The sequence below is a fragment of the Suricata suricatta genome, chromosome 13, assembly GCF_006229205.1.
Source record: "Suricata suricatta isolate VVHF042 chromosome 13, meerkat_22Aug2017_6uvM2_HiC, whole genome shotgun sequence".
In the NCBI taxonomy this organism is placed as follows: domain Eukaryota; kingdom Metazoa; phylum Chordata; class Mammalia; order Carnivora; family Herpestidae; genus Suricata; species Suricata suricatta.
In genome coordinates this window covers 77,282,555-77,354,643 of record NC_043712.1, presented here as the reverse complement: position 1 = coordinate 77,354,643, position 72,089 = coordinate 77,282,555, and the positions used below count along the sequence as shown (strand labels likewise).

Genomic DNA, 72,089 nt, shown 5'->3' with positions numbered 1-72,089 from the left:
TTTGCTGTACGAGGATTACATCACATATGTAAATGGAAAAAATATATATGAGAGATGTACCATCGTTTTGTTATACACACAAATGGATGTATACTGAAAGATTATAAATAGCCAATTAGTATAACCATTGAGAAGCTGATCATGTATAAAGTAAGTAATTTAAAATAATACCAACATCCTGGGACACCTGACTGGCTCAGTCAGTAGAAGATGTGACTCTTGATCTAGGGATTGTGAGTTCAAGCCCCATGTTTGGCATAGAGCCTACTAAGAAATAAAAAATAAAAATTGTCTTCAACTTAAAAAATAAATAATACCAAAATCCTGAAATCATGCACTATCCCTTCCTTCCTGTTCCTCCCTTCCAGGCAATCAGAAATATAAGCCCACTGTACCCTGAAAGATTAAGAATCCTGTGTATTCTTCAAAGAATCATAATTAGAAAGGAGAAGCAAGATTGGGAACACTTTACCTGCGTTAACTCATAGCGGCCAAGCTCCCCAAAATATATTGTATAAAAGCTCCCTGGGGCACCCGGGTGGCTCAGTCAGTTAGGCAGCCGACCCCAGCTCAGGTCATGATCTCACTGTTTGTGGGTTCGAGCCCTGCGTTAGGCTTTGTGCTGACAGCTCAGAGCCTGGAGCCTGCTTCGGATTCTGTGTCTCCCTCGCTCTCTCTGACCCTCCCCTGCTCGTGCTGTCTCTCTGTCTCTCAAAAATAAATAAATGTTTAAAAAAACTTCAATAAATAAATAAATAAAAGCTCCCTGCATTTTCCGTAGTTACAATTAAAAACTAATATACAAGAAAAAAACTAACATCTCTGAAGTCAGGGCCATCTGGATGACACAATAGCTCTTCAGGAAACTTGAAGTCACCAATGATTTGAAAATCCACAGTTAACAACTCATCAGAAGTTACTATCCGTCTACCTCAATTCTACAAATCTCTTTTGTGAAATTCCACATTCCTTTCTAAAGAAATGAACATGAAACTACTTTGAAAGATAATCAAGATTACTCCAGACAGGAGTGCCTGGGTGGCTCATTTGGTTAAACATCCAACTGTTGACTTAGGCTCAGATCATAATCTCACAGTTCCCGAGTTCAAGCCCCACATTGGGCTCCATGTTGCTGACAGTGCAGAGCCTGCTTGAGATTCTGTCTCACTCCCCGCCCCCTCTCTCTCAGAAATAAATAAACTTTAAAAAATTTAAAAATTAAAAAAAAAATTTTTTTAATGTTTATTTAATTTTGAGAGAGAGACAGAGCACCAGCAGGGGAGGGGCAGACAGAGGTCTGAAACAGGCTCCAAGCTCTGAGCTGTCAGCACTGAGCCCGACGCAGGGCTCAAACTCATGAACTGTAAGATCATGACCTGAGCTGAAGTCGGACACTTAACCGACTGAGCCACCTATGTGCCCCTAAAAAATTAAAAATTAAGAAAACCTCTAGATGCACATTGCCAACAGGAGCTTAAGAAAATAAAAAGATTACTGAGACAAAGGACAAATACTGTATGATTCCACTTAGACGAGGAGCCCAGAGTGATCAAATCCATAGAGACAGAAAGTAGACTGGCGGTTGCCCCTTAACGGACACAGAGTTTCAGTTTGGGAAGATGAAAAAGTGGTAAAGATGAACAGTGGTCATGGTGGTGCAGCAATGTGAATGTGAATGTACTTAATTAAAGCCACTGGACCTTACACTTTCTTTTTTTTCTTTTCTTTTTTTTATGTTTTGTTTCTTATTGATACAGAGAGAGACAGAGCATGAGAGGGGGAGGGGCAGAGAGAGAAGGAGACACAGAACTGGAAGCAGGCTCCAGGCTCTGAGCTAGCGGTCAGCACAGAGCCCGATGCGGGGCTCGAACCCACCAACGTGAGATCTGACCTGAGCCGAAGTCAGAGGCTTAACCAACTGAGCCACCCAGGTGCCCCTGAACCTTACACTTTAAAATAACTAAAATAGTAAATTTTATGTTGCCACAGAGAAAAAAATACTCAAAATATTATAGACTAACAGAAATCATCAATATTTCCGAGGTTGGCAAGAGTACAATGGAAAAATGACAAAAGTAGAAAAACTGGATCTTATGTTCCATTTGGATATAAGAATTTACCGCACCTTTAAGTGGAGCATTGCTTTCAGAAAACGACTGTTAAAATGCACTAGAAAGTGGGGGTGCCTGGCTGGCTGGATGGGCAGTACCCGCGGCTCTTGACCTCAGGGTCATGAGTTTGAGCCCCACATTGGGTATAGAGATTATTTCAAACATGAATGAATAAACGAATGAATGAATAATATACTACAAGGTGCTTAAAAATGGAGGGCAGAATTTCAACCCTTTCCATGAGCTCATCAACCCAAGCTTTCTTTTCTAAATGAACTGAACACAGCTTAGGAAAATTGAAGCTCAGTTATTTATTTAACAAATATTTATTGTTGGCCAGCACACCAAACACTGACGGATACTGGAAGTAAGAGCACAGCCAATGCACTTCGTAGGAGATCCTCTCTCTCACAGAAGGAAACTGACAAATTAACCAGGATGCAAATAATAATACAAATCGTGGGGCGCCTGGGTGGCTCAGGTGGTGAAGCATCTGACTTTGTCTCAGGTTATGATTTCGCAGTCTGGTAGTTTGAGTCCCATGTCGGGCTCTGTGCTGACAGCTCAGAGCCTAGAACCTGCTGTCTCCCTCTTCTCTGCCCCTCCCCTGCTCACACTTTGTCTCTCTCTCTCTCTCTCTCTCTGTCTCTCTCTCTCTCTCAAAAATAAAATAAAAATAGAGTGTGATAAACTCTCTAAAAGACATAAACAAAATTATGAGTAGTGAGTGAGAGAGAAGGCATTGATGGCCCTCCATGAGCCACATTCCAAGGACTCATGTTCTTAGGAGGTCCCCTCCCACACTGACTCAGGATGTGGCCAGGACACTTGCTCTGGCCAATGCAACAATGGGGAAGTGATGGAAGCAGAGGCTTCGGAAGTGCTCGCACGAGTTGTTGGGGTTGAGGTGGAAGACGGGGAATTTAAGACGGTCAGGGAATGCAACGATAAGTGGAAGTTAGGATCTAAAGGATGTTAACCCTGAGAACAAAAATTTGAAAAGGAAAATAAATTATGATGGCAAAGCAAGAAAGGACCAAGGTAGGTAAAGCTCTGAGGACTGGGGAACCCAGGCTAGGAATATTGTGGCCCCAGGAGAGGCCAATGGTGAACTCTGGGCATAGTTTTGGCTTGGATTGGCCTTATCCCGATGCTAAATAAATCATAAGAAGAAGCCATAAAGGTTCAAGAATTTCCTAGAGAGAGTCCTTGCTTTATACAGAAATATTAAAAAGTTGCAGAGCTGAAAATAACCAAAAGTTGTAAGAAGGCCAGGCAGCTTTCACTTCTATGTCTTTGGAAGCCTTCAGTCACCATGGTAAGATCTGACCACCCTGCTGGAGAAACCACATGTAGAGAGAGTTGTGCCTTCACTTTCTCGAACCTGAGAGACCGTGTGGGGGGAAAGAGGACCCAAGACACAGTGAGAAAGAAGACCCTTCATCTCAGGGTCCCAGCTGAGTTCAGCCCCTCCCTCCCCACCCGGTCAGTGAAGGCATAGGAGTGACCCCTGGCAAGGAGAGCGGAGCAACTCCCCAGCTGAGCCCAAACCAGGTGTCAGAGTCAGAAGCCAATGACGTAGTTGTTATTTTAAGCCACTAAGATTGGGGTGGATGCATGCCCCTCAGAAACTCTGATCTACACAAAGGGTACATGTTTTTATGATTTTGATAAGTGATTGTCCAACGGTCTTTCATAAAGCCTATGCCCGTGTATTCTCCCAAAAGCAATTATGAGAATATGTCTTGGGGCGCCCAGGTGGCTCAGTTGGTTAAGCCTCCGACTTTGGCTCAGGTCAGATCTCACATTCGTGGGTTTGAGCCCCGTGTCAGGCTCTGTGCTGACAGCTGGCTCAGAGCCTGGAGCCTGCTTCCGGTTCTGTGTCTCCTTCTCTCTCTGACCCTCCCCCTCTCATGCTCTGTCTCGCTCTGTATCAAAAATAAATATAACACTAAAAAAATTTTTAAAAAATTAAGAGAATATGTCTCACCAGTAGCATATGTCACCATATACATAGATATGTAGGTAAAAATATAGGCATAGATATGTCTTTGCCACGGGGAAAAACCCTATCACTGTAGCATGTGTTGTCTAATCATAATCCAGGATGAGTGTCTTTTCACATACACAGGGGCTGTTTGTAGTTCTTCTTCTGTGATTTGTCTATTTATATCCTTTGCTCATTTGTCTTCCAGGCTCTTGTCCTTATTTCTTATCGATTCGTAAAAGCTCTATATGTGTTAAGGAAATTAGCCCCTTTGTTTATGATTTGAGTTGAAAGTATGATTTCCCAGTTTAGCAGACTGACTTCGGGTGGTCCATAGCTAGAAACCAAACTATACTAAGAGAACCACACTTAAATGAAAAAAAAATGTTTGTAAGCTACAACTTGAACCCATGTAAGAAGCTAACGAATGATGTGCTGAGGAAAGAAAACTAATATCTGTTGCTAAGAACCACCCAGCGAGAGAGAAGCAGCAGGTGTGAGCAGGGGGCAGACTGGACCAGGCGCTGCCGTGGGAGAAGAGGAAGGCCCCTCTGAGGCCAGACTGTGAACCTGAGAGACTGAATTTCAAACTGTAGGAAATTATTTAAAGCAGCAGACACCACTTTGCCTTCTGAAACTTTCAAGTCTTGTCCCGTTTCTCAGGTTCTCTGATTAAAAATGGTGGGTTCTTGAGCCGCACGGTTTCGGACCACATCTCAGCAATACTGCCTACTAGCCGTGTGACTTTGAGGGAGGTACTTCCGTTCTCTGTACCTCCATTTCCTTATCTTTAAAGTGGGACTGATCATAACACCCACCCCACAGAGATGTCATGACAGTAAATGAGTTCATAAATGTGAAGCATTTAGAAGAGTACTTGGTACATAAATGCACACAGTTAATGTGAGTTAATGTTCTTAATACACACATATACCTCATCTATTCCAGACAAGCAATACAATATCTCAAATTTTCAACCACTTGTGTCTAATTATCCCCATTTCACAGTAAAGAAACTGAGGCTCAGAGAAAGTGTATAGGACCACTATTTTTTATCACCTTTGCGTCCTCTCCCAATGTTAAAAAAAAATCTTCACAAGGAAAACTTAAAGAAATAAAATCTTAGTTACACAGGCAACTGGAAACCATCTTCAAGTACAGGAGGGGTTACGGTGAGGACCAGAAATTAATGCCGTTCTGTTGCTGCAGGGGGCAGAAGTGCTATCATAGGTAGAAAATCAAGGGATGTAGAATGTGGTTCAGCCTTATGAAGAAGTCGCTGTTTTTTCTGTCCAGTGAATCTCCAGTTCCTAGCTCAGTGCTTGGCAACAGCTCTCAGCTCTCAATAAATATTTGTTGAATGAATGAATAATAAGAGCTTTCCAAAATGGTGCTGGCTGCCTCGGGAGTTCTCCATCTGGCATGTGTGAGAGGCGACAGCGAAGCCCCCGATAAAGGGTTAGAATAAATGCTATTGACAGACAATTCTTCTATCTGAGTCTTTAGGAAGAGAAATGATCCTAGAGGATATGCAGTAAGACAAGTTCTTCTCAGAACTTTAAAAGTTTCTGGAGTAGGGGCCCCTAGGTGCCTCAGTCAGTTAAGCGTCCGACTTTGGCTCAGTTCATGATCTCATAGCTCCTGAGTTCGAGCCCCGCACTGGGCTCTGTGCTGACAGCTCAGAGCCTGGAGCCTGCTTTCGATTCTGTGTCTCAGCCTCTCTCTGCCCTCCTCACGCTCTGTCTCTCTGTGTCAAAAAATGAATAAACATTTTTAAAAAATGCTTCTGTACTATAAGTGCAAATAATTTCAAAAAGAACCTGTGTCAAATGCTTCTCATTTGTTTTTCTAGGACACAGGTGTCCAGAGGCAAGCCCAATATACTGGTATTTTATACAGGTAAAATTAAGTAAAGGAAGAAGGTTGTAAGCAGCCTGCCACGGCGAGAAGAAAAAAGGGAGGGGGGGAGAAGGAAGGGATGGTTCGAAAGAGCACTGGCAACATACAGAGTATTAATAGAAATTAATAATAATTCTGGGGCACCTGACTGGCTCAGCGGGTAGAGCATGTGACTCTTGATCTCAGGGTTGGGAGTCCAAACCCCACTGTGGATGTAGAGATTACTCAAAAATAAATTTTTTTACATTTTTAAAATATTTATTTATTATTGAGACTGAGAGAAATAGAGCATGAGCAGCGGAGAGGCAGAGGGAGGGAGACACAGAATCCGAAGCAGGCTCCAGGCTCTGAGCTGTCAGCCCCGAGCCCAACACAGGGCTCAAACCCATGAACCGTGAGATCATGATCTGAGCCAAAGTTAGACACTTAATGGACTGAGCCACCCAGATGCCCCAAAAATAAACTCTTTAAAAGAAAAAAGAAAGCAACAATAATTCCTATTATTTGAGGACTCACAATGTGCCAACAACTGTGGGAACCCAAAGTCTCAATAGAAAAAATGAGTTATCTGCCCATTTTTGAAGCTACAGAAGCCTGAGAGGACCAGATTCAAATTCTGACTGGGATATTTTATCATTGTTTGACCCTGGAGAAGCTTCTCAAATCCTCTGGTCTTCAGTCTTGTCATATGTAAATCAACAAAATTGGAGATACAGAAGTCCATGAGGTTACAACACACTGTATGCAAAAAAAAAAAAAAAAAAAAGAAATCTCACAGAGGACCCCATATATTTTGACACTGCCTTTACTCTCCCCCAAATCTGCACAATATAAGGAACCGCCTGTAATAGCTGACCAGAGATTAAATGGCCTGTTTTATGAGCTACAGAGATCTCCATCTCTAGAGGTGTTTCTGCAGAGGCTACACAGCGCCCTGCAAATAGCGACACTTAAATAATGCGTCGTCTGTGACAGGAACTACCCGTGCGAGCTTTACAGGTATAGATGTGTGCTAATTCTGCTCATCCTCCCAACCTAGGAGGGAAACACTACCGTTAGCCACATTTTACAGATGAGGGAGCCAAGTAGCTTGTGTGAAATTACACCGCTCGCAGGTGCCAGAAATCGGAACCCCAAAGTGTTGCTCTTAACCACCTCCCTAACTGCCCGTAAGCCACGGTGTGAAGGACCTTTCGCTATTACCGGCAGAGTGCTGGAGTCCATGACCTTGACGTTCCTCCCAGCACAGAGATCCCCTGGGCCCATAATGGCCCCCACGTGGACAGCTGAAGAGTTTGGACCAGGACAGACAGAAGAAGTCAGTTTAATCTTTTTTTTTAATTTATTTTTGAGAGAGAGAGAGAGAGAGAGAGACAGAGAGAGAGAGAGAGAGCGCGCGAGCGAGCGAGCATGAGCAGGGGAGAATCAGACAGGGGAGAATCAGAGACCCAGAATCTGAAGATAGGCTCCAGGCTCTGAGCTGTCAGCGCAGAGCCCGACCCGGGGCTCGAACCCACGAATGTGAGATCATGACCTGAGCCAAAGGACGCTTAACCAACTAAGCCACCCAGGCGCCCCAGAAGTAGTCAGTTTAAAAGGAGAAGCAAGGGCACCTGGGTGGCTCAGTCCTTAAGCATCTGACTTGATTTCCGCTCAGGTCGTGTGGTTCATGGATTCAAGCCTGGCATCAGCTCCGTGCTGACAGCGCTGAGCCTGGAACCTGCTTCGGATTCTGTGACCCCCTCTCTTCTGCCCCTCCCCCGCTCACTGTCTGTATCTCTTAAAATAAATAAACCTTAAAAACATTTTTAAAGGAGGAGCAGCGGAGGTGCACAGGTAGGGCGCCCGGGGGCGCAGCCACCCCCACGCTGGGGAGAGCGCCACCCGCAGATCATTGCTGGGAACCCCGGGCGCGACCGGCGGGCGACGACGCGAGGTGCTTCCCCCAGCCAGACCCTAGGTGTCGCCAGCGTTGCCGGCGCGGCCGGCCCCCAGTCCACTCTCCGCGCTCGGGCAGCACAGGAAGCAACGGCAGGGGCGGCGCGCAGCGAGGCGCTGACGCACGGAGGGCGGAAAGGGCGTGGGTGCAAGCGCCCCCAGCCCCGCGCCCCTGCTTCCGTGCCCGGCAGCGGCCGCAACGAGGGTCGCGCTGTTCCGGGGGCGGGGGCGCGCGGGAAACCCACAGCACACGGTTCCAGCTCCGGTTTCAAACGTTCTTACCGTGGATTGAGGTGTGGGGTTTGGACTCGGAGGGCAAAGGGGGAACAGAGGATTAACGGGTCATCACGAACTGTCCTGCCTTCGTTCCCCTCTGCCTTGAACTGCGTTGAGATTGGACGGCTCAGGCGCACTCGACCTGCTGGAGAGAATCCTCAAACAGAAGGGCATACTGGTGAACAGCATGCTTTCACAAGCTGTCTTGGTGGGTCCTCCTAACAAACCTATGGGATTTGACCGGACCAGGACGATCATCCCCATTATACAGATGAGAGCAGTGAGGTGCGAGGAGACGGTAAACAGTACTCAAAGGGATTCCCGTTGCTTGGAAGACAAAAACATCCCTGTTTTTTAAAAATACTTTTGTATGATTAGTCCCCGGTACATATTAAGACGGCGTTATTTAAACTCCTTATTCATCATTACACTCTCCTTCCTCCCATTATTATATGCTGGTCACAAGGGGAAAGAGTTACAGCCCAGAGCAAGGAAGAAGACAGTTCCAGATGAAAAGAGACCTAAAATACATACTAAGCACAAGGTGTGGTCCTTGATCAGACCCTGATTTGGATAAGTTGGTGAAAGCTACGTTTGGGATCAAATGGGAAATATTTTTTAAAAATTTTAATTATTTATTTGAGAGAGAGAGAGAGAGAGAGAGAGAGTGTGTGTGTGTGTGTGTGTGTGTGTGAGAGAGAGAGAGAGAGAGAGAGAGAGAGAGAGAGAGAGAGAGAGAGAGAGAGAGAGAGAGAGAGAAAGCCGGGAAGGGGCAGAGAGGGGGTGGGAGAGAGAGAATCCCAAGCAGGCTCTGCACAATCAGTGCACAGAGATTGACGCGGGCTGGAACTCCGGAAACTGTGAGATCATGACCTGAGCTGAAGTCAGACACTTAATTGACTGAGCCACTCAGGTGCCCCTCAAATGGGAAAATTTTTTTTTAATGTTTTATTTATTTTTGATACAGAGAGAGAGCATGAGAGGGGGAGGGGCAGAGAGAGAAGGAGACACAGACCCGAAAGCAGGTTCCAGGCTCTAAGCTAGATGTCAGCACAGAGCCTGATGCGGGGCTTGAACCCACGAACGTGAGATCTGACCTGAGCCGAAGCCGGAGGTTTAACCGACTGAGCCACTCAGGTGCCCCTCAAATGGGAAAGTTTGACTACAGACTAGGAATGAGGCAGGATTAAGAATCATTTCTGATCTTGGCATCAGATACCTTTGTCCTTATAAAGAAAAATGTTCTTGTTTTAGAGCTTCCCACTGAAGGGTTTTGCCACATCTTTAAAATATGTTAGCAAAAAAATATGTATATATAAAAAGAATAAATTAAATTAAAATGTTAGCAAAAAATAATAATGAATCATATGTGACAATACATTGACAACTGTTAACTCAAAGTTATGGTTATACATATAGGTATTTATTTTACTATCCTGTTTTTCTTGAGGTTTAAATTTTTCATAAGCTAAAAAAACTGTTGAGAAAAACAATGACTCATTCTTCCTTTTACAGTTAAATGTGTCTGTCTTTTTAATTGTTTTGTATTTTGACATTTCCCTGGACTCCCTTTCAGTATGTAGAAAATTGTGTGTGGGGGGCGCCTGGCTGGCTCGGTGGGGGGGGGGGGGTGACCCTGATCTCAGGGTTGGGAGTTCTAGCCCCACTTTGGGAGTAGAGAGTACTTGAATAAATAAACTTTTTTTGTTTTTAAAGAAAATTTGGTCTAAAACATAAATGCAGGAAAAGGCCTCATGTGACTGCAATTTCACAACTACAACTGTGTTTGATCACACGCTCCAGATTACAAATGGGAGCCCAATACATAGAATGTGAAAAAATTCCCCGGAGAAGACAATGGTGCTCTGAAGGATGCTTTTTCTTTTCCTTTTTGGTTTTCATTTGGAAATCATGTCAGACTTCCTGGAGGTGCAAGAATAGTATGAGAACTCCTATGTATCCTTCCCCATATTCATCAATCCTTAATGCTCTGCCACATTCCCTTAACCCTTTCGTTGTTTTTTTAAATGTTTATTTTGGGGAGGGGCAGAGAGAGAGGGAGACACAGAATCAGAAGCAGGCTCCAGGCTCTGAGCTAGCAGTCAGCACAGAGCCCGACGTGGGGCTTGAACCCACAAACTGTGAGATCATGACCTGAGCCGAAGTTGGATGCTTAACCGACTGAGCCACCCAGGGGCCCCGCCTCTCTTCCTATCTCTACAGTTATATGTATTTTTTCTGGGCCACTTGAAAATAAGTGGCAGCTGTCCTTCCTTTCACCCCTACATACTTCAGGGTAGATCTCATGGGAATGGGGACTTTTTTCTTTAACAATATAATTACTATCAGATTCAGAAATTTTACCATATATGGTCCCGATTCAAACTTTGCCAACTGGCCCAACAAAGTCCTTTATAGTATTTCAGCCGAATCCGGAACTCGGAACCAAACCCACCATCATGCGTTGCATTGGGTAAGTGCCTCTCTTCAGCTCTCAATCTGAAACAACCTGTTAGCCTTTCTCTCTCTCACAAATGAGCGATCAAGAGCACAGTCCAGTTGTTGTGTATAATTTCCCTTAATTTAGGCAGAAAAGCTAGTAATATTCTTTAACTACAATTCCAAGGATTTTACCAGTTCAATCTCTCTTGTCTTCAGGAACTAGAATTACATTTATAGGAAAAAAGAAAAATTGAAATGTTTAGCCTTGAAAGAACATGTAAAGAACATTATTCTCTCAGAGAAGATGCAGAGGGGGTTCACTGGTGAATGAAATTAGTTACATGAATTCACATGACAGGATCAGGTTTAAGCTAGGCAAAAAGAGAACTCGTGACTATATTAATTTAGCATCAAAACATAGTACTAAGGGAATCTCTAGTGATCTCTAAGTTTGGGTTTCTTTTCTTTTAATTAATTTTTTTCTACTTTAAAAAATAGCACCTAGCTGGCTCAAGCATGTGACTCTTGATCTCAGTGTTGTGAGTTCAAGCCCCACGTTGGCATGGAGCCTACTTAAAAAATTTTTTTGTATTAATAAATAAAAAGACTTTTATTATGAGAAGTTTTAAAAATTGTTGTCAATAGATTCTCTATAGCCATTAAATAATAATGCAAATGTATATTTAATGAAATATGTCCATTATATATGAAATGGCAAAACAAACTCTAAAATATCTTGTATAGTATAATCCCCCCCTTTTAAAATGTTTATTTATTTTTGAGAGAGAGAGAGAGCAGGGGAGGGTCAGGGAGACAAGGAGACAGAGGATCTGAAGCAGGCTTTGCACTGACAGCAGAGAGCCTGATATGGGGCTCGAACTCATGAGCCATAGATCATGACCTGAGCTGAAGTCAGATGCTTAACCAACTGAGTCACCCAGGTGCCCTTACAATCCCCTCTCTTTTAAATAAATGCATATAGGTGTGTGTGGCAGTTGAAAAAAAAATCTGAAAATAAATATACTAATATCACTAGTGATGGATGGCCTCCAGGCAAGGCTAGAATTGTGAATTTTTATATCAATTATCACTTCATTAAACAGGAAAAATAAAGCTATTTTCATTGCAACAGGAAGTAAATATCTTCTTTTCACTTTCACCTTTACCGGTGAATATTAACCACTGGCAAAAATGTGTGGAACAATGATATGATATTGTTATTGGAGACATTATTCATAATATCCAAGATCAGAATTTCACTAAAGATAATAGGGAAGAAAGCCATACCAACAGTGTGTTTGAAAATGGAATTATGTCACTGGGGTTAGAATCTGAAAAGAGGGTACCCAGGGGCCTCAATCGGTTAGGTGTCCCACTCTTGATTTCAGCCCAAGTCATGATCTTGCAGTTAGTGAAACTGAGCCTGCATCAGGCTCTGTGCCCATATGGCTCTGCACCTTTCTCTCTCTCTCCCTCAAAATAAATATTAAATATTAAAAAAAGAATCTGAAAAATAAAACAGGATATGGCTCATTCATTTGAGAATGGCATGCTGTGGGAAATTTTTTGGATGGATGGGTAGAAGGATGGATGGAGGGACAGATGGACGGATGGATGGATGGATGGATGGGTAGAAGATGGATGGATAGATGCATAGATGAATGCATGCATATGTAGATGGGTGGGCGGATGGATGGATGGATGGAAGATGGATGGATAAATGGATGAATGGATGGGTGGGTGGATGGATGGATGGTGGATGGATAGATGGACAGAAGGACAGACAGATGGATGTACAGATAGACTTAAATATGTGTGAATATGCATGACATACCATTCTGTAAAGAACCTGAGGTGGCTGGAAAGAGAGAGGGTCTGCTAGATTGATCCTAGGTTTTCAACCTTTAGTATTTACACTCAACTTTCACAGTAACTGTACATATTTCAAGTTATTATAGTCTCTTAAGAAAGAGCAATAGCTCTATGTTGGCAACAAGGAACCGATGAAGGGCTGGCAGAGTGAAACCACCACCATTTGAGGAATTCTTAACGTCTGGAGGAGATGTTGGGGCCCCTGCAAAATCCAGAAAAATGCATATCCACTTCTGGCTCAATTCCAGGAGACTGCTGAGCCCCCAGAATCTTACCCATTAATTTCACTGAGGTTCAAGTCCATGTTAAAAACTCCCAAGCTAACAAGAGATGACTGGACCTGGCAGTGACAGGCAGAACTGACCATAAATACTTTAGAGTCCAAGCTCTTGTATTTCTATTCAACGCAGGGGGTCTTGCTGCCCTGAATGTAGCTGAAGCAAACAGACACTTAGAATTAGGAAGAAAGGGCATAAAAGTTAGTATATTTTTCTGGTTAATACTTCAAGTTAAAACAATGCCTTTCAAAATAAATAATTTACCACAGTCCCAAGTGGTGAATTAAGGACAAGAGTCCATGATTCCTTACAAAGAAAAACAAAAAGACAACTGAGCATGCATGTATTTATTCAACAAATTTATACTGTTTCACTATATACCAGGCCTTGTTCCAGGAGCTAGACATGTAACAAGGAACAAAACAGCTAAAGTGCCTGCCATAGGGAACTCGCTTTCTTGTTGCGATGGGGGAAGAAGACAATAAACAAGTAAACAAAGCAATTATATGATATAATGTCACAATGTAATAAGTGCCAGAAAGAGAAATCGAGCAGGGGAAAGAGAAAAAGAGCAAGGGGAAGGTTTTATGACCCAGGAGAGTGAGGGAAGACTTGGCTGAGAAAAAGGCGCTTGAACAGATGCTGGAACGGAATGAAGGAGCCGGCCATGCGAGCATCTGGGGAAAGAGTTTTCCAGGAAAACAGAACAGGAAATGCAAAAGCCCTGGAGAGGGAATGTGCTCCATGTGTGAGGAACAGCTAGGGGCCACTGGAGGGAGGTGAACAGGGGAGACAGTGAACGAAGTCTAGGAGGTGCCCTGGAGGCAAACCAAGTAAAGGCTTGGAGGCCACAGGAGGGGCTTTGGATTGTCTTCTAAGAGTCATGGAAGCCAGTGGAAGGAGGCTTTTCAGAAGGGCAGTATCACGATCTGACTTGTATTTTATGACAGGTCACTCTAGCTGCTGTGTTGAAAAGAGACAGCACCAGGCGCCTGGGTGGCTCAGTCGGTGAAATGTCCGGTTTTGGCTCAGGTCGTGACCACACAGTTTGTGAGTTTGAGCCCCACATCAGGCTCTGTGCCGACAGTTTCGGATTCTGTGTCTCCCTCTTTCTCTGCCCCTCCCCCTCTCACACTCTCTCTCTCAAAAATGAACATTAAGAAAAAAAACAGAGAAGAGACAGTAGGACTGTGAGAGGGAAACCAGAGAAGAGAAAAGCAAATGCTTATTTGTCCCATTCCACATGACACCAGTGATTTTTGGTGGCCCTGGGTAAGAGAACATAGATACAAAGATTATTGGATCAAACTAAGTCCTTTAGACCAGTCCTACTGTATGTCACCAACATCCTGGAAATGAAAGGGCAATCACCCACCAAATGTTAGCTGGGATATTGTGATTTGTAATAATATATATTTGGTCTTTGTCCCCATTTCTGGCACAGAGCTTCTAAATCTCTTGGAATTTCCTGGTTAATAAAGGTGACAGCAGTACCTTTGGTTTTTAACAAAGTGTCTTCAGGACTGAACCTAAGGATGTGGGCTGGTTACCTGGGGAGCCAACCATGTGACCAGAGCCTTGGAACTTTCGGTGCCCACCCAGCCTGACCTCTGGAGAAAGGAGATGGCTTGCAGACTGAATCCATCTCCAGTGGTCAGTAATTTAAGAATAAAAATTTTTAAGTTTATTTATTTATTTTGAGAGAGAGAGACTGTATGTGTTAGGAGCAAACAGAGAGGGAGAGAGAGAATCCCAAGCTGGGGAGAGGCAGAGAGAGGGAGTCAAAACACAAAGCAAGCTCCATGCTGTCAGCACAGACTTTGACATGGGGCTTGATCTCACAAATTGTGAGATCAGGACCTGAGCGGAAATCAAGAGTTGAAGCCTTGACTGACTGAGCCACCTGGGTGCCCCTCCAAAGGCTGGTAATTTAGTCAACCATTCCTTTGTAATCAAGTCTCCAAGAAAACCCAGAAGGACAGTGTTCAAAGAACTTCCGGTCTGGTGAACACATAGGACTCAGGGAGAGTGGTCTGCTCTAGAGAGATCATGGGAATGCCACATCCTCCCGTACCCTGTATCTTGCCCTGTGTATTTCTTGCATCTGACTACTCCTAGTTTTATTCTTTTATAGTAAACCAGTAATCTAGTAAGCAAAGTATTTCTTTGGGTTCTGTGAGCCCCTCTCATAGCCCCGGGAGACTAATTTGTAAATTAGTCAAATCCAAGTTGAGGGGCTTGGGAATCTCCGGTCTACAGTTGCCCAGTCTGAGGCCCAGGTGACAAACTGACTTGTGATTGGAATCTGATGTGGGGAGGTAGGGGATAGTCTTGTAGGACTGAGCCCCTAACCTGTGGAATATGACACTATCTCCACGTAGTCCGTGTCAGAATTGAATTGAATTGAAGTGTAGGACACACAGCTGGTATCTGGGAATTGCCTGGTGGTAGGTGAGGCGGCAGATGCGGCCCATACCTCCTTGTTAAAAAACAAACAATATTGCATTCTAACATTTAAAGGATTTAGGAATCATGGCTTCCATCATATTTCCATTAATTCACCCACCTGGCCCCTGTAGAACGAATCTGGAAGGATGGTGGAGACCATTGTGAACTGACCCAAGTGGTAGCCTGATCATGGCCGCCAGGCCGGAGGCAATGTCTTAGACAGAGGATATTAACATGGCGTCAGGCACAGAGACTGGAGAGGACCCGTCAGTAGGCATTTGTAGACACAGTGCTTCTGTTAGACACGTGTATCCAGCAGTGCCAGTTGCACAGATGATAATCTAGCTTGACTTCTGAGACATATTTTGATAGAGGCCTAAACCAATAATATGCCATTTTGAAAAGGTAACTGAGACAACAGCAGAAGTGTCTTTTTTCTTCCAGTCTGTAAGTATCAAGACGTCTTTTCATCAGGGAACTACAAATCAAAACCACAACGAGACACCACCTCACGCCAGTCAGAATGGCTAACATTAAGAACTCAGGCAAAAGCAGATGTTGGTGAGGATGCAGAGAAAGAGGATCTCTCTTGCATTGATGGTGGGAATGCACACTGGTGCAGCCACTATGGAGAACAGTATGGAGGCTTCTCAAAATATTAAAAAAAGAACTACCCTATGACCCAGCAATTGCACTACTAGGTATTTATCCAAGGGATACAGGTGTGCTGTTTTGAAGGGGCACATGCATCTCAATGTTTACAGCAGTTTTATTGACAACAGCCAAAGTATGGAAAGAGCCCAAATGTCCATCAACAGATGAATGGATAAGGAAGATGTGTATATATATACAATGGAGTATTACTGAGCAATCAAAAAGAATGAAATCTTGCCATTTGCAACTACATGGATGGAACTAGAGTGTATTATGCTAAGTGAAATTAGTCAGTCAGAGAAAGACAAATATCATAGGACTTCACTCATATGTAGAATTTAAGATTCCAAACAGATGAACATAAGGGAAGGGAAGCAAAAATAATATAAAAACTGGAAGGAAGATAAAACATAAGCGACTTTTAAATATAGAGAACAAACTGAGGGATGTGGGGGAGGTGGGCTAAACCAGGCAAGAAGCATTAAGGAAGACACTTGTTGGGATGCACACTGGGTGTTATACGTAGGGGATGAATCAGTGGAATCTACTCCTGAAGTTATTATTGCATTGTATGCTAATTAACTTGGATAAAAAGTTATCTTTCCATAGATCAAGCTTGTACACTTGATCATTTTTATACTACTTTTGTAAATATTCCTGTCCATATTCTACTTCAGCTTTAAATGTGGTTACCAGGTGTCTAACCCCTGAATTTCTAGACAGCATTGCCCTCTCTCTGAACATCCACTTACCCTGGAAAGCCCTTATAGTCCAACCACGAAACTTGTGCTAATGGTGTATACCACTTGTACATATGTTGTATAGACCATAGACCATTTGTAAATATCCCAGACAATAATCACTGCTCTTAAAGCACTCTGAAAACATTTCTATGTAAGTTATTTTAAGTAATTTCATTGACTGAGACAACGGAAATTGATTTTGCAAATGTGTTCTTTTCTATCCCAATCAGAAAAGAAGGACCAGAAACCATTTGAATTCACATGTAATAGACAACAATATATATTTATAGTTTTCCCTCAGTGTTACATAAATTCTTTAAACTTTATTTATTGATTTTGAGGGGGTGCCAGAGAGAGTGGGGGAGAGAGAATCCGAACCAGGCTTGTCACTGTCAGCATGCCGCCTGACACAGGACTCGAACTCATGAACCAGATCATGACCTGAGCTGAACTCGAGTAAGATGCTTAACCAACTGAGTCACCCAGGCATCCTCCCTGCAATGTTACATTAATTCTCCTTCCTTCTGTCATAATATAGTCCAAAGAAATCTGGATCATCTTGACAGACCACAGAACATCCCATTGGTCTATTACACTGGTGACATTCTGCAGACTGGCCTGGAAGGCATCAGAGCCAGTGGTAAGACACCAAGTGCTCCAGAGGGCAGGGGAGAAGCCCTGTGAAGATTCATGGCTTGCCATATTTATAGTTGAAGGGGTATTTCAGGTTGTATCTCCTACCATGAAGAAGGAAACCCAGTGCCTTCTGGGCCTCTTTGGGTTCCAAAGGCAGCACGTTGCACACCTAGAGGTAAGGCTTTGACCCATATACTGAGTGACACAAAGGCTTCCAGCCTTGAATGAAGCCCAGGTTTGCCTCAAGTCCAAGTGGCGGTGCTAGCAGCGCTGCAACAAGGTCGCATGATCCATCAGACCCCATGGTGTCAGAGATACGGAGTGGGGCAAGTCCCAGTGGAGAATCCCAGCACGGGCTACCTTCTCCAAGCATGGCCTCTGAGCTGTCCTCAAGTTGTGTGTTCCACGGGCTGTTCCAACTCTCCCTCCTCAGGGCAGCTTCTGGTGGCATGGTACGTGAGGGGACGACCACATACCCAGTCCAGCCTCTCCGATGCTGTAAACTAAGTCCCCGATCTGAGGCAAAGTTAGGTGGGATCCCATACGAGTGACTTAAACTCTTAGTAAGCCCACGGAGAGTGGTTCTGGCTGAGGCTCAGAATGCAGAGAAAGGAAAGCTCAGGCTCAGAATATATACTTATCCCTGAGAATAAACTGCTGGCACCTCCAGGAGCAAAGGGACCAGTCAACCTCTTCCCTAGGGACTGGTGCTGGCAGTTGGACATTCATCAGTGGGCAGTCTTGCTAAGTGGAAATCAATAATGCTTGTCCCCTGCCTCATCTCCATTCCCACTACCCTGGCCACTTGATTTCACGTGTCTATCCTGCCCGCACTGAAATGGCCAATGATAGGGCTGTCAGCCAACTGACGAGGTCATTCTGTCTACTTGGTTGTCTAGTTTCTCTTCTGTAGTTGCTCCCTGAGAGATGTTAACATTTGATGCATTTCATGCCCACTCCTGTATGTCTGTTCCTATGGCCCCAGGCCAGGCCTCCTTGTCTGCAGCCTTCCAGTCTCCTTTTCCCTTCCAGCCTCTGGTCAAGTGGCCAAACCATGCCCACGAGTTCATATACAGTCTAACCTCAGGCTACCTCTCTTCTGCACAAAGTTCACCCCTCAGCTCTACCCACTAGGAGGATTTTCCCTTGCTATTATCTTTTCAGGTTGCTGAGGGGTCTGTAGAAAAGATACCATGCGTTTTTAGTTTGCACGCACCTGCAGGGTAGGCCGGTCTGCAAAACAAACTTGATCCATTTCTCATTCTTTGGTTGGTCATGCAGAATGCCCCCTACAGGCATGAACATGAGCAGAGGTGGGGCACTGAGGAAACAGTGGTAGGGATCAGGGGGTGGGGTCTGGGATATACTTATACCCTTCGGTCCTGCTTATTCTCAATTCTGGATGTAGCATCTTCATTTTGTGATGGATTCCTGCGAGGACCCCCTTATTTATGACTTGGTTGATCTGCCCCAGCTCATGATGAGAAGTTTCACTGCATGATCACTTGGTGATCACTGACAGGCCTTCTGTCTCAACTAGAGCCTTACTGCATGGTAGGAGCCACTTTTTAAAGACATGTGATTCTCTACTGCTGATAGCATGGCCTTGATCTCAATTTGCAAGGCCCTGAATCATGATGCCCCACTGGGTCTTGCCAGCATCTTTCCTACTGCCGACAGTCCCAACATCATGGGGTCTGCAGGGTCTTAAGGCCTGAGTGACAGGGCTGCTCAGTTCTTACCCCGGACCTGATGCAGACCACTTTCCTGCACAAGATCCCACCCAAACCTGGCAATCTCTCAGGTCACTGAGTATAAGAATTGCAGCAATAAGGGGCACCTGGGGGGCTCAGTCGGTTGAGCGTCCGGCTTCAGCACAGGTCATGATCTCACAGGTCGTGGGTTCGAGCCCCACATCGGGCTCTGTGCTGACAGCTAGCTCAGAGCCTGGAGCCTGCTTCGAATTCTGTGTCTCCCTCTCTCTCTGACCCTCCCCTGCTCGCACTCTAACTCTCAAAAATAAATTTAAAAAGCATATAAAAATTAAAAAAAAATTTGCAGCAATAACCGAATAATATGTATACCTTCAGGTTTTCATGATTTTTGATGAGCATGTTAATGAGGGTAGTTAAAACCTGGGAGACCCAGCAGAAACACTCCAGTTTGCATGTAGAGACCGACCCTGGGTAAACAAAAGCTAGAGAATACAAACCCCAAAACCGTCTAGGATCTTTTCCTCGCATGCAAATATCAAACTTTCTAGTTGATTAGCCAGGCATGAGAGTTCTACCTTGAAAATACAAAAACTGCATCCTGTTGTCCTCCTATCTTGATCTCAAAGGGGTTCCTGTCAGATATTAATACATTGTGTTTTTTTAGGCAGAGGAAGTGGGGAGAGCAAATGGTTTTCTCAAAGGCTCAGAATGGTACAATACTCCATTTCCTCCGACCACCCACCCAAGAAAGACACCTGAGTATCTAGCTGGCTGGAATGCGTAAAGTCCGGCTGGCACAGTCTCGCAGGAAGGTCCCAGCCATGATCCAGTGTTCTAATTATTCTACTATAGCTTTTATAACTTAGTGCTTATTTGTGTTTATTTTAGGGGAATCCACTTCGGAAAATGTTCAGAAAAGTTCAACCTTGGCTAGTGTCATTTTTCTGTTCCATGTCCTTCAGCATAAGAGTCAAATTCACCACATTATCACAAGATGATAATAATACTTCTAGCTCTCATTTATTAGTGTTTATTATATATTATATATATTATATATTATTTACTACTATAATATCATGCAACGTATAATCATATTTAATCTGCTAGAAACATCTAGTAGAGTAAGATCGTGTGAAGGGTCTCCAAGGCCATTCCCATGCTTAACGATTTGCTAGGAAAACTCAGGAGTCCCGGTGTATTTGGACTCATGGCTGTGATTTGTAACAGTAAGTAGATTCAAAGAAAAATTGGCATAGGAAAGTCTCATGCAGTTTAGTTTGGAGGAGACCATGAGCTTTTAAGAATCTTCTAGTACGGTCACACAGGACACGTTTAATTCTTTCAGTATGAGTTGTGACAATGCATGTAAGACATGGTCTCTGACGAAAGCTCATGAGAAGACTCAGCACCCAAGATTTTTCTGGAGGACTGCTCATCCGGGCACTCTATGCTTAGCAGACACTCAAGTTCCAGACCCCCAGAAGAAAGCCAGGGCGCAGCATGAACCACATCATTTGCACAATTTCAGCATGGCGAGTGACTCTTTAAGAAGACAATAGTGGGAACGCTTCCCAAACCCAGCCTCCCAGGTGCCAACTGCCGGCCAACCTTGTGGCCGGGGCTTTCAAAGGGTGGCATTCTCAGTGCCACATCTGTCTATGCCATGTCTTTTCTCCCTTTTCTGCATACGGGCATGATTAGCCTCCCTAAAATATATTTTACATGTTTACATTTTATATTTTTCTATTCTATTCTACTTACGTTATATATGTGTTTGGAATATTTATATCATAGGGGTGCCTAGGTGGCTCAGTCGATTAAGCATCTGACTTGATTTTGGCTCAGGTCATGATCTCATAGCTTGTGAGTTTGAGCCACACATCGGGCTCTCTGCTGACAGCGCAGAGCCTGCTTGGGATCCTCTCTCCCCCTCTCTCTCATTGCCCCTCCCCCCTCACAGGCATATGTTCTCTCTCTCTCTCTTTCAAAACAAATAAACTTTAAAAGATTTATAAAATGTAGGGGGCGCCTGGGTGGCTCAGTTGGTTAAGCGTCCAACTTCAGCTCAGGTCATGATCTCACGACTCGTGGGTTCAAACCCTGTGTCAGGCTCTGTGCTTATAGCTCAGAGGCTGGAGCCTGTGTCAGATTCTGTGTCTCCCTCTCTCTGACCCTCCCCTACTCACACTATCTCTCTCTCTCTCTCTCAAAAATAAAATAATATTAAAATTTAAAAAAATTTTAAATGCTTAATGTATATTATATTTTTATATTTATATGTATTACCCACTTTTAAAAGATGTAAAACTGAAACTCAAATGCGCTAATATCTTGGTCAGGACCATACAAATCCTTTATGGCAAAAACCAGTATCCAAACCACAGTGTATCTGTCTCTAGATACCATGCAGTTTACTACTATATTGTAATGTCTCAAATCAGAGCACCTAACACATGTAAAATATGTTTTATATCAAGATTATCTTACTACATACAGATTCCTCTATGAATCAGTTCTTCCACTGGTAATTATGGCTGCTATGGATCTCCAGACGGAGGGAGAAAAGAACAGGTTTTAGTCTCGGTATTTCTCATTACAAAAGATGCTCGAGAACCCCAGGGGTCCAGGACTGTATCTAATAAGCTTGGAAGGGGCCTCTCCATCCTAACCAAAAGTAAAAAGCTGAGCAAACAAAACAATCAACGATTCCTTTTAGATTCCTTAGAGAAGGGAAGTCACTGGGCAGACTGGTGAGCTTTCAAGATTCTTCTAGTACAGTCACACAGGACATGTTTAATTCTTCCAGTAATGAGTTGTGACAATGCATGTAAGATGTTGTCTCCCAAGAAAGCTCATTAGAAGACTCTGTGTCCAAGATTCTTCTCATAGCGGCAGTCTATGCTTAGCCCCCAAATTAGAGAGAATGACAGATAGATACAGAGAACTTAACAAAGCAGAAACTTCCACAGGAATCGATGTCAGGGAAGGGAAACCTGAACTGTCATTGATGAATTACTAGAGGCTCAGCATGGATCAGTCCAAGAAATAAAAACTTGAGGAAACTCAGTTATCAGGAGGACCCCCCATCCCTCTGTGTTTTACGTCCTGGAGCTCTACCCGGCAGGGGGAGGGAAAAAAGAAACTGTTGTGACATATATCAGATCATTTCTTTCTTAACAAGGTCTGCCCTCAGGAGAAACTCTTTTGACCAGAGCCTAACCTGCTGGGGGTTTATGAGAGATCAAGTGATTTGGGGAAAGAGGAATATCCAATTCCAATCAGCTCTAGCTTTGCAAATGGGAGAGAAGAAATATCCAGCTCCAGCCCCATGGAGCTGTCCTGTCTCACCTAAGAGGAGGAGAAAAAAAAAGAGAGAGAGAGAAACACTTGCAAAGTTCACAGTCCAAGGGCACAGCCTCCCTAAAAGCCTGAGACCTAATCACAGCACTACAGAACACTTCCCCTCCCCCAGGTAAACGGATGGGACCAACAAAAGAAAAACAGACTCGGATACAGAGAACAAACTGGTGGTTGCCGGAATGGAAGGGCGTGAGGGCATGGGTGACACAGATAAAAGGGAGTAAGAGGGACAAACTTCCAGTTATGAAATAAATGAGTCATGGAAATGGGAAAGTACAGCATAGGAAATACAGTCGATAACACTGGTCAAAATGGACGAAGAAATAACGTGTGTGCACTTGTGAGCCTTTTGACACAAAAATAAGGCCACCCATGAAAACACCCCCTTCGCTGTATTAAAGCACAACTATAAAAAGATGAATATGTTGTCTAAAAATAATAGTGAATCAACGAACACTTACCCACTTTCGCAGGGCAGAGAGACCACTTGGCAGCAGTCTACACCAAGGTGTTTGCTCTTCAAGCTTCCTGCATTTGATTTGCAAAGCAAAAAACCTACCTTTTACAGGGCATTATTTATATATCCGCACAACAAATACTTTAATCAACTACCCAATCCTAACACAATGAGGAGTCATTCATGATTCATCTCGGTCATACGTGTTTCCTATCAAATCACAGAAGATTTATATAGATGGAGTCAGGTTTAGGCTGAAGGAAGGAAGTCAGTGGTCACTTGAGTTGCCCCTTGGCCCATATGCCCTTCCTCTGTCTCCCTGAACAACGCCTTCATGACCAAAATGCCACTCTGAGCCCTGGTGAAAATTTCAGCTCTTATAAATTTACAAATGAATGAGCTTGAGCAAGCTACTGTAACTCCCTGGATTTCAGTGTTCTCATGTGTAAAATAGAGATAAGAATAATATTTATCTCCTGAAGTGACTGTAAGGATTACATGATATAATGCATGTGGAACTCTTAGCAAACTGCTGGCCTTAAAAAAATACTTATTTCTTTCTCACTGTAATCACAAGGGCCATTAAGTGATCATTGGGAATCCTTTTTTTTTTTTTAATCTATGCAATCTATTAGAATGGACATCTTTTCTCTCTCTCTCACTCTCTTTCTCCCTTCCTTTCTCCCTCCTTACCTTTCTTTCTCTCTTTCTTTCTTTCTTTCTTTCTTTCTTTCTTTCTCTCTCTCTCTCTCTCTCTCTCCCTTTTTTTTTTTTACTGGTAGCATTTATGTAATGTTACCATTATTCTTATCTAAGGGAGCCAGATATTAGTAAAGTCATGGAAAAACCCAAATGGGACCTCTGGTGCCAAATGTTGAGAGAGCTGGGATCCATCTGGGACTTTTCCAGGGCTCCTGAGCAAGAGCCCAATATCACAAGATGCCAGCCAACAGGAAAGGGAGCGCCCGCTGAGACGGGGAGATAACCTTGGAACTAGGAATGCAGGCTGCATTCGCTAGCACTTTCTTGTAACCTTTCCTGATAAATTTTGCTTATTTGACACATGGGTTGCTAAGGTGATGAGAGGATTGGGAGGAAGTTGTGCAACAGAGGGTCCTGAATAGGTTCTTTTTTTTTTTTCATGTTTATTTATTTATTTTGAGAGAGAGAGAGAGCATGAGCAGGTGCACAAGCAGGGGAGGAGCAGAGAGAAGGGGAAAGAGACAGAGAGAGAGAGAGAGAGAGAGAATCCCAAGCAGTCCCTGGCTCCCACTACAGAGCCCAATGCGGGGCTCCAATTCATGAACCATGAGATCATGACCTGAGTGGAAATCAAGAGTCAGGCTCCCCGGTCCTAATATATTTATACTTCACTAAAGTTGACCCCTTCAAGGTAAAGCTGCAACAGCACACACTTAGCTGCCAAGATGCCAATGACCAGCGTGAACTTGGACTGGCCTATCTTCCCTATTTTCCCTGTGACCCAGGGAGCCACCGCTGGGGACTGGCAGTAGGAGGGTTTGGCGAGGCACGGGGAGGGTTGGTAGCAGTAAGAGTTTGCTTATTAAAGGTTTTTACTGTGATGAGAATTTCACAATGTATACAAATATTAAATCAGTATGTTGCACACCTGAGACTAATATAATGTTATAAGCCAATTTTACCACAATGATGATAATGATGAAGCCCCTCACCTGAAAGGATCTAGAACATTTTGCCCTAAAGTTGTAAGAAAAAGCTTGAGATTTGGAGTCACAAAGATTTGGAGTTCAAAGCTTGCTTCCACCGCTGTGTCCTTGGAGATGTTCGGTCACCTCTGGCACCTTATAAAACAGGACAGTAACATCTGTTTTCACTACCTAAGGATTGTTATAAGAACCAAATGGAAGGGCGCCTGGCTGGCTCTGTCTGTGGACCATGCAATTCTTGACCTCAGGGTTGTAAGTTCAAGACTCACATTGGATGTAGAGATTACTTAAATATTTTAAAAATCTAAGAATCGAATGGGTTAACAAACACAGAAACATGTTAGAAAATGCCACATATCATAACAATATTAAGGCACTACCTAGATGAATGTCCTAGAGTGATGCTTTGTTCAACCTTTTCAGAGGGGGATCCTTCCTGCCCGCCTCCCAGAAGGAGCTGAAGGAACTGAATTAGAAGGTGACACGTTCCAACAAGGCAGCAATTAATGAGCACCCCAAATAAAAACTCTGGAAAAGGGGGCGGCAGCCTGGCTCATTCTGTAAACCACCATGACTCCTGATCTTGAGGTCATGAGATATAGCCCCATGTTGGGTACAGTGTTTACTTAAAAACAAAACAAAACACGGGCACCTGGGTGGCTCAGTTGGTTAAGTATCGACTTCGGCTCACATCATGATCTCACAGCTTGTGAGTTCGAGCCCTGCATCAGGTTCTGTGCTGACAGCTCAAAGCCTGGAACCTGCTTCAGATTCTGTGTCTCCCTCTCTATCTGTCCCTCCCTTCCTCTTTCTTTCTCTCTCTCAAAAATAAAAAAAAAAAATTAAACATATTTTTTAGGGGCACCTGAGTGGCTCAGTCGGTTAAGTATCCGGCTTCGGCTCAGATCATGATCTCATGGTTCATGGGTTCGAGCCCCGTATCAGGCTCTGTGCTGACAGCTAGCTCAGAGCCCGAAGCCTGCTTCAGATTCTGTACCTCCTTCTCTCTCTGACCCTCCCCTGCTCACACTGTCTCTCAAAAATAAATAAAAACATTTTAAAAAATAAATAAAAAATAAAAATATTTTTTAAACAAACAAAACAACCAAAAACTACAGAAAGGAACTATATTCAACATAATTTCTTTAAAACCTGTTATTTGCCTTCCCTCATAAGTTTCTCAAAAGGGAACACTACACTCAAAATTAAAACTGCAGAACTAAAAGTTTAGCCGATGTTTAGAATGATTGGCATGGCCATTTATTTATTAAAAAACTAACATATAGGGGCACCTGGATGGCTCAGTTGGTTAAGCTTCCAACTTCGGCTCAGGTAACGATCTCACAGTTCTGGAGTTCAAGATCCACATAGGCCTTTCTGCTGTCAGCACAGAGTCCGCTTCAGACCCTCTGTCCCCGGCTCTCTCTGCCCTCCTCCCCCCTCACACACATTCTCTCTCTCAAAAATAAACAAACATTAAAAAAAAAAACTAAAATAGAGATTGGAAGTAGTACAGGTCCCTTTAGACCTTACCTAAATAGAAAGAACCAACCTGTAAAGCTTAGTGACACTTCAAAAACATTATCTGTAGAAATAATGGTATGATCTGTAACAAGCCACTTAGGCTAATTTCCCTGAAAGACGCAGTTAGCAAGTATGGGTAAGGTTGCTAAACATTTGGGGAGGGGGTGGCAGCTGGCTAGCTCAGTGTCCATGGAACATCCAACTCTTGATCTCAGGGTTGCGAGTTCAAGCCTCACATTGGGTGTAGAGAGTACTTAAAAATAAAAAATCTTAAAAATTTTTTTTCAAATTGATTTTTCAACCTATTAAAAGGTTTGACAGGCCAAGCCTCAGTTTCCCTGCAGTAAGTATTATGAGCTGTTACAGGCAAAGGTCAGGATTCCTGTCCTTGGAGTTATAATTTTTAATAATGTGCCTCTAGCTTTGAGAAGGCTTTTTAAAATTTTTTTTTAATTTTCCTTAATAGTTTTTTTTAATGTTTTATTTATTTTTGATACAGAGAGAGACAAAGCATGAGAGGGGGAGGGGCAGAGAGAGAAGGAGACACAGAACTGGAAGCAGGCTCCAGGCTCTGAGCTAGCTGTCAGCACAGAGGCTGACGCGGGGCTCGAACCCACGAACGTGAGATCTGACCTGAGCTGAAGCCGGAGGCTTAACCGACTGAGCCACCCAGGCGCCCCAGGCTTTTTTAAATTTAAAAAAAAATTTTTAATTTATTTTTGAGAGAGAGGCACAGAGTGTGAGCAGGGGAGGGTCAGAGAGAGAAGGAGACACAGAATCTGAAGACAGGCTCCAGGCTCTGAGCTGTCAGCACAGAGCCTGATGCCGGGCTCGAACCCACAAACTGTGAGATACTGACCTGGTCAGAAGTTGGGACGCTTAACCGACTGAGCCACCCAGGAACCCCTAGATAACATTTATATAATTCCCAACTATATATTTTTTCATTTAGTGTGTAGTTTAACAATTTTTAGTGTATTTACAGATTTATACAACTTAACACTGCAGTAAATTTCAGAATATTTCTATCACCCCCCAAAAAATCTTTGTACCCATTAGCAGTTACTCCATATTCTCATTTGCTCTCCTCCCCCCTAATTCTAATCAATCATTAATTTACTCTTTTTCTATAGATGTACCTATTTTGGACATTTCATATAAATGGAGTCATTCCATATGTGCTCTTGTGTGATGGGCGTCTTTAATTTCTCTTGGGTATTTTTTAATGTTTACTTATTTTTAAGAGTGAGAGAGATAGAGTGTGAATGGGGGAGGGGCAGGGAGCGAGAGAGACACAGAATCGGAAGCAGGCTCCAGGCTCTGAGCTGTCAGCACAGAGCCTGATGCGGGGCTCGAATCCACGAACTGTGAGATCATGACCTGAGCCAAAGTCGGCTGCTTAACCGACTGAGCCACCCAGGCACCCGGAGAAGATTTTTTTTTAATAAGGAAATTAAGACAGAGAGCTTCTTATTTTTATTACATGATTAATTTTTGTCTTTGAATATTTATCCTATCTTGTGAGATATATAAGTGTTGTAAGGCCTTAAATTTGGCTGCACCTATTAATAACAGCAGAACAAACCAAATTTGAATATACATGAAGTTGCCTAAGATAATTTATTTAAACCTGTACTTCCATTTTCTATCTGTTCTGTCTTCAAAAACGTCATATCCTTTGTAAAGAACATGAACAAAATATAAAGGTATATTTTCATCTCTGCAGGATTTATTTCACTTCACTAAAACCTAATATATAGATTTCATGTAGACTATTCTAAAATCATTAAGGGCGCCTGGGTGGCTCAGTCGGTTGGGTTGGCCTCCCGACTTCAGCTCAGGTCATGATTTCACGGTTCCTGAGTTAGAGCCCTGCATCGGGCTCTGTACTGACAGCTCAGAGGCTGGAGCCTGTTTCAGATTCTGTGTCTTCCTCTCTCTCTGCCCCTACCCCACTTATGCTGTGGTTCTCTCTGTCTCAATAATAAATAAAAACATTAAAATTTTTTTTTAATTATTAGGGTGTCTAAATTAAGATGTAATCAAGTTTTTTATCATTTTTTTTCATTGAAAAGAAAACTACTTTCTTTTCCACAATATGCTGTATTTTACAAGATTTGCAACAACATTTTCAAAAGAATTTTCCTCTCGGTATGAATTGTCTTTTTTCTTCTTAATTACGCAACAAATGGAACTATGCCAAAGAATCCATTGATTTAAAAATACATGGCAATATAAAAGGCTTTTGTTTTCCCTTGCTTTGAGGAAATTCAATATAGTAGTTTAGCAAGGTTGGCAGCGGTGATCCTAGAGAGAAAAGGAGGCCCCTTTGCCCCACTTTCAAGTATTTGAAACTGAACTTGTATTCTAGGCCATTTATTACGCGAGGTGGTTAGGTCCCTGAATTAGAATATTTTGCGTAAAGAGGGACCCTCCGTTAACATTAAAAAAAAACGTTTATTTATTTGTAAGAGAGAAAGAGCGTTAGTAGGGGAGGAGCAGAGAGAGAAAGGGACACACAGAATCCAAAGCAGGCTCTAGGCTTTGTGCCGTCAGCACACAGCCTGACATGGGACTCGAACTCAGGAAATGTTAGATCATGACCTGAGCCGAAGTTGGACACTTAACCGACTGAGTCACCTGGGTGCCCCAAAAGACATTCCCCTTTTAGATTAAATGTTTCTTAATATACATGGGAAATAAAAATGAGGTGGTAGCAGTTCCTATACACTGTGATGTCAGTCTGCCCCAAAACACAGTAGTCCTCCGTGATTGGCTGTGGGATCATCCCAGGCCTCTGTTGGCAATGACAGCATGAAACAAAACTACAAAGTGAGTATGGCTACTTTGATGCACCCTCTGTTAATAAATGACATGCAGATCACCTGTCTAGATCGGGTTCACTGTCAAATGATTCATCATTTTGGGCTATTATGCCAATACATTATAGCAACATAAAGGAGCTAGGAAATCATCGTGATTTAGAACAGAGTATAGTAGTTTAATTTTTAAAAATAGAAAGGCATCTTTTTTTTTTTGTATGCACAGGAGTTTGGGGGATTGTGGTGAGGGATAGAAGCAGAGAAATGTTCACCATAAGCCCAGAAGGCTGGCCTTTAGCCTGCAGAGCTCCCATAAGGGTCAAACGCATATGGGCTGCTACATTCTTTAAGAGTCTCATGACTGATTGTATATTTCACCAATACTTAATACGGACCTGAGTGATAAACACCAGAAAAACCTTGTACAGGAGTTTTATAAGCAGAATTTCAAAGAAGACATTTATAAACTAGTACGTCCCCTCCCGCCTTGAGTCCTAAGCATGCAACTACCAGCTTCATACAACAAAGTTGGGTTCCTCCTGCCCATGGGTCCTAGCCCCATGCTACTTAAACAAACCTACTAAGACGCACCATACGGTGTCTCAAGGATTCTTGTGCTCCAGGACCCGCCAACAATTGTATCTAAAACTGTAACATTACCCAAGTTACTGAAGTTCAGAAGGTGGTGTTTGTGTGAGCGAGCGTTCACAACTCTGGCCAAGGGAGACGAAAATCAACACAGGGGAATATTCAATAATGCACGACACAATGGGTGACTTTTCTCTCGTGAAACGTTACCAGGGGTTCCTGCTGCTCCAGGGTCAGAAGAGCGAGTTGGTCTCCCAGGCATGCTAACATACATCATTAGCATCTTAGAAAAAACCTAATAGTGGTCAACTATACTCACATCTCCCCCTCCAAAAAAAAAAAATGAAAAAGAGAAACAAAACCAAAAACCAACTAACAGAACATTACGGGAATGGATACCTCTTGATTAAAATGTGAAGACCTTTCACAAGGATGAATATGTAGAATTTCCCATCAATTGTCCTGAATCTCCCAATCACAGGTGTGGAATACCTTTTTTTTTTTTTTTAAAGCATATTGATATTGATCCTAAAAACGCTCATACCCTTGAGGGGAACGGGAATCCTGCAAACTTGCAAACAGAATGTGACAAGATAAAAGAAGCTGGTGACACAGGCCTGTTGGAGGCAGTGATTCTCATTACAGCCACACACAAGGCCAAGTGCAATGGAAGGAGTCAGTCACATGTAGACTATGTCATCTTTCCCGCGTCATCTCTGAACTACATTTGTATATGATGAACATGCCACTTTATTTATTTTTTAATTTGTTTTTTAATTTTAGAGAAAGAGAACATGAATGGGGGAGAGGGGCAGAGGAAGAGAGAAAGAGAATGCCAAGCAGGCTCCATGCTCAGTGCAGAGCCCAATATGGGGCTTGATCCTATGACCCTGGGATCATGGACTGAGCCAAAACCAAGGGTCAGACACTTAACCAACTGAACCATCCAGGCGCTCCTGAAGATGTTACGTCAGAGCTAAGAGTTAAAACTGTGAACCACTTAAAAGTTTAATGTGTGTGCACAGTAAACTTGTCGGTCCACTGTAGAGTATGGTGGAAGGAAATTGAAAGGAGATTGGAGCAAAATCCTGCTTGAATGAACAGAATGTATTTTATAAGAAGTAGATGAATTTCAGCTCTGCAATAAAATGAAACATTGGGAATTAAAATTTTTTAAGTGTTTATTTATCTTTGAGAGAGAGAGAGAGAGAGAGAGATAGCGTACAAGCAGGGGTGGGGAAGAGAGAGAGAGAGGTACAGAATCCAAAGCAGGCTCCGGGCTCTGAGCTGTCAGCATAGGCCCAATGCAGGGCTTGAACCCATGAACCCTGAGGTCATGACCTGAGCTGAAGTCAGACACTTAACCAACTGAGCCACCCAGGTGCCCCTTAATATTGCCATTTTTAAAAGTTCACTATCGATATATTAAACATTCCAAGGCGCCTGGGTAGCTCAGCTGATTAAGCCCCTGACTCTTGATTTCTGCTCAGGTCATGATCTCACAGTTTTGTGAGTTCAAGCCCCCCATCGGGCTCCTCACTGACTGTGCAGAGCCTGCTTGGGATTCTCTCTCTCTCCCTCTCTCTATCTGCCCCTCCCCTCGTGCGCTCTCTCTCTCTCTCTCTCTCTCTCAAAAAATAAATAAACATTCCATATTAGGAATGCATCTCTTTTATACTAAGGCTTAGAAAAAGTGCTTGGCTCTCACAACTGATAAGCTGTTCATTATATACGTTTTATTTACAAACAAACTTCATTATAAGTAGATTGTCTATAAAACAGCATAGAAATTAGATATCTGTCTGTATAGAAAAATTTAAAAGTCATTTTAAAGGTGGAGATTCTGCATTTCAAGTACCGTTCAAGACATGACTCCAGAGGCATAAAATACAAAGATTTATGTTTTTTTAATTATATAAAGATACATTAAGACTTTCAGGTATCAATAGATTATCCTGAAAATTTTAATTTTGGAATAATATCTCTATATTTTATCTGCATTATATACATGCTTTTCTGCACACGATGGCCTTAGTTACCTTCCTACAATGTCCTCTGGACATCAAATGTCCTGCTATATATTGTTGGTAAAGGAAATTTGAAGAGAAGAGAGGGCTGAAAACTACAGTTTATGTCCTTTAGAAAAAATATGTATGGGGTGCCCGGGTGGCTCAGTCGGTTAAGCATCCGGCTTCGGCTCAGGTCATGATCTCATGGTTCATGGGTTCGAGCCCCGCATCGAGCTCTGTGCTGACAGCTAGCTCAGAGCCTGGAGCCTGCTTCAGATTCTGTGTCTCCCTCTCTCTCTGACCCTCCCCTGCTCACACTTTCTCTGTCTCTCAAAAATAAATAAAAACCATAAAAATTTAAAAAAAAAAAGAAAAAAGAAAAAAGAAAAAATATGTATAGTGCATATTTTTGACATACCTTCTTTAGCAATTTTTCAAGAAATGTGCCTTTTTTTTATTTAATGAGTTGGGTTCAGGCCCTTAATACACACATCTTGGCTATTATGAGCTTTATACCAATAGCACACTAAGGAAATTCTTTTGAAGAGAATTTTCTCATTATTGTTACTCTTCTTAAATGATTCATTTTATTCCTTATATATATATATATAAATGTCTAAAGGGATAATATATAGAGCGTATATAAAAGGAATTACTGTAAACTATCTTAGATTGCCATAGCAACTTGCATCTTAAATTGCAAATAAAATCATATTGTTTTCTACCTTTAATTCAAATAAAGCTCATAAACAAGAAGCTAGCTGGAAGATCTTAGAGCGCTATGGAATCCGAGTCTGCATTCCCTTTCCGGAAATGCTCTGCGGGGCCACTAGAGAGCACCATGTACACACCGGGCAGAGAGAGAGAGCCAAAGGTCTCTCTCCTGTTCTTGATTTGTTTCACTGAAGGAATAACCCAGCCAGCGTGGGTGGGAGTGAAGATCAGAGCCCGTGGGTAGGTGACTACAGCACTTCTTACAACTTCAGACTTTTTAATGAAGTGCCTAATCCCTTCAGCCCCCACAGGAACCTGAGTTCCGTCTTCTTGATTCAAATGGGAACACAGAATAGACTTAGATGGAAAGACTGTTTTTAGAGGTCGCTGGCAATGTGGACAAAGAGTTAAAAGTTGAAGAGGGTCTTTTGTGTTTGAAACAGTCCACTGTGACAGCAATCCGACCAAGCCCGGGTCCATTCTCAGCTCTACCAATTGCTGAGTAATTCTGTACAAACTAAGAGGGGTAACCAAGTTCCACATACAAATATTTGGTTGAAAGAATACATTCATACTTTTTATGCGTCGTATGTTTCAGAATTTCACTCCAGGGGGGTGTGGCTGGCTCAGCGTAGATAATCTGACGCCTAAACTCAGGGCGGTGAGTTCAAGCCCCACATTGGGTATAGAGATTACTTTTTTTTTAAAAGATGGGGAAAGTTATGTTTATTATATTAATATTTATTTTTAATATTTATGTTAAGGCTTGTTTTTAAGAATGTAATATTAACAGAACCCAAACTAACCTAATTAATTTTATATCTAGCTAGCAAAGAACAAGTAGCAATAGCTGATGTTATTGCAGAAATTTGCAAAATTGTGAATATTTAATATTTATTTGAGATGTTCCTAAAAGCAGAACTCAAGTTAAGATCTGAGTATCTCGGGGCGCCTGGGTGGCTCAGTTGGTTAAAGCCTCCAACTTCGGCTCAGGTCAGATCTCACGTTCGTGGGTTCGAGCCCCGCGTCAGGCTCTGTGCTGACAGCTAGCTCAGAGCCTGGAGCCTGCTTCCGGTTCTGTGTCTCCTTCTCTCTCTCCCCCTCCCCCTCTCATGCTCTGTCTCTCTCTGTATCAAAAATAAATAAAAACATTAAAAAAAATTAAAAAAAAAGATCTGAGTATCTCAAGATAAGATTGATTGCCCAGCTTTTCTTTTTTTTAAATTTTTTAATTAAAAAAAAATTTAATTTTGAGAAAGAGAGAGACAGCATGAGCAGGGGAGGGTCAGAGACAGAGGGAGACACAGAATCCAAGCACAGGCTTCAGGCTCTGAGCTGTCAGCACAGAGTCTGATGTGGGACTGGAACCCATGAACTGTGAGGTCATGACCTGAGCTGAAGTCGGACACTTAACCGACTGAGCCACCCAGGTGCCCCCAAATTGCCCAGCTTTTCAAAGTCAGAATTTTAGATGGGAGGAAGTCTATATTGAAGAATAGTTCAAGATATGAAAGAAAATCTATGAGAAGAAGCTGATATATAAGAGAGGGCCTGTTTTTCTGTTTTTAAGTAACATTATGAATGACACCTGCAGTTGAAGTGGCTCTCTTTAGCTCTTGAACCTGAAAGCAATGGGGCCATGTCATGTGCACGTACATTACATTGTCACGTCTAGAAGGAAGACAAATCCTGCTCCAAAGACAAATGAAGAATCACGCAGATCTTACCTCTGGGTCTCTTGAAGAGGCAGCAAAAAATTGAATTTACTTGCACGACACAGAGCAAATTGTCATAAACCTCTTCCTTGGCAAACACCCACCTTTCTTTCCTTTTCCCCAATGTCAGCTGCTCTAACTTCTTCAGTCCTTCTCTTTAAAACACTCACCATTGCAGCCTTCCTTCTCAATTCGCTAGCTCCTCTTTCTTGTCTTGTCTTAGTTCCTTGTGCCTGCTTCCGTAGAATATTCCATGCTCTTCAATGGTACATCTCTTCCATTTTGCCTCTCAACCAAAGAAGTCCCTTGGAAAGTGAAGAAAGAAAGACTATATTTCTATCTACTCCATAGAAGAAGATACCAGACTGCCAGGGAAAGAACAGGAGAGAAAGAAATTACTTCCACTACGAGATACTTTGTGAAATCGTGTTTGCTTTCGTTAGGTTTGATATCAGCCAAATTCGGCATTACCTGGCCCAATCACCTTCTCAAAATCACAAATAGAATCAGAAACCCTTTGACCTGAAAGGGATCAACAAGTCCAAATCTCACATTTTACAGATCAGAAGGCTGAGACAAAGACAGGGTATTGAATTATCCAAAGTTCCTCCAATGAAGTGAGAGCTCCATTTCTTAACCCAAATCCACTGACCCTGACCTCCTGTGTCCATTACAGCACACTGCTCTCAGCTCAGGTTTTAGTATGAGCTTAGTTTTGTTTTTGTTTTTTTGTATGCACATTATATTGAGGTTTTCCTTCCCAGAAAAGCCAAACTCTCAAACAACCAATATCAAAGTACTATTAATAGCAAACCTTTTAAATATAAATGATAAACTATAAATATCTCAGAAATATGGTGTGTATATTTTTATAAAAGTGATTTTGTGAATATTGGAAGAATTAGAATATTGGAAAGCACAGGTAGGTAACATTATGCTTGTTTGTTTATTTTGATTGGCTTTATTTTATTATTTTATTTTAAAGTTAGTTGTATGCCCAAAATAGGACTTGAACTCATAACTTCGATATAGTAAGAGTCACATGCTCTACTGATTAGTCCAGCCAGGCACCCCTATACTTATTGATTTAAAATAAAATACAACTATGGGGGTGCCTGGATGGCTTGGTTAAACATGTGACTTCAATTCAGGTCATGATCTCACAGTTTGTGAGTTCGAGTCTTGCATCGGGCTCTGTGCTGACAGCTCAGAGCCTGGAACCTGCTTCGGATTCTGTGTCTCCCTCTCTCTGCCCTTCCCTCACTTGTGCTCTGTCTCTCTCTCAAAAATAAATACACCTTAAAAATTTTTTTAAATAAAATAAAACTATGAAACGTTTTAAAAATTGAGAATTATCTAACCATCTCCACTTCTTTGATAGAAAACATAAAGAACTTTTTTTTCTTCTTTACCATTGATGATTCTCTTCTCTAATCAAGTACAACGCTTCACAAGACTTATTAATTCTGCCTAAAACACATTTTCTGGCACAGCTCGAGGTTAGGAACACAAGCACCAGCAGACCATTCTCCTGAGCACCTCGGTTTAGTCAGACAATCCAGCCACGCTCACTCCTAATTATTGAAACCATCCCATCAACCAGAATGCCATACTCCTCATTAGCACTTTTTCCTTAAGATTTTTATTTTTAAGTAATCTCTACACCCGATGTGCGGCTCAAGCTTACAACCCCAAGATCAAGAGTCGCCTGCCCTTCAACTGAGCCAAACAGGCGTCCCTCTTACATCTGTCAAGTAATTTCACCAAAAAATGCTTCACATTTTTCTTTCCCAGGAGGTAAAAAAAACCCTAGTTCAACAATACTTCTACCTTATGAAACACCAAATACATTTCCTTTTATCACATTATTGCTCCAGAGAGCAGGAATCTTCACTTTCTTAGTGACATACCTAAGATGCTCACAGAAATAAACATTTGTTGAGAGTATTCTGTATCATAACAATAAAAGGCAAGGTGACTGCTTTTTTCTCTTAAAACAAACAGGTGTAAAGGCTCATCTGCTCCAGAACTAGAATTATCATCTGCAAACAATAAGTAAGATGGCATCAATGTTTTTTGTGTAATGAAAAGAGGAAAAGATCACATATGCAAAACAGCCCCAAGTGTGTTTGTCTTTATCTGGGAATAAATCTGATTGGCCATGAGCCTTTGTAAACTTAGCTCGGCTTAAATTAAGGAAACGTGGGGCACCTGGCTGGCTTAGTTGGAAGAGCATGTGACTCTTGATCTCAGGCTCATGAGTTTGAGCCCCACATTGGGTACAGAGATAAATGAAAAGTTAACACCCCATGGTATGGAGGACCCTGAGAAGTTTGCTAATGGGTTTATATTAATGGAAATGTAAATTGGTATAACCTTCCCCAAAAGCAATTTGGCAGTGGATATTAAAACCTTTATTTATTTATAAATTAAAAATGTTTTTAAATATTTATTTATTTTTGAGAGAAAGAGAGAGACAGACCATAGCAGGGTAGGGGTAGAGAGAGTGAGATACAGAATCCAGGCTCAGAGCTGTCAGCATAGAGCCTGATGCGGGGCTTGAACCTGTGAACCATGAGATCGTGACCTGAACTGAAGTCAGACACTTAATCGACTAAGCTACCCAGGTGCCTCTATTTATAAAATTTTTTAATATTTATTTATTTCTGAGAGAGAGAGAGAATGTATGAGCAGGGGAGGGGCAAAAGTGAGGGAGAGACAGCAACTGAAGCAGTCTCCAGGCTCTGGGCTGTCAGCCCAGAGCCTGATGTGAGGCTCGAACTTACGAACTGTGAGATCATGACCTGAGCCAAAGTCAGGTGCTTAACTGAGCTACCCAGGCACCTCTAAAATTTTTAAACTAGAGACTAGTCATGACTTCAATTTAACAATTTTGCTTTCAAGGACTTGCTTATGAAAATCAGAGTTAGGCAAAAAGAAAGTTTATCACTCATTACTTCAAACAACAAAAAGCTGAGGAACACTTAAATATCCAACAACAGGGTTATAAATACATATGGTATAAGCAAGCGATGCAATACTATGCAGCTACCAAAAATATTGTTAAATAAGTCCTAGGAGTATACGAAATTGTTTACGATGTATTTTAAGAAAAAAAAGCAAACATAAATACATGGAGAATCCACGTGCATAGGTTTTAAAAGCTCTAACAAATATATAACAAAAACTTCCTGAAGATTCTCCTGGAATGGTGATCAAATACATAACATTTGTTGTCCTTTCTCTATTTTTCTGTACTTTCTAAATTTTTTCTTTTTGTGTGTGTGTGTGTGTGTGTGTTTATTTATTTATTTATTTATTTTTAATAGTTTATTGTCAAGTGAGTTTCCATATAATACCCAGTACTCATCCCAACAAGTGCCCTCTTCCATGCGTGTTTATTTTTGAGAGAGAAAGAGAAACAGAGTGCGAGTGGAGGAGGGGCAGAGAGAGAGGGAGACCCAGAATCCAAAGCAGGCTGCAGGCTTTGCGCCTGACGTGGGGCTCGAACTCACCCCATGAGATCATGACCTGAGCCAAAGTCAGGCATTTAATAGCCTGAGCCACCCAGGCACCCCTGTACTTTCTAAATTTTCTACAATAAACATGTAGTGCTTTTGTAATCAGGAAAACAAATTCTGGGGCACCGGGCTGGCTGAGTCGGTGGAGCTGGCGACTCTCCACCTTGGGGCTGTCTGAGCCCCACACTGAGTGTAGAGATTACTTAAAAATAAGATAGTGAAAAAAAATTCTTTGTTTTCTTTCTTTCTTTTTTTAAAGCCAGGCCGTTCTCAACTGACTGTCCAAATGTGACAATGACGTGCATTCAGGAGACCGTTTGCAACAGTGTTGCGATTGTGTTCAGATCACACTTGCTGTCCCAGATGCCTGCAGACCATTTGTCCCCCTTGGCTCTGGAGTTTCCTCCGCTTCAGCAGCCCGCAGGCCGAGGAGAAGCGCCTCCGCGGGCTGGCCCCGAGCCACCGAGCCTTCCCAAGCCCTGTCGGGGGACCAGAAAGGCCAATTCCTCTAACGGGCAGATGGCGAAACATCCTCTTGGCGCTTGTAAATTCAGCCATACTGGTGCAGACACAGCTGAAACAAGGCAGGCGAGTCCTGTCCGGCCAGGCAAAATTAGTCCCCTCTCCAGGGAGCCATGTGCCATGCCAGCTGGCATCTCCTGCCATGCCCTCAGCCGCTTCAAGGCCGAGTAGCTAAGTGGGTAACGGGCAAAAAAGTGAGGCCATGAATCGGGGACGTCTCATCTGGCGGGGAGGTGGGTGTCAAGCCCTGTGAGTATGAAACCATAGCCACAGGGCTAAGGAGGTGAAAACTGTCCCGGCAGGCTCCCATGGACTCCCCCTTCTTCTTTGCAGGAACGTGAACCTTATCTTTTGGGAGCAAACAAACAGGAAAGCTCCAGGCAGCCGAGGCCAACGTGTCTGACCACCGGCTCACACCTGCACTCACACCACTGTACCTACCTCACTGTAATGTCCAACTCTGCACCCAACGAGGAGCTCAGCCTTGTTAACGTAACACAGGACACGCGCAGGCGTGGCTCCTCAGGACCGCTGCACAACCTTATGCTGGCCTTGACCTGCAATGATAAAGCAGGAATTCATCTTAACCCTCAATAAAAGAAATCCACTCGCCCTCACTCCTGGAGTCAGGGCTTTGGACGTTATGCCCTGTGACCCCCTTATTTTCTGCAAATGAAGTTTCTTTGGGGTGACAACTCCACCTGGTATAGTGTCTCCCTGTCACTTACCAAGGAGCAAACTCACATTCGTTCAGTTCCAGATACACTGTGAAGAGGCGGGAGGAATTCCATAGGACAGTGAAGTGGGAAGGAGTTCTGGTTTTGAGTCAGGAGTCCTGGGTGCCCGTGGTGTCTCCCTTTTCCCTCTCTCTGACTTCTAGTTCCTTCTTCTATAAAATAGTGGGAGGGTAGAGAGATTAAATGAGCTATAAAGTTGCTTCCAGCTTTCAGAACCTTAATAATGATTTTTAACGAAGTTACCAGTATATATTTCACTCGATACAAATTCACTAAGTGCCTAGCAAAGGAGCCAAGATGAAAAACACAGTACTCAGTCCAAAGCACTGGCAAGTTTCCTAGCACAATATGTATAATAATTTACTATATCATTTATTTAGGAGAATATTTTTTTACCAAGATTGAACTTTTTCCATTGCCAAGAAAGCTTCTTTTAATTTTTTTAATAGTTTATTTAGTTTTTGAGAGAGAGAGAGAGAGAGAGAGAGAGAGAGCGAGCGAGCAGGGGAGGGAGAGAGAGAAAATCCTAAGCAGGCTCTGCACTGTAAGCAAAGAGCCCAGTGTGGGGCTTGAACTCACAAACCGTGATATGGTGACCTGAGCTGAAATCAAGAGTTAGACGCTTCACCAACTGAGCCACCCAGCGCCCCAACCAAGAAAGCTTCTTATCCTTTGTTAATAAAACAATGTACTGAGGGGCAACATAGATTTGGGTTAGAAACTTGCGACAGAATCAGACAGTGCCAGTAAAATCTGAACTTCCCCATTTGCTAACAGGATGGCACTGGAAAAATTACTTAAATTCGGCTTCAGTTTCCTCACCTGTTAAATAGGAATAATAGTACCTATTTCCTATGGTAATTTTTTTTTAAGATTTTATTTTTAAGTAATCTCTACACCCGATGCAGGCTTGAACTCACAATCCCAAGGTCAACAGTTGCACAATCTACGGACTGAGCCAGCCAAATGCACCTTTCCAGGGATAATCAGAGGGAGTAAATGACCTGAAGCACATCAACTAAGTTCTCTGTAAATCATCATTATTTGTTGTTAATGTAGAAAGTGTAAAAATAATTGTGATAGTTTAACAAAGCACAAAATCTTAGAATTTTAGATTGAAAAGGACGTTAGAAAGAATCCATTTCAGGGCATCAAGGTGGTTCAGCAGGTCACACATCCGACTCTTGATTTTGGCTTAGGTTATGATCTCAGGGTTTGTGTGTTCAAGCCCTGCATCCAGCTTTGCACTGACAGCTCAGAGCCTGCTTAGAATTCTCTCTCTCCCTCTTTCTGTCCCTCCCCGACTCACACATGCATACATGCTCTCATAAACACTTTAAATAATCAATTTCATTTCAATCTTTTCATGTTATATAAGGAAACTGTGAGTAAGGTTGAGCTCTACTCAACCTAAGAGCTATTTTCTTTTCTTTATCTATCCCAATAATTATTTAGAAAATGTAATGTGCTTTCCTGAGAAAGAAAAGCTTTTTTTCTAAATCATGTGTAAATTATTTCCACAATTCCTATTATTTTGACTCTTCTATCTACTCTACTGAAAATTTGACTTTATCGAAATTTGACTGTCATTTCACAAAGTCTTTCCAAAAAGAATCTGGCATCTCGGCTAAAGAGCCCAACTGATCCTTGCCCCAGCTTCTTTGCAGAGCCCACTGTGATTGCTCCTAGTAAACTTAGACTCTCCCCTCTGGGTGCATGAGCCATGCAGGCTGTTTTCTCTCGGTGTTTCTGGCCCCTTCGGGCTAGTTAGAAAACAATACTTTCAACTTGAGACAAGCTAGGTTTGCTCACTGACTCCGATTAGACAAATAACTTTCTCTGGAAATCAAGACTCAGGTCATATACCATTGTCTGCAGGACAATCAGACAGAAGGAAAAGGCACTCAAAGAGAAAGGAGAAGGCAAACTGACATTTACCCCATGCTTTCCACGGGCCCGTGGACTCCCTGAATCTTCCCAACAACCCATGAATTAGATATTAACTATTCTCATCATAGGTGAAAAAGCTAAGCACCAGGGTGCAACTTGCCTGATGTCACACAGCCAGGAAATGGTGTTGCAGTTTGAACCCAGGCCAGTCTGCCTCCAAATTCTTTCCAGTAAATGAGCCACATTCTACCACTCATGATCATCATGATATTCAAATTAAAATTCTTTAATGTTTTTATTTATTAATTTTCTTAGAGAATGAGAGAAAAAAAGCACACAAGCAGGGAAGGGGCACAGAGAAAGGGGGACAGAGGATCCAAGCGGACTCCACACTGACAGCAGCAAGCCCCATGTGGGGTTTGAACTCACAAACCGTGAGATCATGACCTGAGCTGAAGTCGGACACTCAACCTACTGAGCCACTCAGGAGCCCTGTTATCTTCATGATAGTCAATGATGGAGTACCTCTTGATGTTCAAACAAAACAAAACAAAGCACACCTCCCCTCCAATTCCTACAAGATGGTATAGTCAGATATTTGGAGGAAAGAAATCCATTATGCAATTCACTAAGAAGTGCGATGAATGTCTAAACGGTGTTACCAAGGCATTGCGCTTCAGATATTAAGACTCATCCCCAGTAAGGTTAAGTGAGGCTTTAGTCCTTCCGAATAAGATTTTCTTGTATTGTGTGTTGGGATTCTTGTATCACAGGGCAGGGGAACTTAATGGATGAAGTCAGAGAGGAATTGTATAGATTTTATTTCCATAAAAGCTTCTCTCAAAACCCAACCTCCTTGGAATTGATCAAGTCCTTTTCTTGGCCTTTTTGAGGTTAAAGTTTTTGTGTTTTCTTTCACCTCCCTCCTCTGGCTTTTTTTCAAGCATTTTTTCAGTCCACTTACAGTTGAGAGCAGATGTGGATGCTGGCCTTCTCCCAGAGCCTTGCTGCTAAGTCATGACTCCACCATTCCCCACGGACCGAGTAGTGCCAAAGTAGAAAGTGACTTCAACCCGCAGCAGAATCTGTGTTGCTGCCGGCTGAAGCCCAAAGGAAGCAATTCTATTTGCAGCCCTTTTTTTTTTTTTAATTTCCAGTTTATGCTGAGAAGGTATAGTACATCACATCACATTTTGATGATTTATACAGTACATCCTAAGGCCTGTCTGTTCCCTATTGCTCCAACATTGCATTTGTCAATTCCCCAGACTGGAAGAGCAGAAAAAAAAAAAAAAAGAGGAAAGTCTTCAGCAAATCGGAGATAAGCAGATTAACAGCAACTCAACAAGAAAATAAAATAGATCTCTAAAAAGAAAACCAGCAACTTGCAAATCATTTAAAATATGAATTACGTTAGAGACTATGACGCAGGAGATTAATACAAGATAACCTTGCGTTACTCATGTGCAGTAATGTCAGCAGTATCATTTCCCCGTCCCTGATGGGTACAGGAAGCTGCACTGTGCTGATGCAGGGCAGGGGAGAGAGGGAACACGCTGTCAGTAATGCAGCCCTGTATTACGGCAACACCACTCCACCCCCACCGGATCCCCACCTCCGCTCAGAAAACTGCCGCTTGCAGCAAACAACAGAACACAAAGGGACCAAAGAGTTCTAGTACAACTTTCAATTCCAGGACCAGCTGGAGAATATATGTCATGGTAAGGCCTGAACTCGGTGCAGCTGAACATCTTCAATACAGATGAAGCAGGAGTACCAAGTGGTGTCCTGATCACAAACCTGGGGCCTCAAAGAACCCATCCAGCCCTTCAGGGCTCGCCTTTACCTGCTTGAGTATATTTAGGGGTGCTTTTTGGTTTGGTTTTGTTTTTAAATTTTCTTAATCTTTAATTTTGAGAGACAGAGAGACAAAGCGCGAGCAGGGGAGGGGCACAGAAAGACAAGGAGACACAGAATCCGAAGCAGGCTCCAGGCTCCGAGCTGCCAGCACAGAGCCCAACGCGAGGCTGGAACTCATGAACTTCGAGATCACGACCTGAGCTGAAGTCGGACACTGAACTGATTGAGCCACCCAGGCGCTCCCGAATATATGTATGTTTTGAGAGCTGTGACATTTCTCCAAACAGGCCTTTTGACCTCATTCATTTATTCTTTCACCAAATATGTGTCGAGCTCCTGGTAAGGTCAGGCATTGTCTGAGGCCTTGGGATGGAGGGTTGAATCATAAAGACCAGGTCCCTGCTAGGAGGAAGCATTCATTCCAGAGTCATGTTTCTTATGTTCCCAACAAGCCAATTTTAAGCATGTGCTCTATCTTTCCTCACTGTAGAAAACACTCAGCCCCTCAAGTTGTAGCCAGGGCGCAGGGGTGCACATGGCTCCAGGCGCCCAAACAGACCAGGTTGGGCCACTTGCTGCTGACAAAATCCAAAGGCAGAGAGACAGTGGCGGTGAAAAAGGAGAGGAATTTATTTCAGGAAGGCCAATGCTGTGAAGACAGGGGATTCGTGTCTCAAAGACTGTCTCCAAAGTGTCAAAAATGCTTCTAGGTTTACATACGGATAATGTGGGACAAAGGTCGGAGGGTCCATGAAAATGGGCAGTAAAAGTCAGCTCATTGTCTTGGGGTCAATCACGCAGCGGGTCTTGAATCTCAGGGCAGCTCCTGGGGCTGGAGAAGGGTTTCAGTTCCCATTAGGGATGCTCTGCCTTCAGGGTCTTCTGCTTGGGTTAAGAGATAATGGGAAGAAGAACTTAATCAACTAGAAAGTACCTGAGGTCAAATCTGAGGTTAGGTGACATCCTCTTTCAATGTGGTATTTCAAAGTGAATATAATATGCTCTACCGGCAATAATTTTTCTTCTTCAAGGGATCCCTTTGTTTTTTTAGCCACAAAATATATGATCTCAAATGGTAGTAAAAACAAGCAACAAGACTCGGAACTTTTAGAAGGGGCATTTATTGCTATAAACAGTGCTAAGCTTGCCCTGCCCTGAAATCTTGGCAGAAAAAACCCATAAGAATTCCAAGGGGTATTATACATATGCCATATGTATATATGGGGCATTTGGGTCTTTGACTTAAATAACTCTCAAGAAATGACTTGTTAGTTTCCATTAATATTTGATGAGCTTTGACAAATCAGCACAGAGGATTCAATGAAATGATCTGTCTTAACAGGAAGCCAAAGCAAAGGGAAGGGAGAATAAAATATACAGAAGGGGAGCAGAATGTGCTACCCCCAAAATATGCCTCTTTGGCATGAAGATTATTTTAGGCTGATTAGTTTTGAGAAGGTGCAGACACAGGAGTTGAAATTGCCCTTTTCTGAGGGACACTTATAAGCGACATCTCCATTTAGAAGAGTGTCTCCCTCTCTGTATAAAGAAGGGAAGAATGCACCTAAATCTCTAGAAACTCTTTATCAATGGAGAAGGTCTGACTTAAATCTATAACAACCCTCTCCTCTGTTTATTGTGCTTTTCCTGGTAACCTCCCATAATTAGCTTCTCTGCCCAACCCAAACATTCTTCTTTTGTCATTAGCTGAAGATGGCAGTCACCGTGGTGGCTTGGGCCATTTCAGGGAGTTACCCGGTCTTCCTGGGTCTCTCCCATGTATACAGAAGATACATGTGTTATTACACTTCTGTTTATTTTTCTCTTGTATCTGTCTATATTACAAGAGGGTGTAAGGGGAGGAAAAATAATTTTCCCTCTACCCTTGTAGATTCTTGGCTGATATCCCCCCCACCCCCCCAAATACCATCTTTAGCTAAATAAAGACAAAAGGCAGATATGGGAGGCCGGGAGCCGGTCATGGGAGGCCACCAGGAAGAGCATGGTAAACAAGGGTAGGGCTGTTATGCAGGTTCAACTGATGTCTTCTTCACTGATGAATGTACAAGGGGACACACCCTCACAAAGGGCAATTTCCCTTATAATGTCAATGTCCCTTACAAAAGGGTAACTTCTACTCATTTTCAGAGCTTATCCTGTGTCTGCTGTTTCTTAAAATAACCAGCTGAAGATAATGTTTATGCCAAAGAGGCATGTTTTATTTTGTAAATGTTTATTTATTTTGAAAGAGAGCAAGTGAGCAAGAGTGAGTGCACTAAAGGGGAGGGGCAGAGAAGGAGAGAGAATCTTAAGCAGGCTCTACTCTGAGTGCAACATGGGACTTGATCTTGTGACCTTGGGATCATGACCTGAGCCAAAATCAAGAGTTGGATGCTCAACCGACTGAGCCGCCCAGGTTCCCCTAAAGAGTCATATTTACTCCTCTTCTGGGGTTTAGCCAAGAATCTAGAGGAGTAGTGGGAAAATTATTTTCCTTCTACATAAACCTCTTGTAAAGGATACTGGATGAAAGTATACCTTTCTTATAAGATGAGAAAACGAAGATTTCTATGAGGTAAATTAACTGGTTCCAAAACCCACCATTGGAGTAAGGGAAGGGGGTCTTTGGGGTTGGAGGAGGTCTATAAGTAACAAGGATCACCACTGGATCTCCGCTCCTCAACAGTGATGACTCACTTCCTCCACGTGCGGAAAAAGTTTTTAAAAAAATTGGGGGAGAGGAGCCAGGAACCAAGCTTCATCTGGGAACAACAGGAAGCCACAGCACATTCAGTGTCACGGTGACAAATGGCCAAAGGTGAAGAACCAGCATGGCCTGGCAAATACAAATGTATCTAAGATGCCAGAGGGCAGAAATTGGGATTTAGGCTGTAGGGTGCAATAATGAATAAGACTCGGGGCGTCTGCTCGTCAAGAGCTCTGAGTTTAGTATAGGAAACAGACTAATTATGCTACATGGGAAAAGGGCACAGGAGTCAAAATGAGAAACACATTGGGCCCAGGGGAGTAAGGTGATTGATTCTGTCAAAGGCACGGGCACAATACAGGCAGGATTATATGCTGGGTCTTGAAGTCTACACAGGAGTTTTCCAGGGAGACAAGGGTAAAGGCCGTCCTACTCCAAATTAGTGAACACCCACGTGTAAAAGTAAAGAACAAGACCACAGATGATGGCTGAAGCTTAAAATCAAGGAGTAAAAATAGTAGGAGATGAGTCCGAAGACTAGGTTAGCCGGTGTTTTGTTTGCTTTGAAATTCAAACTTCCAAAAAGTTGCACTCATCAAAGACTACATGGAACACCTGTATGCCATGTATCCAGATTCTTCTATCGTTAACATGCTGTCCTGTTTGCTTTGTCATTCTCTCTTTCTCTATAGATGCACATATAACATTTTTTACATCCTTTGAGAGTAAACTGCATTCTGTCATAGAGGTGATTTTGTTCATGGGGAAACATCATCAAATTCCTATTTTAAAACAATCACTCACCGGAGCAGGGGGACTTTCAGGAAGACTTTGTGGAGGTCTGGAAGCGAAAGGAGTGATGAAATGAAGGATGCATCTGTGCAGATGAGGAAGAGGGAGCAGATTTCAGAGAGAAATAGTACGACCAGTTGGATGCAAGGGAGGAAGCTGGGTTTTAGGACGAGATAACTGAGTGGTAAAAGTCCTACCGAGACAAGAGAATAATGACAACACGGCATTGTCATAACTGCCATATAATTAGATGCCAATTACATATAAGCATTTTTCTAAAACTGTAGATCATAGGGGACAAGGGCAGACCACACCAAGATGGGCCACTTTGGCATGAACATTATTTTGAGTTAAAAGTAATCGGGGCACCTGGATGGCTCAGTTGGTTGAGCAGCTGATGGCTCAGGTCATGATCTCGAGGTTCGTGGGTTTGAGTTCTGCTGACAGCTAGCTCAGAGCTTGGGGCCTATCTTTGAATTCTGTGTCTTCCTCTCTCTCTAACCCTCCCCTGCTCACGCTCTCTCTCTCTTTCTCTCCCAAAATAAATAAAACATAAAAAAAAATTTTTTTAGTGCAACCCAAAACCTGCAGATTAGGAAAAGCTGTTTACTTCCCCCTCGATTTCCTTCTTAGACCAGGAAGACAGCTATTAAGAGAGATTCCTCTTTACCTAAGAAACTTTGCTACATCATAGGGCAACCTTTGTTTTCCAAACATCTCCTCTGACCTTCGTGCTAATGGTATCTCTCCCCTCTGTGTCCTCGAACCCTACCTCCCTCCTTAGCTTAGGATCCAACCTCCCCCAGAAATGCAGTCTTGACTGTAGCCACTGAGTCAGCACCAGTGAGTGCCAGAAGGGTCTTCCCCATCCTCTAAAGAAGACAGGATATGCGTAAGACCCCTTGCTTTTTCCCTAAGAGAAAGCCAGCAGGACCCACACAATCCTGGTCTTCTGCTGATGATTTCTTGCCCCACCCTCCTTCTATGAAAGCCCTTCCTCAGAACGCCCCTCCCCCCACTACTTGTCAGATGGGATGCTGCCTGATTCATGAATCATTTAATGAAGCCAATTAGAACTTGAAAACTTACTCTGTTGAATTTTTGTTATTTAACAATACATATTACATAAATACAGTTTTAGCTCACGCAGAAGAAAATTAAATCCCAAATTCCAAAGAGTAAAAGATACTTTCGGTCACACGTTTATTTCATCAAGTTATATGAGGCAAAATTAGATATGGAAATGATAAATCGATTTTCTTTCTATTTTAACATTCAAAATGGTTTTAAACAACGGAGATGGTGATCGCGTTTTCCAGACGCCCCCTTGTGGTTTGGCTTAATGATTCCCAAGTTTATCTCATGGGGCAGAGCTTACCTGGATGGAGAACTTTAGGAAAATAGTTTTCAAGGCTGCACCCAAGGGTAGAGGAGACCTATCTCTCTATCTATTTTTAAAGCTCTCCAAAGTGATTTTGGTGACCAGTGACTGTAAACATTGGCTTAAAAATTGCCCCTTTTTCAAGTTCACTTGAAACAACTTCGAAAACAAATTTTAGAGCCAGAATGGGACTGAGAGAGCATTTTGTTCCATTGTTTCATCCTACATGTGAACAAAACTAAGACTGAAAATGTGAGAGGCCTTGCCCAAGGTCACAGAGGATGCAAATGGCAAAAGCAGGAGCAGAACCTTGCATTTTTGGCTCTGCATTCTGTACGGTTCATCGGAACAATTCTGTCTGATCCCATCCATCCCCACATGTTTATCCTTCAACTCACTGAGGGTTCAATGTCCCTATCCTGACTGGGGAGAGCACAGGCACAGATGCCGATATATTTCCTTTGGAGAGAAATTCTTCCCTTTTTAATATCTGGCATGTCTTAATGATTTAAGGAGGCACAAGGAAGTAAGGATAATAAAATATTCCCTAGAAGTAAAGTCACTTGGATGGGCAGAGTCTCTTCCCTTGCCCAGGATTTGTCTCTGTGGGATATTGAATGTATATTGCCTATTATTCTGCATTTAACATTTTGTTCTTCTGGGTCTTTAAACTTGAAAGTAAAGTTGCAAATGCAGCTTATGGGGTAGAGTAGGCAGGAGGCTAACAGGAAAAACCACTTTCGGTGCTCACGCTAGACAAGGATCAGTTAATCAGCAGAAAGGCACCAGACACAGGCAAGAGGCTGAACAAGGAAAGGAATTTGGGAAGTGGAAACAGGGCTGGGAACATTTGTGTGCCTCGCCATTTTGCAGGGTATCACCCTGCTTATCCCCAACATAATTCCATTTCTGGGATTCCTTTGGGTCCTTTCCCTTTGATCTTTTTCAGTGTCCAGGACTACGCTGAGAAGTTCTGGGCTCATCTGAAACCTTGCTTTTCCAAGAGTCAGACCAGCAGCCTGGGCATACCCTGGGAGCCAGTTAAAAATGCAGAATCTTGACCCCACCCCAAGCTTACTGAAGCAGAATTGGCATTTTAATGAGATCCCCATGTGATTATTCCACACATTAAAAATACAGAAATAGTGCCCCAAAATATAAATATTAGAGTCTTGTGGCTGGGAGAGAGGAAAAAGGTTACTTAGGCCAGTTCAGAGTTTTCTCAACTATATTGAAATCCAGGGTTTCATGGAATGTTTCCATGACTCTAAGAAGCATAATTACCTTTTGCTGAAATTGTTTTTTTTTAAATGTTTTTATTTATTTTTGAGAGAGAGAGAGAGAGAGAGATACATGAGCAGGGGAGGGTCAGAGAGAGAGGGAAACACAGAATCCAAAGACAGCCTCCAGGCTCTGAGCTAGCTGTCAGCACAGAGCCCAACGTGGGGCTTGAACCCATGAATGGTGAGATCATGACCTGAGCCAAAGTCGGATGTTCCACCGACTGAGTCACCCAGTTGTCCCTTAAATTGTTGAATGTATAAATATTTTAAGCCTATGGACCATACTATGACTCAGTTTCTTTCTGTCTTATCTTTTTTAAAGTTTATAATAATAATTATTATTATTACTTTTTTAGCAATCTCAAATGTGTGACCCTGAGATCAAGAGTTGCACACTCCTCTGACTGAGCCAGCCAGCTGCCTCTCTCTCTCCCTTTAAATTATACACCTAACTCCACCCACAGTTGGGCATTTGTTTCTAAATGGAATGAGAGAGAACTAGTTCAGGCAATGTCATTTGAAGTAGAAGCTCGCAGCGTGTAATGAGTTGTGTGGACTTCAGCAAATTAATTGGCTTCCTTATTTGTCACCACAGCAGTAAGACGGAGGTACTATTGTCTACCCTGTGTATCTCCCAAGAACTAAGGGTCAAAGAACTCTTAGTCTCTGGAAATGGCACTGCTGATTACTTAGTGGCTCAAATCAGAAATGCAGGAACCATTGACCACTGAGCACGGCAGCTCCATCACCAATTACTATCAGGTTTATCACTTTTCTCAAAACCTTCCATTTCTGGGATGCCTGGGTGGCTCAGTCAGTTGAGCGTCCAGCTTCAGCTCAGGTCATGATCTCGTGGTTCGTGGGTTCAAGCCCCACGTTAGGGTCTGTGCTGACAGGCTAGCTCAGAGCCTGGAGCCTGCTTTGGATTCTCTCTCTCTCTCTCTCTGATCCTCCCCTGCTCACACTGTCTCTCTTTGTTTCTCAAAAGTAAATAATAAACATAAAGAAAAATTAAAAAACAAAACAAAACACCTTCCATTTCTTTTATCCTCACTGCCACTAATTTGGACTTGAGCTGCCATTATCTGTCACCTAAACCAGGGCCTCAACTGGGTACCCTCTGCCTCTACTGCCCTTCAAATCATCAAATACCCTGAAACTAGAGGCTTTCTCAAGCAAAGTTTTGGTCACAAAACTCCACTATGTAGAGCTTTTCAATGGCTTTCAAGGGCCTTTACTCTCAAATCCCCATGTGACTCACTCATCTGGCCACCTGCTCTATAATCTCTTCTCTTGCTGCTTTCCAGTTACATTGACTTACTTTGAAAATCAGAACTCATAGAACTTTATCAGGAAACAACTTAATATCTGTCTCCCACGGTTCCTTTAACCTTCCCTATGACTGTCTCTCCTTTAACCGTTCCTATGACGGTCTCTTCACACTTGGATGAAGATGCCAGCAGTTTCAATGACTATTTGGTTCCCTACTGGGTAACAGAAAATGCAATGGTCCTTCCAGTGTAAGCACTGTCTCAGTTCAATGTTTCAAATTATCTAGTCCATTATAACACGGAAAAAACCAAATTCTATCTAAAACGAAATTGTGCCCATCCTCAGGCTGGAGCCTAGTGGGGGCTGGCAGCTGTGGATGAAGGGGCCGGGTCTGGTGCTTTCTCTTTTTCTCCCATGTGGCACTCGCCCCTCCTCCGCTTCCAGTATCTTGTTCAGTCTCTGACTCCACCAGGGGCTTGAAGCAAGGGATTGTGGTCTTTTCCCTGGCCTGTATTGTAGAGGTCAAGCTGTTCCCATTTCCAGTCTCTCTCTCCTAGTGTGTAACTATGGACAACTACAGTCATTTCACCCATGTACCTTTTTTTTTAAATTTTTTTCTGTGTTTTTTTTTAATTTATTTTTGAGAGACAGAGAGAGACAGCATGAGCAGGGGTGGGCCAGAGAGAAAGGGAGATACAGAATCTGAAGCAGGCTCCAGGCTCTGAGCTAGCCGTCAGCACAGAGCCCGATGCGGGACTCGAACCCACGAACCGTGAGATCATGACCTGAGCCGAAGCCGGACGCTTAACTGACTGAGTCACCCGGGTGCCCCCCCATGTACTTTTTAAAGCATGACTTGACATCATCTACCAGGTCCTCTCAACACCATGGCTCTCAGGATGCATATCAAATTCCCCTCCTGTCCCCACCGAAGTCCTTCTCTCTAATCTTGAGGTGGAAGATGAGCAACCCCCACCCACCCCGGCCCCTTGGAGAGGTTGAAGGAAACAGCTCTCCCTCCAAAAAATGATCTCTGCAAATCATTCCTGTTTTTCCACTCTCTCAACTGTTTTATATCCGTATGTGGCTAAGGGACTCCAGAGTCATAGAACCAGGCTCCGGATATCACTCGGAAATTACTACAGGGTGGTCTGTCTTGAAACTTGCCTCTGTTTCAGAACGCTCTCACCTTAAAGTCAGAGCCTGCATCTCCCCATTGTGTTGCGTGAGATTCGGTAGGTTTCTTGAACGCACCCCATTCTTGTTGACTTCTGAGCTTTCAACCATGATGTTGTCTCTTCTTGGGACATCATTATGCCCCATTCCTCATCATTTGCGTCACCATTTCTCATGTATCTGCAACTCTTTGTCCACACTGCAGAATAGGAGGGTTGAGAGAGTCCAGATAAAGAGAGGATTTGTGAGTCAAGTACAGGAACTTGTATTTATTTCATAGATAAAAAAATCAGAAAGACCAATAAAACTATGAAAAGATGTTTCACCAAATTAATTATGGAGAAACTACAAATTAAAACCATAAGCTACAATTTTTATACACACCAGGGTAGCAAAAGAAATGAAAAAGTGTGACAATATCAAATGTTGGGATACATAAATCTTAGTTTTGCTGTGTAGCGGTGTAAAGAGATCCATACTCTTCAGAAAACAATTTGACATTGTCTTATCAAGGCGAACACATGCATACCTTAAAACTCCACAGTTTACTTCTAGGGAGTATGTACCTAGAGAAACATGCATGTGATCAGGAGATGTATAAGAATGTTCATGATAGCACTGTGATGGTCAAAAACCAGAAACCACCCACATGTCCACTGAAGAATGGGCAGTAGATCATGGTATGTTCATATGATGGGACACTGCCATGACTTACATGGTAGTATGAATGAATGAATGAATGAATGAATGAGTGAATTATAGCTCTACATGGCAAAATAGATAAATCTGGGAGCATAATGTTAAAAAGCACACGGCAGAAGAATACTTGCAGTAAGGGGGCTTGGGGGGCTCAGTTAGTTAAGCGTCCAACTCTTAATTTCGGCTCAGGGCATGACTCATGGTTTGTGAGATTGAGTCCCTCATAAGGCTCATGCTGACAGCACAGAGCCTGTTCGGGATTCTCTCTCCTCTCTCTCTGCCTCTCACCCCACTCACGCGCTCTCTTTCAATAAAGAAAAACAAACTTTAAGCAAAAATACTTGCAGATAATACCTTAGATATAAAGTCTAAAAACAAAGTGAATAATATATGGGGTGCCTGGGTGGCTCAGTCGGTTAAGCGTCCGACTTAGGCTCAGGTCGTGATCTCACAGCTTGTGAGTTCGAGCCCCGTGTCAGGCTTTGTGCTGACAGCTTGGAGCTTGGAGCCTGCCTTGGATTCTTTGCCCTCTCTCTCTGCCTCTCTCCTGCTTGTGTGCTCTCTCTCTCTCTCTCCCTAAAATAAATAAACATTAAAAAAAAATTTTAAAAACCAGTGTGAATAATATAGTTTACATTCATATACAAACTATGTAATAAACATATGTAATAAAGAAAAGCAAGAAAAGGCTAAACCAAAACTTCAGGATAGTGGTGATTTCTGGGTAAAAGACACAATCAAGAAATGAGACACAGAGCTGGGTGACAGACACATGAGTGTTTACTACAGTCTTTATAGCATCTCTGTCTTATACATCCTAAAGATATGACTGACAAACCCATAGGTGATTTTATGTGTTTAAAGGATTTAATAAAGCAAATCAACAAAAAATATGAGTTTACTTATTTTTTTCCCTTTATCTGCCCAAATCAGCTGTCTCTGTTATTTCTGGGACACCGGCCTGTTTCAAGGCCCTACTCTGAGCCCCAGTCCTGAGGAGGCATTTCGCCCATGTACTAATCAGCAATGTATCAGACAGAGAGGCAAGTGAGCGACTTAGAACCATGACCCACTTCTGGCCCTGCCATTTAGCGGGTGTGCGCTTTCCAGAGTCTCGGCCTCCTACTGCCTACAGAATGGCACGAGGTACACCCTCACTGGGCTACAGGGAGGACTCAGGGACAAAAACGGGCACAGGGCCCTCGGGGCATAGTAAGTACTCAGGACAGATTTGCTTCCTTCCCCCTCATGACAGAAATAGTAGGTAAGAGTGTGCGTGCAAAGTGGCGTGCAGCCACCCCCGGTATTTACCCACCACCTAAGCCTGTGCTCTCCTTCTACCAACTCATTCTGTCCTTCGACAGGCGTGCTGAGGATGGACCAGGAGTTTCAATTGCACAAGTGAAAACTGGCATCTTTTCTAACCTCAGGCCTGGGCCTGATGAAAAGATTTCTGACCAAGTTGTGCACTACGTAAGCACAGAGTTATAGGGACTTAGGCTGTGGGCCAGGAAAGTGTTTAATAAATAATGAGAATACAACCCTTGGCGTCAGTTTAGTACTTAAGGCCATTCATACTCCCGTGACATCCACTGAGTCATTGCTAAGCTGGGGAAACATGAGGTCCTGAAGCTACCTGGAAGGCGGGTTATGTCACCCCTGGCTGAAATGGATCCCCAAATCTATGTCATCTCCTGCGGGGAGGGGGGAGCATGACTCCCGGGAGGTGGCTATTACTTTGTTCCGGTTTGCAAAACAGATCTGTTAGACTCCATTCCCAGAAACTGTCTCCTGAGTGACTTAAAGCAGGGCGAAGGAAACAGAATGCATGTTTTTAATGGATTCTGTCTTTCTCTGAGCTGAGTTCCAAGTCGCCTCATCCATTTTTAAATTCCCAAAGAGCTAGTCGGATTGAGAGTGACTCAAAAACGATGCTCTAATCTGGGATGCCATAGGCATCACTGCTGAGCATCGTCACAAAGGAAACCGCTGCTCCGGCTAACTGGGGGCATACGGAGGGCCGTCCTCTTCACCTCATCTGCCTTCTCCTATCGGGCGTCAGTTCTTAAGATTAGGGGCATGAGTATCTTGTTAATTCAAAAGTTAGGTCATAGGAGGACCCTGGGACTCCAGAGCTGGTGGGGGGGCTCAGAGCTCTTGCAGGCATTTCCCAAGGTCACACATGCCAGTGCGGTGGTTCTCAAGCTGTAGTAATAGAATCACTGGGAGGGCTTGTTAAAACACAGATTCCTGGGTCTCCTTCCCAGAGTTTCTGATTCGGTTTCTGATGCATAGAGCACAGCCTGAGAATCTGCATTTCTGGCAAGGTTTTAGGTGCTATTGATGCTTCTGGTCCAGGGACTGCAGTGATTCACTGAAGGACAAGGTATAGAGGCTACTGCTCAAGTAGTCCAGTACCTTCTACAAGGAGGCTCTTCTACAGGGTGTAGATGTTATGCTAAAATTATGGACATTGGTATTTCTTCTCCTCTGGGACTCCTGAAAGGTGAGAATTGCATTGGAAGCAGAACAAAGAGCATTAACTTTAGAATCAGATAGTCCTGGGTAAGGGAACCGCCAGTCCATGGTTTAGCTGTCTGACTTTGGGCAAGTTCTTTAACTTCTTCAACTCCCAGTTTCTTCATCTGTAAATTAGAAATGTCACCCCTGGCTGACGCCTTAGGGCGTCTGGGTGGCTCAGTCAGTTAAGCATCCAACTTCAGCTCAGGTCATGATCTCACAGTCTGTGGGTTCGAGCCCCGCGTCGGGCTCTGTCAGCACAGAGCCTGGATCCTGCTTTGGATTCTGTGTCTCCCTCTCTCTCTGGTCCTCTCCCATTCCCACTCTGTGTGTGTGTGTGTGTGTGTGTGTGTGTGTGTGTGTGTGTGTGTCTTTCAAAAATAAATAGAAACATTTAAAAAAATTAAAAAAAAAAAGAAATGAGGACTTCTAACAACTTGAGACTTCTAAAAAATAGTCCAAGAACTATTTGACATTGAGTTATAGGACTATAAGCCATTAATAAAGCATCTAATTTAGGGGGTGCCTGTCAGTTAAGCGTTCACCTTCAGCTCAGGACATGATCTCACAGTTTATGGGTTTGAGCCCTGCAATGGGCTTTGTGCTGACAGTGCAGAGTCTTGCTTCGGATTCTGTCTCCCTCTCTCTCTGCCCCTCCCCTGCTCATGCTCACTCTTTCTGAAAAATAAACACTAAAAATAAAATTAAAATATTATAAACAAATAAACAAACAGCATCTAATTTAGCTTCCACTTTTCAGATGTTGTGGAAATGAAGGTCCAGGGAAAGGGTCTTAGCTAAGTTCTCACAGCAAATGGCAGATGAGGATGAGCATTGAGGTGTCTTCATAAATTTTGTTTTGTTTTAATCATTCACATTGGGTAAATATTTGCAAACCAAACATTTCAAAACTAAACACCTTAATATCACAAGTCCATTCATGTGGCAAGATGTAGACTTATGATAAATATTTTAGAGAGTCGTATTAGCCAAGTTCTGTGATTTAATCAATTTTTAGCAATTCTTGTACAATGCTACATATTACACTTTTACACAACGAGACACACATTATAAGGGAAGATACTAAAAATTTGTTGTTTACCCTTATTAAAAGAAGACTTATACATAGGGTCCCTGGTTGGTTCAGTTGGTTAAGCATTGGATTAAAAAAATTTTTTTTTTAATTTTTGAGAGAAAGAGAGAGAGAGAGAGACAGAGAGCACAAGCAGGGGAGGGGAAGAGAGAGAAGGAGACACAAAATCTGAAGCAGACTTCAGGCTCTGAACTGCCAGCACAGAGCCCGATGTGAGGTTCAAACTCACGAAAGGCAAGCTCATGAGCTGAGCCAGTCAGATGCCCAACCAACTGAGTCACCCAGGCACCCCAGCACTGATTTTTGATTTGAGCTCAAGTCATGATCTCACGGTTTGTGGGTCTGAGCCTCATGTTGGGCTCCGTGCTGCTATTGCAGAGTCTGCGGAGTGACTCTCTCCTTGCCTCTCCCCATCCCTTGTGCGGGTGTATTGCCTCTCACAATAAATAATTCAACTTAAAAAAAATTAAAAAAATAAAACTTACAGTAACTCTCCAAAATTGATTTTATTTTTCTTTACAGTGTGTTTTCAAAAAGTCTTCCTTGGGGCATAATAGTGTTTTGCAAAAAGGGTGTGGCTCTTTAGAAACCCTTGTTTTTCCTGCTAGAAATGAGTACATTTGAAAAAGGAGAGTTTAGTAGATGGGAACCAATTTCCACATGAAGGCGGAAAACATTTTAAATGTATTAGGAAAATGGTAGTAAATGTTTAAAATAAAAAAGTGGGGAAAAAAACGGACATTATTCACTGAAGCTGAACTTGTTTGGGACATATGCAAATTAGAGTATTTTTGGTGGCTGAAAGTCCTCATCCAGGAGATATGAACCCAGTGGTGCAGTAGCATTGGGAGAAAATATTCATATTTTTCAAAATATTAATTAGTATTTGGGGAAGACAAGAAATAAGGGGTAATTAAGAAATGAGGACATGCATGCAAAAGAATGAAATCGGGCCACTTTCTTAATCCATACACAAAAATAAACTAAAAGTGGATTAAAGATCTAAATGTGAAACCAGAGACCATAAAAGTCCTAGAAGAGAACACAGGTGGTAGTTTCTCTGACATTGGCCACAGCAATATTTTTTAAGAGATGTCTCCCAAACAAGGGAAACAAAGGCAAAAATAAACTATTGGGACTACATAAAAATAAAAAGCTTCCCGTTTGTAAGAACGTGGATGGAAGTAGAGTATATTATGCTGAGTGAAATAAGTCAGTTAGAGAAAGACAAATACCAGATGATTTCACTCATATGTGGAGTTTAAGAAACAGAACAAATGGACAAATGAAAAACCAGACTCTTAAACATAGAGAACAAACTAAGGAGGTGGGTGGGCGGGTGAAAGGGATTAGGAATACAGTTACTGTGGGGCACGAGGGGGCTCAGTGGGTTAAGCGTCTGACTTCAGCTCAGGTCATGATCTCATGGTTCATGAGTTTGAGCCCTGTGTCAGGCTCTGCACCCACAGCATAGAGCCTACTTGGGAGTTTATCTCTTCCCCTCTTTCTCTCTCTCAAAATGAATAAACATTAAAAAAAATTAAATAAGCTAAAAAAAAAGAATACATTTATTGTGATGAACAGAGTAATGTACAGAACTGTTGAATCACTATACTCTACACCTGAAACTAATACAACACTATATGTCAATTATACTGAAACTTAAAATAAAGAAGGAAGAAACCAGGATATACTTTGGTGTTCTCTTATTATTTGTCTTGATGTGAGCCAAATGTTGACACCCAAATCACCATGTGGTTTATAGTAACACCAAGACGAGTGCCTTATTTTATAAAGTTTATTTGATCCAAGGAATTTGAAGCTTTTATTCTGAGAAGAGATGTATCCACTAAGTGGCCAGTTGCTGCCTAAAGAGACGAGTAATGGACCTTTTCTCAGAACTGTTTAACCTTCAGTCTCCAGATTTAATCGATGACGTGGCCATTCCAAGATGGCAAGAATTTTGAACTGTCTGAAAGGCATACGGATCTGTCACACAGTAGGGCAGCAGGGGAAGATTTCTGTTACATCTGAGGGACACAAGGCTATGCACATCAGAGGCCTAACTTACCAGCCCGGCACCTGGTAATTAACACACCTTACTAATGGGAAGGCACAGTCTCGGGGTGGGGGGTAATGATGGAAGTTCCCTTTAAAAGGCCAATTTGACCTTGGCCAAAATTTGCAATGTGCTCTACCCCGGCTGATTCAGAGCTCATTTTAACAGGCCTGAAAATCTGAAAATAAATTATTTTGAAGTGATGATATAAATTATGTATGAGAATCAATTGAATATTCAAGTATAATGAGTTTATGGAATACAAGAGAGTATTTCTTTTGAGATGCTGCAATACTGCTATTGTTGGGTTCAGAGCCCAGCTGATTGCTTATAGGGAGCCTTTGTGCAAATTTGAAAAAGGCACCCCCTCTGGGTGATGCGGCCCAGTGGGGACACGATTTGGCAAGCGGAGCCTGGGCTGGAGCTCAGCTCCTTTTTGTCCCATTGGTTGGGTGCTTTTGTGCCATGTACAAACTGCATTTCCTTAAGTGGCAGCTCCAATTGCTATTTGAAATATGTGCCAGCAGAAAGGATTTAAAGCCTCGAAGTGCTTGTGTCAGGTTTTAGAGAGCACATTTGAAATATATAAAAGTGAAAGTCCCTTCTCTTCACCCAGCACAGAATTTAACCACAAGAGACGGAGTCGATTAAGCTCTAAAATGCCATGAAAGCAGACGAAGCCTCCATGAGCGAGGAGAGGTCTGGTCTTGGCAGGTATGTTCTCTGAAGAAGCACAGTTGGTAGGAATTATTGCTCAGGCCGGAGGCAAACAACCTCACATCCGGGAAATTTAGATCTCCAAAGACACAAGAACTGTCTTACTTGTCCTCTACTGCAGGGACACCGGAGGGGATACACCACGTGGTGTTAGGTGTGGAGACAAACCCTTTATATCCAACCAAATGGACTAAACCTTAGGGGGGGGTGAGTGTTAGCAATGAAAAGTCTATAGGCTTGAATGTCCATTTTCCTGCACGGAACCTCTGCCTTCTGGGACCACGGCAGGGAGAGCAGGCCCACAGGTATATGAAATGCAGTTTTTGGTTCTGGGACAAGATGGAGTAGACACCCATCTCCCTAGTCCTCTGGCTAAGCACAGCTAAAGACCCTGGACACTGCATATAAAACAGACATAAGAAGATTATATAAAAGGTGGAGAGAAGGCAGACCTGCCAGGGATCTCAGGACCCAGAAGCATGGAGACAGGATTTTTCTTTCTGATTCCTGAAGTCCACCCTGGGTGCTGGAGAAGCCAACAGCCACAGACCAAAACAGCAACAAGAAGAATCAGCTCCTTCTAGCTAAGGACAAGGAGAGGGCCAGTCTAGCGAAACAGATAACTTTCAGACAATACTGCTCTACTCTAGCCAAACACATGGAGAAAATGTCAGTCATCAGCCTAGACGTGTGCCCTTGCCCAACTATATCAAGACACCTCTCTGTCCCTCTCCCCCACCCCCCACACACCGGGTGGTGTCAAGGAGGCCAACTGGGGAGTCAGAACTTTTTATCCACACCTGGCAATAAGGAGACCACCCCACCTCTGCCCCAGGTTGTCAGCAAAGACCACTAGACAAGGCAGGATCCCTAGCCAGTGGTAATGATGCACCCCTCCCCACCAAGGTCGCGTCAGAGAGGGAGGTGAGGAAGGCTAAGACTTTTACCACATTCCAGTGGTAACTAGGCATCCCCACCCAGGGCAGTGTCAGCTGAGGCTTAGTAGGGACCCTGAGCTCCCACCTGCACCCAACAACAATGTGATGCTCTTCTGTTTCTGATCTCAAGGTTCCATGGAGGCCAAGTGGGGAATCTGAACTTCCACACCAGCTGGCAGCGATAAGGCCCCAACACCCTTCCTCCACTGCCGTGGTGTCACAGGACGCGTGCTAAAACAGAGGACTGCAACATGATGCAGGATCTCATACTATAATAGGAAAAATGTCCAAGATACAATTGACAATCACTTAGATCAGGAGCCAGAAAAATTCCACCTTAAATAAGGAGACAATCAATGGACACTATACCAAGATTATACAGACGTTGGAATTATCTCACAAGGATTTTAAAGTAACTATTAGAAAAAATGCTTTAACAAGCAATTACAAACACAACGGCAACATGCCATTTGTTGTATTTCTGGACCTTGAATCCAGCTTCAGTCTGATATTCTCAGGAATCAGAGATTTGACTGGGTGTTCTGCTTCTTCAGATAATGTTCTTTACTTTTTTACTCCCAAACCATAAAATACACTCCTTTATTATGTGACTCTGTTTAGTATCCAGAATACTGCTAAATACTTTCAATCAGAAGCCTGGTGAACAGTTAAAAATCAAAATAAATCTCTGCATAGATGTGGTAAGACCTCACCCTTCCCTTCACCAGTCAGCGTAAAGGCCCAACTAGAAATTCTCCTAACAAGAACATATCAAAATTTGTTATCCAAAAATCAAAACTATCCTCTCCACATGTCTAATTCTTCTCTTTTCCTCCCCGTTCTTCTCATATCCAAGAAAGTTCTATCAGTTAGCATCTCCTCAGTTTTTTTCTCAGCCCATCCCTGCCCTGTTTGATGACAGGAATTGCAAGATTGCAGAATCACCTTGATTCTGTTGAGACTTGGTTTACAGCTTTGCTACAGCGGGTGTAGTGTTGCCTTTATTTCAGGGCTGATTAGCCCTTCTACTACTACTTTTCAGATCTCTTGATGACCCCTACTATACAAAGAAGTCCATCTGGGTCAGATGAATGGAATTCAAATGTCTTCAAGTCTGTGTGAACTCTTCAAGTCTTTTTCTTCCCCCCCCCCTTTTTTTTTGTTTTTGCTGCCTGGTTTTGTGGAATTTCACTATGTGCGTACATAGGGTAATATTGAGCCAAGGGTCCAAGAGGACCCCTGTAAAAATTTCTGGGGCTCTTTCCCTATGCATCTTGCTCCCTGATAGTATTCTGCCCTGCAAATTCCCTGCAGCCTCACCCAGTTAGAATATGTTTCCTCATCCTATAGAAATTTGCACATCCCATGAGTTTCTTCCTTTATTACAGTTTAAAAATTGCTTCCAGTAGGGTTACTGGATTTAACAAAATTCTAATATTGCATTTTTATATATGTTCATACTAAAATTATTCATTACGTGTCTGAAATTAAAATTTCACTAGATATCTTGTATTTTCTCTGGCAACCCTATTGTAGGCAGAAAACCAGGAAAATTGTGGGGTTCACTTCAATTGTTTCTCTGATCTCAGGATTCACAAGTTTGAACATACTGTGGTCCCAATATCTGAACACAGTTGTTTCATAAATGCCCAATTTTCTAGTTGTTTACAACGGGAGGACAATTCTATACCAGTTGCTCTTTCTTGATTAGAAATGGAATCCTAGTTTATCTTTAAAGCAAGCAAGCAAACAAACAGGATCGCCACCCTATCTGGAATTGTTCAGGGGGAACTCATTAAGAAACGGTAAGTAAACGTGCCACTCCTACTCATCTTGGAGTACTCATGTGACAAAGAGAGCTCTATTATAATTTAAGCCCCCTCTCCTTTTTTGAGCAACAGTGTGAGCAAGGGAGGGTCAGAGAGAGAGGGAAAGAGGGAATCCCAAGCAGGTTGTAGGCTCAGTGTGGACATGGGGCTCGATCCCACAAACTGTGAGATCATGACCTGAGCCAAAATCAAGAGACAGATGCTTAAATCTCAATTCAAAGCATCTAATTTAAAATCATATTATTTGAACATTTCCTGTCTAAAATCACTATTTCTCTTCTGCTTTATGCACTTTATATTTATCTGTTTCCTCTGGTCTGTACAATGTTAACCTATCTCTTGGAAAGTCACCAGAATCCTGCAAGGTGAATTCTGGGCACCTCACATGTTGTCTATCATTGGAGTACTTCTAATATACCCTCAAAATTAGTGAGATGTTATGCAGGTATTTTCAAGTTACAGAGTTCACTTTATTTACATAGATTATTACAACAATAACTCATTTCCTGGCAAGTTCAAAGAGACCGTATTCTTCAAACAATAGTTACATGGCCTGGTGAAAAGAACCTGTGGCTTGTGCAGATAAGAGGGTAACTAATATTTATTGAGCATCTACTCCATGCCAAGTGTTTTACATTCAGCGTGTGCTGGGGCCAGTCCGTGCCAGCTCACATGTGCTTGTGAGAGGCGATTGTTAAGTTTTCAGGAACCGTGCCAGCCATTTCTTAAACTGTTGGAAGCTTGAAATTGACAACAGGAGGAATATTTATACCCTGAAAATGACCAAATGCCCCAAACTATGGTTCCAAGAGCTGATTGGTAAGCATTTACCAGCACACCACTGTCATCACATTTTTCATTCATTTTATCCTCCAAACAACTCTGTATTTATTAAAATGCAAAGTTTAAAGATAGAAAAAAGATGCCAATTACATAAGTAACATGTCCAAATCTTCCCAGAGAACAAGAAACAAAACCAATTCTGTGTAATCCTGTGTAATTCTGTCCTTTCTGCTTATATCTCTACACCTGTGAGCTCGGAGACGTAAACCGGGCTGTTACTGTAACGGTGACCGTATGTTCCTGGACCAATACCAGAGCACTGTGGATCAGCATTTGTTCATCTGTAAAGTTGGAAGCAGTGAGCTACTTAACATCCAACATGTCTTTTGGATGTAATAGTCTCTGTTTACTAATTCTACCTCTGCCCAAATGTGGCAGAAATGCTAACAAACGCCTACTAAGTGGTTGTTAGAAAAAGGAATTTGTACCAAGAGGGACTTCATGGGATTCAAAGCTATGATACTATCAGATTTTTATTTTTCTCTTTTCTTTTCTCTTGTTTTCTTTTTTCTTCTTCTTTCCTTCCTTTTGCTGTAAATACCCACCATCAAGGAGATAAAATAGAGAACATGTATGTAGGAGGTTGGTTTATTAAAAATTTGACAGGGCAAAGTAACTTCCTGTGAATTAGCGGTCTTGTTTTCTCAGCCTTTGACCAGAAGTTACCCACCAGTACCCTCTGGTTCCAGAAGAATAAACAAGTCTTTGTGTCATTGAAAAGCTTATCCCAGAGGACAGCTATGTAGATCTTTGTTTTCAAAGGATTCATTAAGAGAAAAAATAATGGAAGAGGACTTCACAGGTAGAAGCAAATAATCCCAGTTTAGAAGACGGATTTATTTCTAAACATTGGGAGAAGAACTGCAGGTTGTAAGGTTCAGAAAACTCAGTTTATGGGCTCATATGGGAAAGACTGCAGGGATGCCTGTATGGACCAGGCACCAAGGGCCTTGGCTGTGGGGCTCCAACAAAGTTTCTATTAATGGGACACCACCAGAGTAGAGCCTCTAGAACCACCACTAACCGTCGAATGGACCAAAAAGTAATTTCTGAAGCAATCACAGACTGAGAATCAGGACTACCTTATTTAGCTTCGGAAAGAAGAGTGAGTTCTGAAGACTTACTATTGTTTGATTTTAATTATTAGGCCTTATACCAAGTTTAATCTGGTTGTCATGGAGAAACATATACCTGTTAAATACAAATAAGACATAATTCATAATAATATCTAATATTATCAGCAAAGAGATTCCATCATCATACCTGTGTAGCAGAGTGCGGAAAAATGTTGATCTTACATGCTGGCATCATGGTTCTTCTTCGGGAGTATTTTGGTTCAGGCCTTCCAAGAAGCAGATGGAATTATATGTGCAATCAATTTCCTGGGAAGAAGGATAAAGCAGAGAGGGGAGGAATAGGCAAGAAGCACCTTCCTGTTCTGGGGGAGATGTGATGCTGGTAAGAGGAGACCAGAAGGAAGATTTGCAGCATAAGCAGCACAGGTCTGAGAAAATCTTGGTCAGGTCAATGTGGTGTCCCTGAGTAAAGTTCCAGGGACTCGTATGGAGGAGTCCCATGTCAGGCAAGGATGGCCACTCCAGAAGGCTCACTGTGTAGAGTCCTTGGCTGGGAGCTGCTTGGGGAAAGCACAGTCTCCATGTGAATGTCACAGTGGAGACAACGGGTTAATGACTCAAAGACATCTGTGGTCTGTGCTCATGAAGGACATTCCCTTGAAGGGAGTTCAGAGGAGTGCCTAACATGTTTTGGAAATTTGTTTTATTTATTTTTTACTTTTATTAAAAAAAATTTTTTTTAATGTTTATTCATTTTTGAGAGACAGAGACAGAGCATGAGCAGGGGAGGAGCAGAGAAAGAGGGAGACACAATATCAGAAGCAGTTCCAGGCTCTCAGCTGTTAGCACAGAGCCCAATACAGAGCTTGAACCCACGAACCACAAGATCATGACCTGAGCTGAAGTCAGATGCCCAACAAACTGAGCCATGCAGGTGCCCCTGGAAAATTATGTTTTAAAAAAACATACCAGGAAGTTCTGTTGTGAGGTAGAAAGTGAGACCCTGAGGCGTGAACTCACTGAGGAAAGGGCAATAAAAGAGTGATCAAATTTTCACCTTGATGGGATTAGAAATTTGGGGGCATGATTCAAGAATAAAGTAGACACAGGGGCGCCTGGGTGGCTCAGTCGGTTAAGCGTCTAACTTCGGCTCAGGTCATGATCTTACAGTTCATGGGTTTGGGCCCACATTGGGCTCTGTGCTGACAGCTAGCTCAGAGCCTGGAGCCCGTCTTTAGATTCTGTGTCTCCTTCTCTCTCTGACCCTCCCCTGCTTGTGCTCTCTCTGTCTCTCAAAAATAAATTTAAAAAATTTAAAAAATTTAAAAAAAATAAGGAATAAAGTAGACACAGGCTGAACATAGCAGAAAAATGGCTAAAGGCCACCTTTTTACAAACAGGGGTATCTAATATTCAGAATTAAAATTTTAAAGCTCTAAACTCCCGTCACTCCAAATCTTAAATAAAATCTAACAAATGTAAGATCACCTCATGGGATTATGTGTGTGTGTAAATCAAGGAGAAAAGCTGAGTTCTATCAGTCAATAAGATACAAAAAAAAGACTTTGTACGTGGAAAAGAAAGAATACATAACTGAATTGATTATGTAGAAGCCATTTAGAGCCAGGGCCGTCACGAAAGAGCATAACATCCCAGGAGTTCGCAGAAACCTTGGGAGGCCATTACAAGGTCCACAGGTTATGCAACGAGAACATTGGATCAATCTTTAGCTCTGCCAGGGTCTGCAAAGATTGACTACAGCTACAAGGCCTTATGCTTCACCACTGCCAGCGCCCAGACAGGTACAGAGATGTGAAACAGTGGTGAGAACTGAGAAGAGAAGCCAGGAAATCACATCGCTTTCCAGGGTCTCCCTACCTTTCCGGTCCCTCTGTCTTCTAGGCATTTTCTAGTATAATCTCGCTAATCTCTCCTTTCTCCTGCTGTACCTCTTCTACAGCAAAATGGTTTCCATGGTCTACCACACAGAGCCCGACTCTTCAGGTCGGGCAAGGAAGAAGCTGTATCATCTGTAAAGTACCAGACACTTTTCTCTATTCTGTACACAAGTTCATTGTTGTAAGGCCGGCCAATCTATTAGCATTACTCCCAAAACCATCCACCTGCCTCTGGCCTGAAATGCCTTCTTTCTTCATTTATCCCAATTTCAATGGCTGCTTTGAAGCTTTCCTCAAGTAATAAGTACAACAATAATAATTTATGTATGACATTCTATTTATCTCCCTATCGATCGATCTATCCATCCATCCCATTCTTTTAACTGTATTATCTAATTAAATATTTGGCAAGATCCATAATGTAGACTGGACAAATGTTACGTTACAACCACTTATAGATGAGGACAGTGAGATTTAGAAAGGATTGCATAAAGTCGTATGGGTGGGAAGATATTGAAATCTAAATAATTTTTGCTCCAAAGTCCTTTATCTATCCATTGTACTACTTTTGTGACATTCCTTCTATTATGTAGGTAACTTCCGTGATTCAGTGACTCTATGAGTTCCAAATGTTTTAAGCAATGGCAGTATCTTTTAGGAATTTGCAGAAGTAGAAGTAGACCCCAAGACCAAAATTCCAGCACAAGCAGTTTATTTGGAGAGTGAAGGCTACTTAGGAGGGGAATGAGGAGGTGGAATGGGGGAGAAGACAGCCAATAAAGTCTATAAAATCAAGCAAGATAGGACAATGAATGACTGGAGCTTAATCCCTTAATGCTTCTGGGAAAACTAGAGAGACTGTTTAGGACACACAGCTCTGAGTTATCCCACCTGGGAGGCAAGGAAGCTAAGTGTAAGCTCATCAGTCTTTGATTAAAGGTTCCTTCCAGTGAATGTTATTCTGTAATATTTCCAGCTGGTTGGACAGCAAAGCTGGCTCCGGTCACAAGAGAAAGCTCTAAAGGAAAGAAATACAAATGCTGGCAGGTGGTAACTGGGCCAGAGTGTGAAGTGGTGTGAGTGAGGGAATGTGAGACGCCAACAGCACCTCACGTTTCACTGGAAGCATCAATGAAATCCTTTATACACAGTCAGCATACTCGTTTTTTCCTAATAAAAAATAATCATTAGAATTAAGTATAGCATTACAGTGTTAACAGGTCTTTCACATCTATCATTTCGTAGGATTATCAAATGGCTCTTTGATGTAGGTAGCATTATGCAGATGTAAGAGCAAGATGTACAGTTTATCTCCTTTTGTTAAAAAACATTTTTAAATTTAAGGTTTATTTATTTATCTTGAGTGAGAAAGAGAACGTGAGGTGGGAAGGGGCAGAGAGAGAGGGAAAGAGAAAATCCCAAGCCGGAGCCACACTGCCAGCACAGAATCCAACACAGGGCTCGAACCTATGAACTGAAATCAAGAGTCACATGCTTAACCGACTGAGCCACCCAGGCACTCTGGGTTTATCTCCTTCTATAACAAGATCTCATATTTTTTTTTAATTGTTTTTTTATGTCTTTTATTTATTTTTGAGAGACAGAGAGAGACAGTGTGAGCAAGGGAGGGTCAGAGAGAGATGGAGACACAGAGTCTGAAGCAGGCTCCAGGCTCTGAGCTGTCAGCACAGAGCCCGACACGGGGCTTGAACTCACGAAATGTGAGACCATGACCTGAGCCGAAGCCGGACGCTTAACCGACTGAGCCACCCAGGCGCCCCTCAAGATCTCATAATTTAAAAGCACTTTTCTTACACCAAGTTGCTTATTCTAAGTTCCAAGTTTCCTTACTTTGGGAATTGGCAGAACACTTCTGGGGGGGTAGACATGCAAGTCAGACATTTAAAGAGGTGGGAGTGATCGAGAACATTCTCGGACCCCAATGAAAAAAACGTTTTTCTCAGAACTATGAAAGCTCAAATAGCATATTAGAACTTCATTAAAAATAGGCAAAGCAGGTATTAGTGATAATCAGAATAGAAAACCACATATAGGTGAAATTTAAGTCAATTAAATTTGTTCAGGTATCCAGTAGAAGGAACATTTTCTTCATTAGGTGGTTTAAACCAGGAACGTTCCTCCTTACCCCTTCTCCAATTTTGGCGAAATGAGCTTATTTCGATGCCGCCACCGGGAGCACTGGGACAATCCTAGGACAGTCCGTCAGAGGCTTCGTAGTTACTGGCTGTGTTTCAGGCTGGCTAAGTGAACGGTAACTCCGCTTGGACAACACTTTTAATGGAACGGTCTCTTCTGGGTTGAATGGCTGTTTTTAAGAATTTCTCCACCCATGCTTAGATAAAGCAGTGACTCTGTCAACACACTAACCAGAAAGCACAAAAGACCGATTATGATAAGAACTCGGTCAAGGTATATATGGTTTCTTTTGCCCATATTTTTGTCCCAACATAAAGACAAATCTGGTATTACGTTAAGAAATTAAAGAATTTACATTTTGAAATTCTCAATAAAAAGATTAAATCTTATTATTAACATGCTAGAAGTTTTATTTTTTAAAATTTTAAATGTTTTTTATTTATTTTTGAGAGACAGAGAGAGACAGCTCAAGCAGGGGAGGGTCTGAGAGAGAAGGAGGTACAGAATCTGAAGACAGGCTCCCGGCTCTGAGCTAGCTGTCAGCAGAGAGCCCAATGTGGGGCTCGAACCCACGAACCGTGGGATCATGACCTGGGCTGAAGCTGGACGCTTAACCAACTGAGCTACCCAGGCGCCCCGGAAGTTAAGTTTTAGAAGTTAAACATCAAGGGGCGCCTGGGTAGCTCAGTCAATTAAGTGTCTGACTTCAGGTCATGATCTCTTAGTTTCCGAGTTTGAGTCTTGCGTCGGGCTCTGTGCTGACAGCTCAGAGCCTGGAGCCTGCTTTGGATTCTGTGTCTCCCTCTGTCTCAAAAATAAATGAACATTAAAAAATATATAAATAAAACTAAAAGTTAAACATCAAACCTCCAACATACTAAATAATTCTTTTATCAGTGGAGAAGCACTAGGATTGAAAAAAATGTATTCAGGATTTAAAATTTTAATTTTAGTAAAAATAAGAACCAGGGATTTGACACTGCAGATTAAATCTTTTCCAAAACCATGGGATTTTTCATTTCAGCTGTCCCAGTGTTGTTTGTTTGTCCTGCCTCCATCCTTTCCAGTTTAACTCTCAACACTAAGAACACAAAGGCAGTATGTTTAGGGACAATAGGACACATTTGGAGCCAAAGCGTCATGGGAGCAAGGCAGGGTTGGACAAGACAAAAGGTGCATTTGCTCTCATTTGCTGTGGTTCATCCAGCTGTTACCGCCTTCCCGGACCGAGTAACATTTTAAGGCATGTCAGACAGGAACTTGTGGGTGCTTTAGATTCAACAAGATGTACAAATATGGCCAACGTAAGAAACGGGCCAGCATTTATCACAGAGCTGCACAGACCCAAGTTCTCTGCAGATTTGCTAGTAAATTGGCACATTATCAATAAGAATTCCTTAAAAATTATCTAAAAGTGATTCATGGCCTGATATTCACTTCTTCCTTCCTTTTTTAGTTTTTTAACTTTATTTATTTATGTGGAGAGAAAAGAGAGAGAGAGAGAGGGAGGGAGGGAGAGGGAGAGGGAGAGGGAGAGAGACAAGGAGAGGGAACATAAGTGGGAGAGGAACAGAAAGAGAATCTCAAATAGGTTCCATATTGTCAGTAAAGAGCCTGATGTGGACCTTGAACTCATGACTGTGAGATCATGACCTGAGCTGAAATCAAGAGTCAGACACTTAATCAACTGAGCCACCCAGGCTCCTTTTATCTTTTTTTTTTTAATTTTTTTAATTTTAATTTTTAATGTTTTTTATTTATTTTTGAGAGACAGAGAGAGGAAGTGTGAGCAGGGGAGGGTCAGAGAGAGAGGGAGACACAGAATCTGAAACAGGCTCCAGGCTCTGAGCTGTCAGCACAGAACCCGACACGGGGCTCGAACCCATGAATCGTAAGATCATGACCTGAGCCGAAGTCAGACGCTCAACCGACTAAAACACTCAGGTGCCCCCCCCCTTTTTTTTTAAGCAGGCCTCACACACTCAGTATGGAGCCCTACACGGGGCTTGAAGTCACAACCCCAAGATCAAGACCTGAGCTGAGATCAAGAGTTGGATGCTCAACCAAGCCACACAGGCATCCCTAATCCTCATTTGTACACATGGATCCACTTTTTGAACACAAATAACCCCTTACATTTTAATATTCCTTTAGAGCACTGAAAGTATTTCCACTTAGTATCATCATTTGATCTTTATAGTAAACATCCAAGGTCAACAGAATGGATATGGTCAATATTACCGTTTAACTGAAAATGAAACTCTGGCTCCAAGACATTAATTAGTAGGTCGAAGATTTCAAAACATACCTCCTCCTCCACCCGCATGTATACTGTTAATTTGCTAGTTTTTCTCTAATAATTTTAAGATATAAAAGAAAAATATAAAGTCACAGTTCTCATAAAAAAGTCCTACCTCATAATAAAGAACATACAACATTTTCTTCCCCTGATATTAATTCGTTAGGAAGCTTTCAGTTGCCAAGGGAAGGGAAAAGAGATATAAATAGGGAAAGACACATTCTCTGCCCTTCAGAGTTTCTCATTCTAGCAGATCAAGTAGCATACAGTGTCTTGGAAGGCAGATCCGAAAAGTGAAAGGCTTGGGTCTCTGAGGATCTTCTTTCTGTACGACGCTCTGTAGGACACTCCGTCTATAGAACTACCTAGAACTGGTAGCATTAAAAGAGTACATTGTCCAATATCTTGGGTCTCATTCCACCTTGGAATGGGGCTTCATGTAGATGTTTTCTGGTAAACAGTGGGAAGGACCTGAAAGACTGGTGTAGCCACTGGCTATTGTTGGGTTTTATAACGTGTCCTTTTATAAATCATTATCTTTTGCTTGTTTCTCTTCAGTTTTGAAGCACAAAAATGCAGAGACCAAATCCAATGTAAATAAAAGCTTAATAAATGCTGAAGAGTCAAGACTAACACCTGGTCAGACTCCACCATGACAGTCTGTTTCTAGCATTTAAAAAACATTTCCAGGGGCGCCTGGGTGGCTTAGTCGGTTGAGCATCCGGCTTCGGCTCAGGTCATGATCTCACGGTTCGTGGGTTTGAGCCCTGTGTCAGGTTCTGTGCTGACCACTAAGCTCAGAGCCTGGATCCTGATTCGGATTCTGTGTCTCTTTCTCTCTCTGCCCCCCACCCCCTTTCACGCTCTGTGTCTCTTAAAAATAAATAAAGGTTAAAAGAAAAATTAAAAAACATTTCCAACAGTATTTAGTTATATTCAAATTAATTATTATCCCAGTCTTTTTAAAGTTCTTTTTAATGATGTGGTCTAGGTATCTCATGAATTGTAACATATTTCTTAGTTGACAGAATGTTTGGGCTGTATTTGCATCTATTCTGCTTTCTCATGATTGTGGATATTAGGAAGGATTCATCAGTCTTGAAGCATACTACATTATTTCCTCCTCTTCTGCTCCGTTCTGGTACGGATTCACCTTTTCCTTTACTTTTAAGGTCACTCAATTCTATTTCAGATTTCCTGGTATTTGCAGTTATATGTCTTTCATTGTTGATGATTCTAAAGAGGAGCACTTTCCAATCCATCATCGTGGTCAGTGATGGTTCTTAGGGCTAATAATCAGCTCAAGGTTGACTGAGCACAGTACCACTTCCTATATTCCCTCTTAAGTTTCCCAGATTGGTGCTTGTCCTTTAGGAGTCAGTGTTTCAACACTGGCAACATTGAAAATGGCATATTGTTTTTGTTTCTTGGAAATTCATGACTTTTTAAAATATGAATCCTAGAAGACAACAGCTGTAAGTTTGGTCAGCGAAGCAGGCTCCTAGCAGCCTGCCCTACAAATGCAGATCCTCTGGACAGAACCCAATCTCCTGCGCAGTTAGCAACTAATTCTTACCTCAGGGTGGGAGCCTGGGTTCTTGGCTGTGAGGCAGTAGCTCATAGCATGGTCCTTCAAGACTTCAAAAGCCCATTCATGTTGCTCTTAACTTAGACATTCTTTAAGTAGTTCCGTTATCTGGTTTCTTAGATAATCTGAGGAGAGAAACAGAAATAGCAAGTAAGAGCAGAGGAAAGAAGCTGCAATAAGTGACAGTTCAGTGTGAAAGGACAACAGGAGAAACTGGAATGCAAACATTGGAACCCGAAAAGTAGAGCAGCCCAGGGACCACTAAGGTAAGAGCAGAGGACTAATTTTGTAATCCTTGGTGCCCTTGAACTGAGGATACCAGGAGAAAAAAATGAAAATGTTTGAAATATGGCAAAAACTTCCCAAATTTATTAAAAAACAGTAACTTACACACCCAGGAAGCCCAAGGAAGAGAGAGAGCCACAGATAGACCTTTCAGAATAAGGCGGCTAAAAGTCAAAGACCAGGAAAATATCTTGGAAAGAGCTGGAGAAAAACAAAGCATCACTTACAAGGGAACCTGGTGAGATAAATGGCTGACTTCTCAGCAGGCACAATGGAAGTCAGAAGGCAATAGGGAAAATATTCAAGGTGCTCAAAGAAAAATATTGTTAACCCAAAATCCAATATCCAATGAATCTTTAAGTTTTTAATAAGTGAACGTGAAATTCAAACTTTTCCAGATAAACAGAAATTGAAAATTCATTGCCAGCCAAGTCATCTTACAAGAAATATTCTGGTAGGAAATTCCTCAGACTCTAAGAAAGTGAACCTAGACAGTAACACAAATTCACAAGTTCAGAGAACATTGGCAAACTATAAATACACATTATTTTTTTTCTTAAATGAGTGGAAGAGCAATTTCATAAAATATGTATACACAAATGACCCATATACCAAATGGGGTTGGGGCACTGTCTTCCTACACAGTAAAAAACCCACGTATAACTTCTCATTCCCCCAAAACTTAACCGACAGCCTAAGACTTACCAATAAAATAGTTGATTAACATATATTTTACATATGTATTATGTACTATATATTTACAATAAAGCTAGAAATGAAAATGTTAAGATCATCAGGAAAATAGGGGTGTCTGTGTGGCTCAGTTGGTTAAGCACCTGACTTTGGTACAAGTCATTTTTTTTTTTTTTTTGAGTTGCTTCCCTACATTGGGCTCCTCCGTTCTCAGCCTAGAGCCCATTTCGGATCCTATTTCCTTCTCTGTGCCCCTCACCAGCCTGTGCTCTCGTCCTTTCTCTCAAAAATAAAATAAACACTAAAAAATAAAAAAATCATAAGGAAAATAAATTAATGGTACTGTATTCACTGAAAAAAATCTGCAAAAATTGGATG

At 42.4% G+C, this 72,089-nt stretch overlaps 1 long non-coding RNA gene across 4 annotated transcripts; it reads right to left on the bottom strand.

Moving 5' to 3' along the window:
- Window positions 1-43,012: 43,012 nt before the first annotated feature.
- Window positions 43,013-70,852, bottom strand: LOC115276326. Of its 4 annotated transcripts, none has more exons than XR_003901886.1 (6): window positions 70,722-70,852; window positions 66,836-67,072; window positions 62,979-63,097; window positions 51,031-51,216; window positions 45,918-46,098; window positions 43,013-43,288 (listed from the first exon to the last, which is right to left on the bottom strand). It is a non-coding gene; the product is annotated as an uncharacterized LOC115276326 (long non-coding RNA). The 4 variants fall into 4 exon arrangements; XR_003901888.1 differs by having other exon boundaries at window positions 45,918-45,990; XR_003901889.1 differs by having other exon boundaries at window positions 51,096-51,216.
- Window positions 70,853-72,089: the final 1,237 nt, after the last annotated feature.